Source organism: Grammomys surdaster, unplaced genomic scaffold, assembly GCF_004785775.1.
Source record: "Grammomys surdaster isolate TR1022 unplaced genomic scaffold, NIH_TR_1.0 198, whole genome shotgun sequence".
Taxonomy (NCBI): Eukaryota; Metazoa; Chordata; class Mammalia; order Rodentia; family Muridae; genus Grammomys; species Grammomys surdaster.
The window spans coordinates 6,769,129-6,841,217 of NW_021604643.1; the positions used below are offsets into that span (position 1 = coordinate 6,769,129).

At 36.8% G+C, this 72,089-nt stretch overlaps 1 protein-coding gene, 1 non-coding gene and 1 pseudogene across 2 annotated transcripts; 1 reads left to right on the forward strand and 2 right to left on the reverse strand.

Annotated features, from left to right (window-relative positions):
- Window positions 1-6,012: 6,012 nt before the first annotated feature.
- LOC114623374 lies at window positions 6,013-6,950 on the reverse strand (annotated as a pseudogene).
- A 35,413-nt stretch (window positions 6,951-42,363) lies between these two features.
- Window positions 42,364-42,495, forward strand: LOC114623525. The gene has a single exon (XR_003711776.1). It is a non-coding gene; the product is annotated as a small nucleolar RNA SNORA17 (small nucleolar RNA).
- Window positions 42,496-48,384: 5,889 nt separating this feature from the next.
- On the reverse strand, window positions 48,385-49,347 carry LOC114623410 (olfactory receptor 5B12-like). The gene has a single exon (XM_028770075.1). The coding sequence runs from the start codon at window positions 49,345-49,347 to the stop codon at window positions 48,385-48,387; it is 963 nt and encodes a 320-aa protein (XP_028625908.1).
- Window positions 49,348-72,089: the final 22,742 nt, after the last annotated feature.

Sequence of the window (72,089 nt, forward strand, 5' to 3'; positions counted from 1 at the left end):
GATACAGATTTTTAGCTGTGATTCTGATATCTCGTGATTGTTACTGTCAGATTCATGAATAAAATCTTAAGTGGACTTTCTTATCTGTGATAGGAGGTATTAGATAACCAGGATTCCATTTGTCTGTTAGGTTTACAATCCACTGAATTTTTTTTCTTAAAAATCTGAATTTATGAATGATTTTTTTCATGGACATTCTTTCTGATGTTTGGTTAATTTTCCTTATTCTACTTATTTTCATTTCTAATCAAGTTACTTTCTGCTATTGCTTTTAGCTATTTTCTTTCACCCATTCTCTTTTTCTCTTTCTGTCTCTGTCTCTGAGTACTTTCATAGAGTATTCTGGATGTTCTTTCTAAAAATCTCTACCTCATTCTCTTGCTAGGAACCTGAGGATGTGTTCATGATCTGCAGCCCAGAAATCCTCTGATCTTTACCTTGCATAAAGCTATGACTGTAGGCTCAGTAGATCCAGTTATTTTATGAGGGACTTACGGATTTCAAGGCAGTAATTCATGGTAGCACAGCAAGGACTCTTAACCCCAAAGTGATTTCCTTTGGCCAATGTCTTAGTTCTTATTGTTTAGAGCTTTTTAAATTTCATTTATTTTTGTTTTTAAAACTGATAAATATTCCCAATTTTTAGCTCAGTTATGTTTTTATTTGTTATTTCATTTATATTTCTCTTCTACTTTCATACTTGAATGCATGAACTTTACTATTGAGGCTATTAATTTTTATACATGTGTAGTTATACTGACTCATAAGCATAATCAATAACACATAGCTTTCTTTCTATGGGCCATTTTTACCCAAGGGTTGGAGTCTACTATCGTTGACAGATGTTATGCATACAGATGACATCTTTTTTTTTTTTTAGGGAAAAAGACACATAAGAAAGAATAAACAACCATAAAACTAACCAATGACATTTTAAATAATGTAAATTTAAATTACATGAGGTACTGCAGACAAAATTTCCAGGAGGAGGGAAATCAAAGTGAGGTGATATTAGCACAGTTAGAAGGGAATATTTTATGTAAGATGCTGGGAATGTAGGAACCTGGGGTTGTGTTCATGATCTGCAGCCCCAAAATCCTCTGATCTTTATCTCACATAAAGCTATGACTGTAGAAAGGTCTATGAGAGTTAGTATGTGACCTGAGAATATAGTAAGAGTTTATTAATTATAGGAGAGTAAGATTTAAATACTAACAAGAAGCAGATGATTTCTTAATTAATGTCTGTAGCCATAATTTTCCTTATGCATTTCTGATCTAAGTATTCCAAAGACAACCAAGATAGTACATTCAAATCAGCAAATGCATTTCCTTCATTTTATTACTGAGAACTGGAGCATCTACCCCCATAAAGTGCATGCTTTATTCTTTCTCTACTGAATTCAATTCCCCAACAGTCTTTTACTTTTAATTAAATAAAACCTCAGCATTCACTTTCACAGACAAAAATATTTTGGAGCTACTATTTATCTCACATCAAGTCCATATTTATTTTTTTAACCTTTAAAGCACACCTGAACATGCTTGTTTGGTGGTAATGTGAAAATAGAAAGCCAAATAACCATTCTCCTGAAATAGAAGAGTTTTTCTTCTGCTATAGGAGTGGTTTATTAAAAATGCAAAAACTGTCAACTTTACCTTTCTGTTCAAATCTCTGCTGTAATTTTGCATTTTCACCATGATGTATAACTATCACCAAGTTCCTGATTCTCTGTAAGTTATGATCTCATAACCCTTACATCCTCCTCTCTTGGTGTTCTTCCTTCTTTTGGACATCTAAAAGACCATAGACATCTTGCTGTATCCCAAAGACCAAGACAGGCTCAAAAATGTGATGGGATGTGTGTGCATAGATGCCACTGCCTGATTCTAGTCCTGACTGTGCATTATACTGCTTTATTTCCTTAGGTAGTATTATAGTTGTCATTTATATCTATACTTCTATACTTAAATTGGGAAAAAGAATAGTACAATTTTTTTGAAGGGTTTGTACAGGTAAAAATGAACTATACTATAAAGTCTATTAATATTCACTAGACATCAATACTGTTCAGATGTGGGAAAAGATAAAGGCCCACACGCTGGTGCTTGAGCATGGATCTCTGTAGCATTGTGGGTCCATGGGATCTGTCATGGCTCAGAGTGGCAGAAGCACGAGAAGTTCGTGGTGTGTTCGTTCAGGGCAACACCAGCTGGTGCTGGGCCATGAGAGGCCACTGGGGAGCCCCCAGGTGGGGAGTGAACTCAGCCTGGTTCCGTGGGGGCGTGGCAGGGCACTTGGGTGGACTCAGAGGTTGGTGTCTCCATTTGGGGCCCCCAGACGCCACTGGGTGGCGGGGCACAGCAAAATGGAGACAGGGACATGGAAGCACAGAGGGCTGCCCACAAGTTGAGAGAAAGAGACAGAGGGCCCTGACAGCACCCTGCATGAAGGGGATTCTTCGTTTACTCGCTTGGCTTGAACCATGCTTCCAGATTCCCATGGTTGGAACACAGAGGGGTTCTCCAATGGCCGAACAATGGCAGGCTCCAATAACATGATAAAGTCCAGGGTTCCAAGAGGTTTATTGACATGGCAGATGTAGATGGTCTGGGTGGACCCCTGTTAAGCCAGGGGGCAGCTGGCTTAAATAGGGAGGACGAGAAGGAAGGAACTGGGAGGGAATAACCCTCTGGCCTTTAGATAACTCATTAATACAGAAATCTCTTGAGGCTGAAGCCTGTAATCACACCCTCTACCTGTGGATGCTGAAGCAAACCTCTCTGGGAGGGGCTGCTTTGTCCTATATGACTGCAAGGCACGGATCAAATGGAGATCTTAGACAGTGTGTCAGGAGTCTGTAATCCAGGGGCGTGGTGAGATATGTGTCATCTCTACACAGGCAATGGACACTTGTTGGGTCTCCGGCTATCTCTTAGCCAGTGCTCTACCAGAAACCAAATCATCCTTTCACAGTCCTACATTCATGGTTATCATCTTTGTCAAGAATCAAGTGTTCCTATATGCGTAAGTTTATTTCAAGGTCTTCAATTCTATTCCCTTGATCAACCTTTCTATTCTGATACCAATATCATGCAGTACTTTATTATTATTATTATTTACTGTTGTTCTATAGTTCAGCTTGAGGTCAAGGATGGGGATACCTCTAGAAATTTTATTTTTGTTCAAGATTATTTTACCTGTCTTGGGGGCTGTTTTGTTTGTCTTTTGTTTTTATTTTGTTTGTTTTGTTTTTGCATTTGCAGTTGAGAATTAGTCTTTCAAGGTCTATAAAGAATTGTGTTAGAATTTTGATGTGAATGACGTTGAATACGTAGATTGTTTTCTGAAAGATGGCCATTTTTACTATGATAATCCCATCAACTATGAGAATAGGTGATCTTTCCATCTTCTGATATTTTCTTCAAATTCTTTCTTCATGAACTTTAAATTCTTGTCATATAGTTCCTTCATTTGCCTGATTGGGATTACACAAAGATATTTTATTATTTTGGCTATTGTAAAATGTGTTTTTCCCCTAATTTCTTTCATGGCCCATTTATCGTTTCTGTGAAGGAAGTCTACTGGTATTGATCAGTATCTTGCTCAGCCATCTTCAGAAACTTCCTCTTGCAAATCACAGGATCTAATACAGTAATCCATAACACTCAATTCTACCTAAATGTGAAAACTTAATCAACTTGCTCCCCTAGGGCTCAGACAAGACTGTGAAAGTGGATGCAGTAAGACTCAGAGGGGATGATTTACTCTAAAGAAAATACTGTCTTTCTAACTCAATAGGATTAGTATACTTGTGAACACATAGAGACTACAGTAGCATTCATAGAGCCTTTCACAGATTCAAATACAGAGAGTCTGAACTGAGAGGGAAAAGTGGATTTCCTTTCATAACCAAGAAGCTATCTCCAACTGACATTAATTTACCTACTTGGTCATGATGGATGATGTCTTTGATATGTTCCTGGTTTAGATCTACAAGTATTTTATTGAATATTTTTGCACAATGTGTATAAGAGAAATCAGTCTGAAATTCTCATTCTTTGTTGATTCTTTGTGTGGTTTAGATATCAAGGTGACTGTGGCCTTATAGAATGAGTTTGGCAGTGTTCCTTCTGTTTCTATTTGGGGGAATAGTTTGAGGGGTATTGAAAATAGCTCTCATTTGAAAAGCTGGTAGAATTCTGAATTAACACAATCAGTTGATATAGAAAGATCAGTCCTCTTCAATGGATTTCATAAGGTCTATTTACTACACTTAAACTGAGGTCCCATGTCGAGTAATAAATGTCCAACACAAAATGAACTAAATAATACCAAGTAGACTTTTTAGTTTTATGTTGCTTTTTTCTATTACTAGTTTTTACATTACAGGTTCTGATCAACTTTGTCTTCTTTTTTTTTTGGATTTTAGTTGGTGTATGTGTGTGTTTGTGTGTATTTTGAGATTTTTTATTATCATGTGGGATTTATCTGCTTATAAAACAGAATATATTGTCATTCATAAATTTAAGTAGCATTTATCTTTCAAATATGTAAGACAATTAGAATTTGAGTCAGAAGATTAACATTTCAGCTTAAAATATTAAGTAATAATTGCTAATGTGCATAGATAAGTATTCCAAAAAAAATAGAAGATAATGGCGATACAATTACTAGGGAGTAGTGTATCATGTCTGTATTCCTATTCCTTTAGAGGCTGAGCCAGAAAGGTAGCAAGTTTAAAGCAAGCTAACACTGAAAGAAAACAAGATCCAGATTGTATACTATGAGCTGACTTAAAATTATGAACATCCTTTGTGATCTATAGGATGCACATTCTTTTCAAGTCATATGGAACATTCACTCAATTAGATGTTTTGTCCTGAAATACATTTCAGTGCTCCACACTGCAAACCATACTCAAAATGTAGTTGTTGTTAACACCAGTTCCCTATTTAAATTGAATACAGAGCTCCACAATTAAGAGGAAGGAAGAGGAGTCACATTGTAAGTACAAAATTGACTCTAATTGGGCACTTTACCAGCTTTCTAGATCTAGCACCAAACTAACTCTCTTGATTGTAGAGAAATTATACTGTGTAGGACTTATTTGCATACTAAGTTTTCTGAAAATATTGGCCAAACTCTCTGGAGTTTTCTACTGAGAGATTCTTCTATTATTATAAAAGAAGATACTTTTAATTTTGAAAATGCTTTTTAAAATGTATATGTTTATAGACATGAATATTATAGGCTATATACATTTTCTATATTTCAGAAACACTAAAAGCACTTAATGATAACACCAATAATATACATACCATTTTAAGATAAAGGCTAAACTAACTTACATTCTTAATGCAAAAGTAACTAATAATCAAGAAATACTTTATTGGAGAAAATTGAACCAATAGTGTACATTTATTTTATATATAATATTATAACAAACAACTTGAGTCATTCTGTTTGTTATAGCCTTCAAAGTCTCTCTCTAGAAAGTGTCTCATTTTAGACCTTATTGGTGAAAAGCGTGTTTCCTCAGATAAAAACTACCATTCTTGAAATAAATTCCCTTTTGTATCTGGCTTTCACTGGTTTCTGTTAAGAGTTCACCTCTCCTTATTTTTTAGGTGCATTAATGATAGTAGTCCCTTGAAGTCAACCATATTTTATTACTTTTACATTATGTGGTTCCCAAGAACTGCAGACAGTCTTGTTATTTTATCATTTTATATAAAGCTTATGAAATAAACTAAGATTTTCCTAATATGTAATAATATATACTTGACACCTAACATTATATTCTGTTCATGTATATGCTTATATTTTTTGTAAGACCAATCAACCAGTCTAAAAGTAGTGAATAATAAGGAATGTTATCACATATAGGTAAATATTTAAGTACTTTATGTCTTTTATTTCTATGAACATGGTTTCAGCATCATCAGAGACAAAACTTTTGGAGAGGCACAGGGATTTGCTTTGGTTGGGACTAAAATTTGGATTTTTTCCTTATCCTATCATTTTACAGGAGAGATACATTCTAGTAAGAACTTTTCCTATGGCCCCTTTCATCTCACTGTTCCTCAGAGTGTAGATGAGGGGATTGAGGAATGGTGTCCCAAGTGTGTACACCAAGGAGATGAACTGATCTTGCTTGGGATGGTAACTGGAGGTGAGGTGCAGGTACATGAAAGCACAGCAGCCATACTGCAACATTACAACAGTGACGTGGGAGGAACAGGTGTTGAAAGCCCTGTGACGGCCAGCTGCTGAGGGCAGTTTGAGTACAGCAGCCACTATCAAGGCATAGGTGATGGCAATGAAAAAGAAATGCACAGCAAAGGCTAGCATGGCTGACACTAGCACAGAGAGCTCATGGTTATGACTTTTGGCACACTCAAGACTGGTGGAGCATCACAAAAGAAGTTCTCTATTCCTCTGTCCTGAGAGAATGGCAGACAGAAGATGAAGACCACAAGCTGTAAGGTCAGGAACAAGCCAATGACCACAGAAGCCACAACCAAGCGAACACAAAGTGTTACAGTCGTAATGAGAGGATACTGAAAGGGATGACAGATGGCAACATATCTGTCATAGGCCATCATAGCCAGGGGGAAGCAATCAGTACTACTAAGTTTAGTGAGAAACACCATCTGAGTGGCACACTTCAGCAGAGTAGTGGTCTCCTCACATTGAAAGTTGTTAGCCAAAATGTGTGGTACCACCACTGCAGTGTAGCACAGTTCTATCCCTGACTGGCTGTTGAGGAAATAGTACGTGGGTGTATATAGACAAGCTTCAGTCTGGGTGGAGAACACAATTAGGATATTCCCAGAGATTATCAATCCATAACCCAGGCTAACTCCAAAGAAGCAGACCATATATAGCTCTGGACATTTTGGATAGGAAAGGAACACAAACTCCATGAACAATGAGTGGTTCTCCCAAGTCACTGAGTCCACAGGCATTCTTTTTGAGTTCAAAAAAACAAATACCTGTCAGATTGATCATTTATCTAATAGACACTGATTTTACTTTACTAATAAATTATCTATTTAGATGCAAGTCATATAAGGACTTGACTTTTTAAAATGTTTGTATTTTTGTGAAATTTGTTCAAATATAAATATATATGCTAATTTCTACTTGCAAACAGTTTGGCAGTGAGACACTATCAACTAACAACATCAGAGATAATATGAATATTCAGAATATGTTTAGAAGGCATAACATAACAAAATTATTTTAGTCAACCCATTATTAAGCGTCAATGAATTCATGCATTGAAAACACTCCAAGTGTGGTAGGGAACAATTTCAACTATTTGTAAACTCACATACTTACTGTTTATAGATTTTGCTTATATGTTTTATTGTTGTTTTCTGGAGCATTAAGTGATATGTGAATGACATACTCACAGATCATCACAAGATATAGAATCAAAAGAAAATGGTGCAATAAAGAAAGTTACTATAAAGGAAATAATAATCTGGCAAAATCAAGTTAGACTTGTCGGAGGTTCAAAGAAGCTGCATAAATGAATGCTTCCACTTTTTTATTTTTATGGGCTTATCCAAACAGGAGAGGCATGATGTCAGAACATTTGTGTTTTAAATTTCATCCTCATACATTAAAAATATGATCAAAACTACTGGAGATCCTAGAAATTTTTTTGTGATTTTCACAGAACATTAGAAGGCCAGTCTAGTGGATTTTTTCCATATTTTCCTTCATTTTCTTATAGAAAATGGGAAATCTAGAGGGAAAATATATTTTCTTTAAAAGCCAAAGGCAAAGGCAAAGGCAAAGGCAAAAAAAGTCTGCCAGCGTAAAAATAACCGTAATTTCAATGAACAGGAGTAGCTCACAAATTGCTCATTATGCTTTTATTCCATAAATCAATTTATATTTAGGAAGACTAATGAGGTATATCTTTTACACTTATTTCAAGTCACCAAACTTTGTTTTTCCTATTGATCAATATGTCTGCTTAAAAGAAATATGTTTTCTAATAACCTATCTCGCCATAAATATTATTTACAGAATACCATGGCAACATCACATGCAACTTGGAAATGTATAGCTCTTTGTATTCTTATATCTAGAGAGTGATCTCTTTTGTATTCATCTTTAATTCTCTTCTGAATTTCAAAAATACTTAATGTAATTGTTCATGATACTTACTCTGAAGGCTGTAGTACAATATCAGTTAGAATAGCAATATGTGAATATGAAATCAATGTTGATTGTGAATAATGTGATTTGTATAATTCTAATAACTTGGTCTATATTGTAAGGAAATATGGAACTTCTATGGATTTCAATTTTTATGTGAAATTAGGGATAATAATTATATATAATTAAAAGTATTATTATGTGTTTAAGTAAGATTATAATATAAACAACTGTAAAAATACACATTAAGTGAAAATTAATAAAATATGACCAACCTATCATCTGCAAGTTTGACAACAACATCTGTATCATTAATGATCATATCATTCTGTAACACCATATGAAATAATGAACAAGTTCTAAACATGAAAATTACACAATGGATAAATAAACATTATTTGAAAATGTAAGTAATTTTACTCCAATTTTAAAAATTATTTCATTGTAAAATATTTTTTCAGGTTCTTATGAAAAATTATATATATATATATATATATGTATATATATATATATATATATATACATATATATACTGTACTATGAGAAAGTTTGTTATATAAGCATATAATATTGTGGCATCTATAATAACAGACATATAAGTGTTCATCTAAGGCCTGTCTGATGATGAAGGGCTTTGATAAAATCCATTCAGAATGATGAGTTTCTGAAAATATTGTTAAAATCCAAAAAACTCATATCATCTTAATAGTGCAGTTAATTCAGTATTCACAAGGAAACAGCAAGTGGTTACAAATTCTTAGTGTTATGAATTTTCTAGTGGTGAAAGGGATTTCAGAAATTATCAGTATATTATTCATTGGATATTTGAATCTTTAAGTAAATTTCTGGCAATCAGGAAATTTTCTATGTACAATTAGTCAACTAAATTTCTCGTTCTTGCTTCAGTATAAGAAGGCAGAATTCCCTGAAATTTCATTTTGTGATCAACGAAAACTGTCATCTATGTGACTTTCTTCTACTCTGTGTCTTCCAGTTACATATTTTCTCTACAAAAGCACTTCAGACATCAAGTACCTATCTATCCATCTTTATGTATACTGCAAAATAATTTAAAAAGAGCATATCTCTAAGATATCCCTATATTCTTGTTTATTTTAACACTTGTCACACATCTAAGTTATAGACCAATCAGAGGTGTTTCACAACTGATAAACGTGTAAAGAAGATATGCTGTATGTGCATAGTAGCTTATTTTTCCTGCATAAAAAGAATTACATCGTGTCACTTGCATGAAAGTGGAGAAAACTGGAAATCACCATCTAAGTGACACAATTAAGTGTCAGAAAGATATGAACTGAATTCTTTCCCTCCATGTGTAGTAATATGATCTGAAAGAAAGACATGAAGCTAGAAAACAGAATATTTAGAAACTAGTAAGATAAATGTGAAGATGATGTGACAGGATTTATAATATTACAAAATGCATCGAATGCATTTAAACATTTATAACTTTGCAATGGAATATATACTTATTTAAAACAACAAAAACACAGAATACAGTATAAATATTAGACAAGTTCATAGTGCTTCTTTATTTATCCTTTTGTTTTTAAATAGAGCTTTAACAGCCTGCTTAGCAGATTCCAAAAAATGTTATTTCTCTAAGCCTGGAAATTCAGTACCTTAGTTCTATATTTCTCTTCACTCACTCTTTGCATTCCAAGTAATACTGAGAGCAAATAACTCTTACACATACCTTTTTGTTTGTAATGCCCAGATAGTGTCTTTTTTAATCTCTAGAAATTTTATATAAATAATTTAAAATTTCTAATGATACTTTCATGTTCTTTGCAACACAGAACATAACTGACACTTGAACTATGAATTTATCACTCCTATTTTATTATGCATTGAAATATCAGACAGGATGCTTGTCAAATGATAAAAAATTACTTGAGAAAATTGTAATGCATGTTGCAAGCAACTTTTCTTTCAGGATAAAAATGACTTTGAGGATTTAGATGTACTTGTTATATTGATTTACTTACTTATATAGTCTCAAGTTGAATATTTTAGGCCACTGTGTGCAATCTTCCCCATCTACTTCGATATGCTGTCACTGAAATTTCATGTGACATTTAATTCCAGGCAACATAAGCTTAAAATAAGCATGTTAGATACCATCTCATTCTCACTCCAGAAACATGATTTTTTTCACAAACACAATACTGTTTGTTTTAATTCTGGGGAATAGAGAAAGGAGTTAAAATTTTAAAGTAAGAATTAAACAAGACATTTTTAATTGAAAATGACTTCTCTCATAGAATGCATTGCAATTCGAATGAGGCCTGATTAGTTTATTCATGGATCATGTTTTCCATGTGCCCTCAATTTCCTCTGACTCCTGCAATATTTCTTCCTTCACTTCCATAAGGCTCTAGAACTCTGAGTAAAAGGCCCCAATTGAGACCTCCAATACAGACTATCTATTTCCATAATGTCTGGCTGTGTGTCTCTGAATTGGTTCTCATCTATGGATAGAGGTAGTCTCTCTGATGCTGACTGCCCAAGGCATCAATATATGAGTATAGCAGAATATCACTAGTAATCATTTTGTTAATTTTTTTTGCCAGTTTTGTTTGCTTCAGCCCTACATTCTGGGCAATCCAGTCTTTAGTTCCTGGCTATGTAGGCAGTGTGAGTCATAGGCTCCCTCTCCTGGTTTGATTCTCAAGTTAAACCGCACATTGGTGGGACACTCCAACAATTTCAGTGTCACGACTGCTTCTCATGATATCTTTCAGGCAGAACATATCGTAGGTTGTAGGATTTGTGGTTGAGTTGTTGTCCAGGTTTCTCTTTTAGTAGCTTGTAGAGTATCCTCCTACAACAAAGAGAATAGAATGTAGGGATGAATGGAACTTAATTAAAAAAATAAATACGTGAGTGGGTGTACTGGCTGGTTTTGCATGTCAACTTGGCACAAGTTGGAGTTATCACAGAGGAAGGAGCCACCCTTGAGAAAATGCCTCTATGATATCCAGCTGTAAGATACCTCAGGTGTATTGGGTCATATGGACCTAGTGGTAGAGCAGCCTGCACAGCAGCCTGGACCTGTTGAAGAGCCTTCTCCTCTTCCTGGCCCCACACAAAGCTAGCAGCTTTCTGAGTCACTTGGTAAATGGCCCTGAGTGATACACCCAAGTAAGGAATGTGCTGTCTCCAAAATCCAAATAAACCCACTAAATATTGTGCTTCTTTCTTGGTGGTGGGAAGGGCCAGGTGCAATAACTTATTTTTTACCTTAGAAGGAATATCTCTGCATGCCCCACATCACTGGACTTCTAAAAATTTCACTGAGGTAGATAGTCCTTGAATTTTGGTTGAATTTATTTCCCATCCTCTGATATGCATATGTGTTACAAATGGGTCCAAAGTGGTTGCTACTTCCTGCTCATTTGTTCAAATCAACATAATGTCATCAACAAAGTGCACCAATGAGATATTTTGTGGAAGAGACAAATGACCAAGATTCCTTCTAATTAAGCTATGACACAGGGCAGGAGAGTTAATATATCCTTGAGGCAAAACTGTAAAGGTATACTGCTGGTCTTGCCAACTGAAAGCAAACTGTTTCTGGTGGTCTTTATGGATAGTTACTAAGAAGAAGGTATTTGCTAGATCAATAACTGCATACCAGGTTTCAGGAGATCTGTTAATTTACGAAAGTAAAGAAACTACATCTGGTACAACAGCTGCAATCAGAGTTAATATCTGATTTAGTTTTCAATAGTCAACTATCATTCTCCATGATACATCTGTCTTCTTGACTGGCCAGATAGGACAGTTAAAGGGAGATGTGGTGGGAACCACCACTCCTGCATCTTTCAAGTCCTTGATAGTGGCAGTAATTTATGCATTTCCTCCAAGAATATGATACTGTTTTGATTCACTATATTTTTTGGCAGAGTCAACTCTAAAGGCTTCCATTTAGCCTTTCCAACCATAATAACCCTCACTCCATAGGTCAGTGAACCAATGTCAGAATTCTGCCAATTACTGAATATATCTATTCCAATTACACATTATGGAACTGGGGAAATGACCACAGGATTCATTTGGGGACAAACTAAACCTACTGTGAGTTGGACAACAGTCAAAACTCCATTAATCACCTGTTCTCCATAAGCCCCTACTTTAACTGGAGGGCCAAAGTGTTTCTTGGGATCGCCTGGGCTCAGCATCAATTCAAAACCAGTATCCAATAGACCTCTGAAAGCCTGATTATTTCTTTTTCCCTTTGTATAGTCCCTCTGGGAGAAGAACTGGAGAAACACTAACAGCAAAACTTTTAGGTGTCTTATCAAGATCCTTCCTCAGGGGAACCTGGCCATCCCTCATTCAAGGGGCTCTGAGTCTGTAAACTGGCTCAAGTCTGGAAACTCACAGGCAGAGATTACCTTTTGCCAATATAGCCTAATACAATAGGTGAGCAAGTGTTCTTGTGATAAACTTGAGCATCTTTGTGGTATATGTCTTGATTTACATCTATTCTCAACTTTATGAGAAACAGTCAAATTAATTTTCAAAGTGAGTGTATAAATTTGCACACCAACCAGGAAAGGTGGAGGATTTTCCTTGCTGCACATCCTCACGAGCATTAGCTGTTGCTTGAGTTTTTGATCATAGCCATACTGGCAAGTGTAATATGAAATCTCAGCATCATTTTGATTTGCATTTTTTTGATGACTAAGAATGTTGTGTGAGGACAAAAAATCAAAATACCTCAGCAGAACCCCCCAGACCACCAACAATTTGCTGAAAACAGCCAAAACAAAAAATAACCAGCTCCTCCTAGGGCAAGGTGACCACGAATGTAAGAATGAAACCAAGACAAACCTTGACAAGTCTAAACATGCCCAAATGAGAAATGGGCCATCTGGTGCTTTTATTCTCCTATCAGAAAGTCTGAGGTTTCATGGCCAAAAATACAAAAAAAATACGAGTCATCATGACCACCAGGAAAAGCTTGCTATGCCCTCCAAAATGATAACTTACACCTATTGCTGATGTTTAAAATATCCAATCAAATGTAACCGCACCAAAATTTCCCGCTCTCCCCCTCCCCCTGCGCCGTTCACTATATAAACTTTAAACTGTCAGAGCTGGATGTCGAAATCCTTCCATTGCATGGAATGTGTTTTCGACCCAAGGGCCCTTGTCAGTAAACTACCTTTTGCTATCTTGCATCAAGCCGATCCCCGTGTTTCCTTGGGTGCGCACAACTCCAGGTGAGAGTGGGGACTCCCCCGGGGGCCCCTTACAGTTGTATACTTCTTTAAGCACTTCTCAGATATTAGAGAGTCTCAAGAATTCTGTCTAGATATATACCCCACACCTAGTACCTGCTTCTGTATTAGGGTTTTCTAGAATCACAGAATTTACAGGTAGTCTCTATATACTAAGCGAATTTGTTGATGACTTATAGTCTGTAGTACAACTCTCCAAAATTGGTCAGCAGCAGACGCTAAGTCCAAGGATCTAGCAGTTGGTCAGTCCCACAAGGCAAGCAGGCAAAGAAGAGTAAGTCTTTCATCTTCCAATGTCCTTATGTAGGTCTCTGGCAGAAAGTATGGCCCAGATTAAAGGTGTGTACCACCACACCTGAATCTGGGATTTACTTTGTCCCAGATGACCTTGAATTCAGAGATCTTCTTGCCTTGATCTCCTGGGATTCATAGCCACTATGCCTCAAGATCTCCATGCCAAGATCCAGGTCAGAAACTTGTATCTCCCATCCTCCAGATCAGGATCACAGGTGAGCCTTCCAGTTCTGGATTGTAGTTCATTCAAGATATAATCAAGTTGACAATCAGGAATAGCTACTGCAATAACTAAATAGAAAAAAATCCATTTAGTTTCTGCTTAACATATGCAGGAGACATAATAAAGCTTATTTCTGTAATTAAGTAAGCTAGTACTTACCATGACTACATGTGTGACTTTTATAAGTGACTGATAGTTAACTTTCATTTCTTAATTAACCTAAACAGTTTATAATCATAGCTTTCATAAGAATAGAATTTTACATTACATTTTAAATGAGTACCATATACTCAATTACTATAAGCAAGAATTTAATCATGTATGCAGTATGTTGTAGCAAATACAACCCTAAATTTCTGTCATAATAAAAATCCCATATCAATCTAAAATATTTGAGACTTGTTGTTTTCTAGTTTAAAATAGATAAAAAATAAGCCACCTTTTTCTATCCCTTTATCCTTCCTTCTCCTCCCATTCACTTTCCCCTTTCTCGCTGCCCCCAACCCCTCACTAGATAGGAGGGAAAGAAAGATAGAGGAGAGAAAGAGAAAGACAGAAAAAGATCCCTGAATCTAATTCCCTTTATTTGGTATCATTCCCCACCTTGACCAATAACAACTGATAACCAAGTCTCTAAAATGACAACACACATCCATATCCCACTGAATGACCAAAAAAAAAAAATCCATCCCACCTCTCTGGAATGAAGGCATTGCCGTCTTTATATTGCTTCCTCCTCTCTAGTAGTGATAGCATCTTTTGAAGAACCTAAGAAATTTGGGAAATTTGCCAAGCCATGGGAGATGTGGCAGTTTCATATGCTGTCCAGGCTGTGTGGCATAGGAAAGTGCAAGGCTTAGCTGAAATCATGGTTGAAGCATTCTGAGAGGCTGGACTATTTGAAGTTAGTTACTTTAAAGCTGTCCTGAACACAATTTTTGAGGAAACAGCAGCTGAGGATGGATCACCTGTGCTATTAGCTATGTCTTCATTGGTGTTTTTTATTCTCTGAAAAAGAGCAAACTTTTAAAAGTAATATTTTAGGGTATTTTTCCATTAAAGCCTGTGTGGAATGTACAGTGTGTAAAAACTAGCTAAAAATATTCTCTACTCTATGTTCAAGGAAATGAAAGGCATCCATCAACCTTATATGTCCGTTTGGATTTTATAACCAAACTGTAATACAAATCTCCATCCATGTTATACAAAAAGATGGAATGGAATAATAATTCATAAGTCCCATGTACCCCAAAAGTTTCACAGAGTGTGCAGAGACATTCATTCCTCAACCAGTTTCTGAGCTGTTCCCATACAGGGGCTTCAGATTCATGTCATTTGTTTTCTTCTTTTCAGCATCTCTTCTTCCATGTCAGCAGCTAAGATTTTCAGGAACACTTCCATGGTCAAATCTAATCCTTATTAACTTTTAAAGAATCTACTGCTCTTCATTTTCTGTAGTAGCAGAAGCATATTCAGATATAAACATAATTTTTATGTCATCAGATGATGGGGTGAGATAAAAAGCCTTACCAAAGCTATGTAAATAAACAGTGTGGATTGAGCCCAGATCATTGCTTTCTCTGTTGTAATTATTCTTATTCCTAGGCTTGGAAGTTTCTAGCCTCCATACACTCTAAAGTTCCAAACTTACTCACACAATCTGGCTTCTCTTAGCCTCTGACTGAATTGCTTTGCTTGGCCTCATACTAACTTTGGCAATATGTTCTAATCTTCTGGTTTCTAATTCTCTTGTTCACTGCCTCCTTGCCTGTCTCTAGCTTGTTCTCTCTGGAACCTGTCTCTGTAAAACTGTCTCATTAAATTTCCATACACACATCACACATACCACCACCTAACCATCTCTCTCTCATTACAGTTAAGCAGCCTCTCTTTCTTGTGATATTTTCATGAGAGTTGGGCATACACTATCTCTGACCCATTCTGTCAAATCTTTCTTTGGCTCATCACTATGTCTGCCCTTCAATTACACATCACTTTCAAGCTTGATGCTTCCTTCTACACTAATAATACTTTCATTAATAGGAAACAAAGGTGTGTGCTAAGAGTGTGTCTATATTCCAGCCATATCACACTATAATTCAGGGTGTGTATGTGTTCTTGTCAGATTATATATACCTAGAAGGTCTTTTTCTGCCATTGCTAACTAGAGCACTCATGTTGCTGGATTAAAATTCCTCTATATCTTCCCCTTTTAAGTTTAATCTAAAAAATGAACATAGTTTAACTTTTGCAACAGAAACAAATATTGATTTCACAAATTAACAGTCTTAATGTCCTTTAGAAGATTCATTGATGTGAAGATCTTTCTTAACTGCATTCCTTCAGAAAAATGTCTATTTCAGCATCAAGGTATTCAATTCTGCCAGTCTGATAAATTATTGTCCTTTTTCAGCCATTGTGTTAAGCTGTCCCTATGCAGGGTTGCAGAAGTCATCTTTCTACATAGTCTTCATTATTGTCTTTCAGCACCTCTTCCTTCTTTGAGTCATGCCTTTCATGTGGAAGTTTCTCTTATTCAGATCACATCTTCATCAATTTTTATGGAACCCATAGTTTTTCATCACCAGTGAAATTACAGACAAAATCCTTTTGCCAACATAACATATTCCCTGACTTTCATTATGATGTTAAAACATCTTTAAAGTATACATGTTGATATAATTCTGTATTTTTATATTTTTCTATAATCCAGTCTCCTTTAGCATTTGTTGTTCCTCCCTTAATGCCATTTAAAAACATTAAAGTTAATAATGTATCTTACAGTGCATTTCTGGGAGTTCTTCTTCCCCTTTCTGTTAATTAGTCATATCCTTTAAGGTATGATTAACTATTTTATAACTGCTTGACTAGTTGGATTGTATGGAATATATGTTCTAATATGCATAAAGCCATTTCATTTAAATGTAATCATATGGAAAGACATTATCTGTATTAATTTGTAAGGGTAGCTTTATAATAACCATCATTTCCAACAAATGTACAATTATAGAATCAGTCTTTTTAGAATCCAAAGCAAAAACACACTAAAAATCTGAATACATATCAGTGTTGTGATATACAAATTATAGTTTTCCAAATTCTGCAAACTGAATCTCATCCATCTACCATATTTCATTTTGCGGATTCCCTTAGTGTTACTTCCAGTAGGTAATAGAATTTGATTATACAAAAACAATTAGGACTTTTTGAAAAAAAATTTCTATGGTTTCTTGCCAAGTAAAGTCAAAATTTCTCTTTAAACTTTTACTGCGAATATGGCTTATGTAGGCTGTGTATTTTTATAAAATTCTGAGGCTTGTAGCACATTTTCTATTAATAATTGGTCAGTTTGTCCAATTACATAGTTATTATAGGCAATACTAGCAGTAGTTTTAATCTCTTTATCCATGGGTTCAAATTGAGCTTTAAAGGTCTAAGAACTTTTGTAGTCTGCATTTGTACTTTGAAAAGCTACAGTTTCAGTTCATACCCATCTCCAATCTGGATCCGACTTTGCCCTATTTATAGCAGATGATAATCCTATGTAAAAGTGTCTCCAGGCCTTTGAATAATCTTTGTGAATGACACAGACAATCTTCCTTGTTCTTTCTACTTATTTCAGGTACTTAAAATTACTAATGTACATTGTATAATAGTAGTCATCAAATTTCATCTGCTTTCATAAATCAGCATATTGACCCTCATCCAACTATTGCCTTTTCATAATATTAGCACCTTTAGAACTATTACAGTTTTCCATAATTGCAGCTTCTTCTTATCACCAAGTCAGCCATTGTAATTGAGAAACACTTTCCAGTACAGCTGATGCTAAATCTTCCCAGTCTTAGGAAAAAAACTTCTGTTTTGGGTATCCCGTGTATTTAATATTTATCTCACATAGGGTGAGTGTGTCCTATACGTCACTATTAATTCTTTAAAATGTTTAAGATCTTGTATTTTAACAGTATTCCAGACTAGTTGTTCAGTTCTTAAGTTTTTACCATTTTCTGGCACTTGTTCCTGGTTAACTCAAAAAGCTAGTTGGGGTGGTTGCCTATCTTCAATTTTGTAAAGAAGTGGTGCTGTAAATTTAATAGGCTGTCTATATTGATCTTCAATTTTATTAGGTACCGTAGTTTCACAGTTAAGTATTTTCTATTTCTGTGCTCCCTCTATGTTTGGTATCTCAGGCCATTTTACTATCATAGCTAACTTTTGTTGTGGCTCAACTTTTCTTGTCCTACAGTTATATTTTTAAACTTTTTTTGAAAGGAAACATACAAAGTTTGCAATTGAAAGTAGGGATAAACTTACTCCCATGGTCAAAGTTACAATAAATTCTGTGATGGCTTTTTTACATAATGTTTCGATCCCCTCAAGTCCTACCCTTGCTTTCAAGGAATCTGAAATGAAGTTTCCCATTTTTTAGTGCACGAAGAGTCTGCTATATAATTAAGATTGGCTTTTGGGATAGCTTACTGTGATTTGTTGTCTCAGAGGCTTCTGTGGTTCCTGAATCTCCCAAGTCTCTTTGGACAACCAGACAGTCTTTAACAACTGACACTCCTCCTGGAGATGATCCCATAAGAACTCCTCTGCAGTTTCTGCCAGATGTCTCCTGTCCTTTCAGACATTTCTCTCATATGTCCTTTGCTTTCTGCATCATTGGTGGGCTTTTCAATCTTTAGTCATGTTGGGTGTCAGATATTGGGAGAATTTTCACTGATCTGACAGTGGTATCAACAATGACACAAGTCTTCTATTATAGTTTGAAGTTTTAGGCCTTTTGCTGGGTCAATCTCCCAGGTACCATTTAGATTTAACCCAATTATTCTAGTCCACAATCTACCACATATCTAAGTCTGTCCCTCTCTGATTCTTTCTTGTCTGCATCTATTTCCATTCATGTCCACTTTTGATTCTCCTGCTTTTGCTTTCTTCTACCTGTGTCACTACTGTGCCCAGAAGTCCTGCCCTATTTCTTTCTACTCCAGTGATTGGCTGTCAGATCTGTATTAGAACCAATCAGTAGTAATATAACCTCTGATACATTCTAGATTGCCATTAGGCAGGTAAAAAATGATGAATTCTTACAAAATAGAAAACCTGGTGATGACCCATAGAAATGACAATACCAAAACCCTACCAGTACAAAATTAACAATTGAAAATACACTAAAAGACTAAAAGATATCACTCAAAAATTGAGTGTCTGACAAACATCTGTAACTCCAACTGTGAGGTCAGCACAATAGGAAACTCACAAGGTTTATTGACTCCAACCTTGCTTAGACACCTCAAGGACCAGGTTCAGGGCAACGTTTATCCTCAAAGAAATAAACATAGCATGGTAGAAGAATTTAGCTGCTGCTATGTTCTACTTTGGCTACAGCACATGCATGAGAGAATGCACCTAAACACATACATGCACATCCACACAGAAACACAAATAAATAAGCAAATCTCTCTTTGTAAAATGCCATCTAGAGCTTAAGATGCAGATCAATAGGGTAGTAAAATAACTGCATAGAATATATGAAGGCATGTACTTGATCCCCAGTAACACAACAGCCAAAGCCAGGAATAGTGGTATAAATTCTAATTCTACCATTCAGGAGGCAGAGTCATGAGGAATAAAGTCAAATATCATGCTCAAAAATGTTTTAAGTTATTACATTTGTCAACTAATTTTACTTGAGTGGCTCTGTTCTAATGGAAAAGGATACTATTATCTATTTTATCTGGGAAAGGTCCATTAAGTAACTAGTGGAGACTTCCACAAGATGCCTTTTTTCTTCTGCATCTCCTCTCTTGAATTCAGATATTCCCTTCTGTCTTTCAATTTTTATCATTAAAATAAAGTAAAATCACAGGGAAACTAATATTTTGGGTGTTTTGCAAAGGATAATTTATCAAGTTCTTCTTATTGGCATGGACACTGACAAAATTCTTTTTCTTTTGAATACTTTTCAGATATAAAATCTTATATATTTTGTAAAACTTCATTTCCAAGCATCCCACATCAATAAAGAAAATATCAAATAACAGAAATTGGAGAAAAGTCTTCTTGACCATTATAAAAACCAAAAGAAAATAAGACCATTCCCTTCATTGAGTTCTTACTATGATATGAATTCTAAATAAAAACTATAATCATAAGGCATACTGCCTGTCTATGAGAAGTAAATAACTTGTGTTTTATCAATCAATGAACTATTCAGTTTTTCTCCACCATATGTACTTATCTTGATACACAGCCTTATCACAACTACAACAGCAAGTAGCCCACAGATGATAACTGGAATAACCAAAAGTATAAATAAAAATAAACCTTTTGCACTAAAAATAAAGAGAAATATGCTTTCTTTTTTCCATTGCATGGTTCCAGCTTCTTTGACGAAAAATCAAGTGTCTGTAGGCATGTGGGTTTATGTCTGGGTCTTCAATTTTGTTCTATGTGTCGACCTGTAAGTTTAGGTATCAATATTATACAGTTTTTAATTGTAATTTATCTGCAGTACAGCTTGAAATCAGGGACAGTGTTACCTCCAGAAGTTCTTTTATTGTACAATATTTTTTAGCTATTGTGGTTTTTGTTTTTCATTTTTTATTGGATATTTTATTTTCATTTCAGATGTTATCCCCTTACCCCATTTCTCCCCCACCCACCCAAGAACCTCCTATCCTATTCCCCCTCCTCCTGCTTCTATGAGGATGTTCCCCCACCTACCTCCCCAATCTTACCTCCCCACCCTCGAATTCCCTCACACTCTGTGTCCAACATTCATGGGACCAAGGATCTCCTCTCCCACCTATGCCAGACAAGGCCATCCTCCCCTACATATAGAGCTGGAGCCATGGGCCCCTTCCTATGTGCTCCGAGACTGGTGGTTTAGACTCTGGGAATTCTGGTTGGTTGGTATTGTTGCTCTCCTCATGGGGCTGCAAACCTTTTCAGCTCCCTCAGTCTTCTCTCTCACTCCTCCATTGGGAACCCCTTGATACATTCACTGGTTAGCTGTGAGCATCCATCTCTGAATATGTCAGACTCTTGCAGACCTCTAAGGAGACAGCTATACCAGGCTTCTTTCAGCATTTACTTCCTGACATCCATATCAGCATCTACCTTTGGTGACTGCACAAGGGATGGATAACCAGGTGGAATTATCTCCAGATGGCTCCTCCTTAAGTTTCTGTCCCACACTTTGTCTCCATATTTGCTCCCTTGAGTATATTGTTACTCCTTCTAAGAAGGACTAAATTGCCTACACTTGGTCTTCCTTCTTCATGTGGTCTTTGAATTGAATCTTGGGTATTTCAAGCTTCTGGGCTAATATCCAATTATCAGTTAGTGACTACCATGTGTCTTCCTTTGTGATTGGGTTACCTTACTCAGGATGATATTTTCTAGTTACATCCATTTACCTAAGAATTTCTTGTATTCATTATTTTTAATAGCTGAGTAATACTCCATTGTGTAAATGAACCACATTTTTTTGTACCCATTCCTTTGTTGAAGGACATCTGGCTTCTTTCCAGCTTCTGGCTATTAGAAATAAGGCTGCTATGAACATATCAAGGTTGTAAAGAATTGGGTTCGAATCTTAATGTTAATTGCATTGAAGTTGCTGATTGCTATTGTAAGACTGGCATTTTTCAAGTGTTAATCACACCAATCAATGAACATGGAAAGCCATCTTCTGATAGCTTCTTCAATTTCTTTCTTCAGAGACTTGAAGTTCTTGTCATACAGATCTTTCCCATGCTTGGTAAGAGTTACACCAAGACATTTTATATTATTTGTGGTTATTGTGAAGGGTGTTATTTTCTACATTATTTAAGCCTATTTATCATCTATATACAGGAAGTTTACTATTTTTTTGAGTAATTTTTATAGTCAGACACTTTGCTGAAGGTGTTTATCAGCTGTAAGAATTCTTTGATAGAATTTGAGGTTACTTATTATCCTGCCTACAAGAAGTACCGGGATAAAGATGGAGTGAAGATAGAGGGAATGTCAAACCAATGACTGGCCCAACTTAAGACTTGTCCCATGGGCAAGAACCAATCCCCAACATTATTAATGATACTCTGTTATGCTTGCAAACAGGAGTCTAATATAACTTTCTTGAGAGGCCTCATCGAGCAGCTTACTGAATGGATACAGAGACCCACACCAATTATTATATGGAGCTTGGGAATTCTTGTGGAAGAGTTGGGAAAAGAATTGAGGAAGTTATAGCAGATAGGTACTCCACAAGGAAAGCAATGTTGTCATCTAACCTGTACACCTGGGCACTCACAGAGTCTGAATCAATGAAAGAGCATACATGTGGTGGACCTAGGTGTTCTCACACATGTAGCAGATATGCAGCTTGGTCTTCATGTAGATCCCCTAACAACAGGAGTGAGGTGCCTACTCTGTTGCCTGTCTGTGGATCTTGTTCCCCTAACCAGTCTACCTTTTTTGGCCTCAGTGATAGAGGATTTCATAGTCTTGTGGAGACTAGAAGTGCCACTGTGGGTTGGTATTCAGGAAGGATACCAACTTCCCCTTTCTCACAGATAAAAGGGAACAATGAGGGTAGGGCCTGTGTGAGAGGGTAGTGGGAGGAAAGGAGAGTGTGATAAAGATATAAAATGAATATATAAATAAATTAATAGGAAAATTAAAGAGGTAGGCAATATAATAAAAATGACATTAATCCTATAATATGCTAAGTACTGCTCTCCAGCAAAGTGTTAGTGATTTGTGATGAGACTCAAGTGCAAGGCAAAATCCTTGTCTATGAAATATGAGAAATGATGTGGGAGTAATTTGTAGATGTATCCATTAGGATTGGACTTCATAACTGCACTATTGTTGATTATGGTTTTCTGAAATTGTCTCTTTGCAAGAAATTGCAAAGAGAAGTTTCCATTATGAAGAATACACTTATCTATAGGTATAATTCCAAAGTGAATGGAACAAAGCCTATAAGGTCTCAGTTCCACATAAGAAATTATAGACAAATGAAGAGATCTGTGAGCAGGGACTGTATTCATCTCCAAGGAAGAGCATAACAGTTGGTTGACCAGTGCCATATGGTTAGCAGTAAAAGATATATACAAGTAACATGCAGACTGAACCAGTTATATTACAAGTATAAATGTGTAAACATATACACATTTGATAACAACTAGTAAAGAAAGAAGGTATGTATTTGAAGGAGAGTGGAAGGTTATTTATAGAAATGTTTAGAGAGAGGAAAGAGGAAGGAAGGAATATGGTAATTATATTATTAACTTTAAGAAACTAAACCGAGACAGGGAGTCCTAGTTGAAGAGAATAGTACTTGATCTCAGATGTAGAGTTGACATCAAACTCTTGCCCTATACGCTTACCCATCAGGAAGAAAGATTGGCTTAACCCTACTATGAATTAGTACTCAACTGAATGTTGCAAATACCTCCACAAACAAAAGGGAAGTTATGTATATTGCAACACTGGTAAAAGAAATAAAAGAAAAATGAAAGAAAAGAAACCCACAACGTAAAAACAAAAAATCAACATAAAAATTATTAATATAACATGTTACTCAGTAATTACTAATTCCACTGTAAACACTTTGCAAGAATTTTCAGAAAAAAAATGAAATAAATAATTTTTCAAACAATTTAAAGAAGACATGAATAACATTCAAGAGAACAACTGAGTAGCTGATTGAAATAAGGAAGTATGTTGGTTTTAATGAGATGTCCCTAATACTCTTGGGCATTTTGTGCTTATGCCACATGGTGGTGCTGTTTTGGTAGTGTCACTTTGTTAGATGTGTGTTACTGTAGGTGGTCTTTGAGAGTTTAAAGATTCATGTCATTTCTTGTTTCCTTTCTACTTCTAGCTTTGATTCAAGATGTATGCTTTTGAAGTGCTGCTCCAACCACTATGCCTGCCACCTGCTGCATCCACTTTTCCAAGATGATCTCTGAACCCTCTGGAACTATAAGCTTAATTAAACCTTTTTTCTATAAGTTGCCTTGATCATACTGTTTATACCAGCAATAAAAGTAACTAATGCAGAGGACGTTCCCAGGTTAAAAAAATAGAATTCAAAAAAGAGATAGAATTGCAGAAACAAAAAAAGCCTAACTGCAATGATACTAGAAATGAAAAATCCAACAAGCTAAACAGTCATGTCAATAGAAAGTGCTACCAGTGGGATGGATTATGTCGAAAAAGACACTGCCAATCAATGATCCTTAAAGCCTGTTCAGCTGCCTACAACAGCATCCTCTCACTTTGACCTCATATCCAGGCCCACAACACTGGTAGAAGACCACTACTCTACTGGAGGCCATACTACTACTAGAAGCTCCATATAAGGCATCATCCACTACTCATGTATACATCATAAAGCCAGCTCAGCTATCCCCAAAAACATTCCCTCCCATTAGCTCCATATCATGGCCTAAAACTAAAACAGAAGACCCATGCTCTACTAGTGGGTATGCCAGTATTATGAACCCTAGGCTTCTAATTCTAGAAGAAGAACCCAATTCTAATTGAAGACTAAGCTACTACTAGGAACACCAGACGTCAAGCTAGTTCCCAAAATCTTAGAACCACAGAGGCAATGCCAGCACCCCAAACCCCAGGGATCACACAGGCCATAAAAAAACTCAGCAGAGACACTTTATGTGACTGGAAGTCTTCCTGGTGACCAGAACCACTGAGACCAGTAGAAACAGAACTAAAGGAAAAATATCCAAAAGCATTCACCCAACAATGATAAATTGATAAACTGGCATCTAAAACTAAAATTACCCCCAAACCCTGATGCCTAGATGTGATTGTAAGACACAAATCACAATAGCCAGGGCAACATGGCACCACCAGAGCCCAACTATTCCATTACAGCAAGTCTTTGATATTCTAGCACAGCTGACTCATGAGAAAATGACCTCAAAATCAATCTTAAGAAGAAGATAGATGCTGATTGTTTGCTCCCGTAAGATTTGTGCCACCATTGCCCTATCATATTTTGTAGGTAGAACACCATAGTAGATAACGGATTTGTGACTAGCTTTTGTTTATGTTTCTGTTTTGAGAGGATGTAGACTATATTTCTGTACCAGAGATGATGGAACACATGAATGAAGGCTCTATGTAGGCACTGTCTCATCACCTCTATATTCAAAGAGTTGTGTATTTGTTGTCTTTAGCAATGGGACATCCCTCTAAGTTTGTGGAGAGCAATCTATAATCTTAGCAACAACCTGGGCCAAAAATTTCACTATAAGTAATCCAATCACAGTAATGGGAGCATATTTGGTAACTGTGTCTTCATTATTTGGTGATTTGATTTAGCATGACATCATTTATGAATATTTTAATTTAATTTAATTTTTTACATATTCACTTTATATCTGCTGCCACTCACCCCATCCCACAATCCTTCTCCCATCCTCCCCTTCTTGTCTGAGTGGGTGATACGTCCTCTACCCCGACACATCTCTCGACTCTGGAACTTTAATTCTCTGTGAGACTAGGTGCCTCCTCACCCACAAAGGCTAGACAAGGCAGCCCAGCTACAAGAGCATATCCCCAGAGGTGACATCTTTTGGGATGGCCCCCATTCCAGCTGTTCTGGATCCACATAAAAACTAAGCTGCACATCTGCTATATATGAGAAGGGAGGCCTATGTATTCTCTTCATAGGTCTTTCCTGTATATGTTCTTTGAGTTGTGGTTATGACTTTGAGAGTCCAGGTTAGTTGATTCTGTTGGTCTTCCCATGAAGCCCCTATCCTCTATGGGGCTTGAAATTCTTCCTCCTATTCTTCCATAAGAATACCCAAGCTCCATCCACTTATGAATATTTTTAGGGCATTTGTACTGTATTAGATTTTCATACTACCAGTCAAGAATCCATTAATTGTTGCTGTCTTTCCCTGTATTCCATCCTGCAACTCCCTTTTCTTTTCCCTGCCCACTTGAACCTTCATTCCAGGGCCCCCATCTTTGCATAGCAATTTAATCTATTTTCTGATTCTAATCAGATCTATCTGTTCTCTCTAGTCCTTTGCTATATACCTACTCTCTTTGTTTCTATGCATTTTAAAATTGGTTATCATTACCTTCATCACCAATATTTATGTTAATACTTAGTGTCTTTTAAATTCAGATAGAAATTTGGTTTCTGGGGACCCATCCCATAAGCAGACACTAAATCCAGTCACTATTGCTGATGAGAAGAAATGCTTTCTAATAGGAGCCTGATATAGCTCCTGAGAGGCTTGGCTAGAGCCTTACCAATATAGATGAGGATGCTTGCAGCCAACCATAAGAGTGAACATGGGATCCCAATGGCAGAGTTAGGGGAAGGAAAGCAGGAACTGAAGGGGTTTGCAATCCCATAGGAAGAACAACAGTATCAACCAACCAGACCACCCCCATAAGTTTACAGGGGCTAAACCACCAACTAAAGAGTACACATGGAGGGACCCATGGCTCCAATTGCAAAACCTAATACAGAAGATGGCTTTATCTGACATCAATGGGAGAGGATTCCCTTGGTATGGTGAAGGCTCAATACCCCAGTCTTGGGGAATGCTGGCTAAGTGAGGTGGGAGTGGGTGGGTAGGTGGGGGAGCACCCTCATAGAAGCAGGGGAGGGAGATGGTATAAAGGGTTTACAGAGGGGAAATTGGGAAAGGGGATAACATTTGAGATGTAAATAAATAAAATAATAAATAAAAATACAAAAAAGAATTTATTTTTTGTTGCTAATTTAGTTTATAGTTTTAATTCAACTTGCAGTCATAGAAAACATGCATTCATATGGAAGTTTAATCTGGTAGTCACTAAATTGTCTCTCTTTGCAAGGAAAACTATTTTCAACAATTTGTTCTTTTCTCAGAGCTCAGTGAATCATAGCCTCAAATCTCATGTTATAGATAATAATACTCTCTGTACCACAGACATTTGTCAACCTGTTAGAATTTCAAAAACAAAAATAATCTCTCCACTCTCATTCATGTGCTCAATGGATAATTTAATGATGTAATTTAATTTGATCATCATAGATAATACTTCACATTAGGAGGTCTTAAGTACATTGTAAATATTTTAACTTGACAATCAGTATTTTCAAATGGTGTAAAATTTCACAATCCTGTAGTATACAGTAATAATGTCACAAAAATATAACTAATCTTTTCAATATTCACAGTTGGGTTTTTAAATTTTATTTTTCAGCATTTCTATGGGGTAGATCATCAGCTTATCTGCCCCTCTGAAGATCTGACAGTTTGAAGGCCTCCCAGGAGATCTACTGCACCCAGAGCAATAGGTAAGGGACATTCCAGATAACTGTACCAACTAAGAACCCAGCAGACACAGGAACATTCCCTCTACTCAAACTCAACTTCCTTTCTGGCTGTGGAAAACCATCAACTGGTATGTCACCCTGATGACCCCACAGTCTGAAGGCCTCACAGGAGATATGCTACACTCAGGACAACAGATCCCACATTCAGATGGCCTCCATAAAGGTCTGCTACAGCCAATACCATAGGTCTCCAAGGAGACTAGGGGCAACCCAGGGACACAGGAGGGAGGCTCCAGACAAAGTCATTGAGGCCAGTAAAAACCAAAGTTAACTATAGACAGCAAGAGGCAAGCTCAAGACCATAAGCAACAGAAACCAATATATTTTGGTATGAAAAGAACTCAGATCTCCCACCACAGAAAACCCTGGATACCACAGCACATCTGAAAACCAGGATGCTGACCTAAAATTCTATCTCACGAAGATAATAGAGTCCATTAAGGAGTATATAAATAAGTAATTGAAAGAAATATGGGAAAACATAAACAGGTAGAAGCCTTTAAAGAGGAAACAAATCCCTTAAAGAAATACAAGAAAACACAATCAAACAGGAGAATCGATTGAGCAAAGTGCTTGAAGAACTAAAAATGGAAGTAGAAACAATAAAGGAAACACAAATGGAAGCAAAGTTGGAAATGGAAAACTTAGGAAGGAGGTCAGGAGCTACTGATGCAAGCATCACCAGCATAATGCAATAGATAGAAGAGAGAATCTTGGGTATAGAAGATATTGACACAAAGGACAAAGAAAATAAAAAGCATAATATACTACGAACCCAAAACATCCAGTAAATCCTGGATACAATGTAAAGGCAAAAATCTAAGAATAATAGGAGTAGAAGAAAGATAAGATTCCCAACTCAAAGGACCAGAAAACTTCAACAAAATCATAGAAGTAAACTTCCCCAACCTAATGAAAGATATGGCTATAAATGTACAAGAAGCCTACAGAACACCAAATAAATAGGCCCAGAAAAGAAAATCCTTTTGTCACATAATAGTCAAAACACTAAATGGGCAGAACAAAGAAAGAATATTAAAAAGTCTAAGAGAAAAAAGTCAAGTAACCTATAAATGCAGACCTATCAGAATTACACCAAACTTCTCAACAGAGACCCTAAATGCTTGAAGAACCTAGAAAGAGGTCATGCAGACCCTAAAAAGAATACAAATGCCAGCTCAGGGTACTATACCTAGCAAAACTCTCAATCATCATAAATCGAGAAACCAAAATATTCCATGACAAAATGAAGTATAAGCAATATCTATCTACCAATTCATCCTTAAGCATGATTCTAGAAGGAAAACCCCAATATAACAAGGGTACCTACACCAATGAAAAAAAACAGGAATTAATCATCTCACAACAAAACCAAAAGGAGAGAATCACATACACATAATGCCATGCACAACAGAAAACATAATAGGAACTAACCATATTCTATCTTTAGTATTTCTCAATATCATTGGTCTCAATTCCCCAATAAAAAAATCAAGCTAAAAAACTGGATACACAATCAGAATCTAATATTTTGTTGCATAATGGGAGGAGAGGTCCATGGTCCTGGGAAGGCTCAATGGCCCAGCATAGGAGAATGCCATGGCAGAGAGATGGAAGTGGGTGAGTGGGGGAACACCCTCATAGAAGCAGGGGGAGGGAGGATAGGATAGGGGGTTTTCAGAGGGGAAACTGAGAAAGGGAATAACATTTGAAATGTAAATAAATAAAATAGTCAAAAAAAGAAAACAAAAAGACATATACAGAGAAAGTGAAAGTATTTTGCACATTTTTAAAAAAGGAAAAGAAAACATTTTATACATTGAATGACTTTATGAAAATAAATCAAAATAACATCAAAAAAAGAAAAGGAAAGGAAAGAAGAGAAAAGAGAAGAAAAAAGAAAAGAAAAGAAAAGAAAAGGAAAGGAAAGGAAAGGAAAGGAAAGGAAAGAAAAGAAAAGAAAAGAAAAGAAAAGAAAAGAAAAGAAAAGAAAAAAGAAATGCATTTCAATGGCAGAGACAGACACTACCTCAGAGTAAAAGGCTGGATAAATGTCTTACAAACAAATGGTCCCAAGAAAAAATTGGGAGTTGCCATTCTAAGATCCAATAAAATAAACATTCAGTCTAAAGTTGCCAAGTGAAATAGGGAAGGACACTTCATATTCATCAAAGGAAAAGTCAACCAAGAAAAGGTCTCAATTCTGAACATCTATGACCCAAATGTAAGTACAATCACACTCATAAAAGAAAATTTACTGAAGCTCAAAACACACATTGAACCCCACAAAATGGTAGTGGGAGACTTTTAACACATCACTCTTATCAGATGGACAGGTCATTGAAACAAAACAAACAGACACACAGTGAAACTAATAGAGGTTATGAGTCAAATGGATTTAACAGATATCTACACAACATTTCACCCTGAAACAAAAAATATACATTCTTCTCAGCACATCATGGTATCTTCACCAATTGACCGTATAAATAATCACAAAGCAAGCCTCAAACAGATACAGGAGATTGATACAATCCCATGGCATCCTCTCAGATCACAGTGGAATAAGGCTAGACTTTAATTACAAAAAAACAACAGAAAACCCACATCCTCATGGAAACTAAACAGCTCTCTAATGAATAATATCATGGTCAGGGAAGAAATAAAGAAATTAAAGAGTCCCAGAATTCAATAAAAATAATGACACAGCATACCCAAGCCAATGGAGCACAATGAAAGCAGTGTTAAGAGGAAAATTCATAGCACTAAGTGCCCTGGTAAAGAAACTGGAGAGATCTTATAACTGGTAACTTAACATCACACCTAAGAACTTTAGAACAAAAAAAAAAGCAAATACCTAAGAGGAGTAAACTGCAGAAAATAAACTCAGGGCCAAAATCAACCAAATAGAAACTAAGAGAAAGATACAAAGAATCAACAAAACCAAAAGCTTTGAGAAAATAAACAAGATATATAATGCCTAACCAAATTAACTTAAGGGCATTGAGACAGTATTCAAATTAACAAAATCAGAAATGAAAAGGAATATATAACAATGGAAACTAAAATGAAATTTAAAAAGTCATCAGATCCTATTACAAAAACCTATACTCAACTAAACTGGAAAAATCTAGATGAAACTGATGATTTTCTAGACAGATACAATGCACCAAAGTTTAATCAAGAGCAGGTAAATTATCGAAACAGGCCTATATCCCCTAAGAAAATAGACGTAGTCATCAAGAACCTCCCAATGAATTAAAGCCCTGGGGCAGATGGTTGTAGTGCAGAATTCTACCAGACCTTCAAAGAAGAGCTAATACCAACAATCCTCAAACTATTCCATAATATAGAAGCAGAAAAAACACCACCTAATTCATTCTGTGAAAACACAATTACTCTGATAACTAAACTACATGAAGACTCAACAAATAAAGTGTATTTCAGATCAATTTTGCTTATGAATATCAATGAAAAAATGTTCAGTAAAACTCTACCAAATTGAGTCTAAGAATATATCAAAACCATCATTCATGACAATCAAGTAAGCTTAATTCCAGGGATGCAAGGTTGGTTCAATATATGAAAATCCATTAATGTAATCCACTATACAAACAAACACTACAAAAAATCACAAAGCCATCTAATTAGATGCTGAAAAATCATTTACCTCTGACTCCTGCAATATTTCTTCTTTCACTTCCATAAGGCTCTAGAACTCTGAAGAAAAGGCCCTGTTTGAGACCTCCAAAATAGACTCTCTATTATCACAATGTCATTTGTAAAAATACAAGTCTCTTTCAGGAAAAATATTAGAGAGATCAGAAATTGAAGGCCCTTATCTAAACATAATAAAGGCAATAATCCAGCAATCCCAACACCCAATATCAAATTATATGGAGAGATAATTGAAAAAATCCCACCTAAAATCGGGGACAATGCAAAGCTACCCACTCTCCCTATGTCTATTCAAAATAGTATCCTAAGTTCTAGCTAGAGAAAAAAGACAATAAAAAGAGACGAAGAAGGTACATATTGGCAAAGAATAAGTCAAGGCATCACTCTTTTTAGATGATATATATGATAGTATACATCAGTAACTGCAACAGTTTTATCAGACAACTTCTACAGCTAATACAGAACTTCAGTAAAGTGGCTAGAAATAAAATTAATTAAAAAAAACCAGTAGCCTTGCTTTATACAAATGTAGTATCTGAGGATCTTTTGGATTTGCATTTCTCTAAGGACTTTCAACATTTCTTTAAGTACTTCTAGGAGATTCCTGTGTTGTGAATTCTTTGTTTACCTCTATACTCCATTTTTGATTGGTTTTTATTTTTTTTAAGGATAGCTACTTGAATTCTTTATATATTATGGATATTAGCCCTCTATGGGATATGGGATTACTGAAGAATTTTTCCCAATCTATAGGGTGAAAATTTGTCCTATTGACTATGTTCTTTGCCTTAAACAAACTTTTCAGTTTCATTTGGTCCCATTTATTAATTCTTGATCTTAGAGCCTAAGCCATTGGAGTTATGTTTAGAAAATTTACGCCTGTTGCCATGAGTTCCAGACTCTTTCCCACTTTGACTTTTATTAGATTCAGTATATCTGGTTTTATGTTGAGGTCCTTAATCCATTTGGATTTGATTTTTGTGCAAGGTGACAAATATGAATGTATTTTTGTATTTCTACATACAGAAGGCCAGCTAGACCAGCACCATTTTTTTGATGATGCTTTCTTTTTTCTATTGTATATTTTTGGCTTCTTGGTCAAATATCAAGTGTCCATAAGTGTATGGTTTTATTTCTACGTCCTGTTTTCTATTTCATTGATCAACGTGTCTGTCTTTGTACCAGTACCATGCAGGTTTTTTTTTTAAATCATTGTTGCTCTGTAGAATAGCTTGAGGTCAGGAATGTTCATTGTCCCAGAAGTTCTTTTACTGTTAAGAATTGTTTTTGCTATCCTGGGATTTTTGTTTATCCATATAAAATTAAAAATTGCTCTTTTCATGTCTTTGAATAATTCTGTTGGAATTTTGATAGGGATTGCATTTAATATGTATATTGGATTTGTTACAATGGCCACTTATACTACATTTATCCTACCAATCCATGGTCATGAGAAATGTCTCCATTTTTTTGAAGTCTTCTTCAATTTCTTTCTTGAAAGAACCTTAGTTTTTGTCATACAGATCTTTCACTTCTTTGGTTAGAGTTAGCCCAAGATATTTTATATTATTTGTGAATATTGTGAAGGGTGTTGTTTCCTGATTTTTATTTCTCAGCCCATTTATACTCAGCCCTACACCTTGAAATACTGTTTTTTTTTTTTAACCTTTAGCTGAGGATATTAATTCTATGTTGTCTCCTAAACCAGCAGTGGATTTCTCTGAAGGAAAAGTCAGCCGAGATAATACTGCTGTCCTTCAGAACCTATTACCTAAATCCTCAGTCCTGCCCAGCATTTCTTTTGGGGGAAGTGGGCAAGAAGGCACAGAATCAATGACACAACCTCAGGGAGCAGATGAAAATTCAACCTCAAGCTCATTTATTAAATCTTGAGGAGTGCTGTTTATACACTCCACCTCAGTCACATTGGTACTCTAAGTGAAGTTCCTGATTGCCTGTCATTGTCTACACCACCAACCTTTAGTCCACCAGGGAGACTTCAGTTTGTTTATGTGGAAGCAGCCACCTGGTAGCAGAACTTTTCTGTTCCTCCTGCAAGAACTTACACATAGTTGCCTCTAGAACTATAACTATACTTAACTGTACTAAAAGCAGGCACTTAGATGGGGGTAGGTGGGTAGAAAACATAGTTCACTCAGAGATATGCAACACTACTAAAGACTTTTTTGAATTTGCTAATTCACTAAAGCTGAAAGCTGGGGATATATGTGGAAATGTATTTTTAGAGTGGGACAGTGATGGAAAGAACATGATACTATATCAGGTTGAATTTATTGACATGGGCCATCTGATTGGAGATTCTATGTTTAATATGGAAGCTCATAAAATTAAAAATAGTGTCAAAAGTTTATTTGAATTGTTCACTGAAGCATTTTTCAAAATATAGGCTACTGGAAATGCCTGAAATACCTTGGTTTGGTGTTGATAAAGGGATTTTAAGTCTCCGGGAGAAAAAAAGTAGCAATTATAATGTGTGTACACTGTGTAAAATCTAATCCCTGAAAATGGGAAGGCCCAGAAGACATGGCCTTTACTAATCATATAGGACATCAAATAATAAGAGAGACACCAGCACATTTGAAGTGTTTTATTGTCATTCTTTGTCTCCTGCCAGAATTTACCATTGACAATATTGATGTGCAGTTGGAATAATTAAATGTAATGGGTTTAACTGTGCCCTCGTGCCCTCTGGTAACAGGGGCCAGGCATCAACACTGAATTTCCAAAGGCTAGGTGATCACAATTATCCTAATGGTCAGTATAGTTAAATTAATGTCTATAAGGGCCTAACCTGTAATTGTCAGCATAGGTTAAGTGAATTATAAGATCCATGACAGGTATGGTGATTTGGTACTGGCTAATGAATCATGGTGTCTCCAGGCATGAAATATATAAGAAAACTACTGAATTTTCGTTTGATCTATATAAGCAGAAAAGTTCTCAAACAAATGAAAGAAAGGTACATTTTGGCAAAAGAAATCTTGGCCCATCAATCATTATCCAGACTTAAGACAGTTTGCAGACAGATACCCCATTAAATGAAAGGACAGCCAATTTTCCCTGAAGAAGGACCTTGATAAAACACCTAAAATTTTTACTGTTGTCATTTTTCCAGTCCTTCTGCAGAGAAATATGCAGCCTTTCATGAAGGTACCTACATGCTGGGAAAGGAAACAATCAGAAGCTACAGGGTCTATTGAGTAGTAAGTATAAGTTAATGTTGATTCTGTGAGACCCCAAGAAACATTATGTCCCTCTAGATAAAGTGGGAGTTTATGGAGGTTAGTTGACTGATTGAGTTATGATTGAAGTTCTACTCACAGTATGTCCAGTAGGTGTCCAAACTCACTCTGTGGTTATTTTCTCAGTCTCATAATGCATAATTTGGATAGATATACTTAGAAGGTTGTCCCTCAACTGTGTAATGAGGTCTGTTATTGTTGAAAATGCTAAAGAGAAGTCTTTAGAGTTTCCTCTGCCAAGAAAAATGGTAAACCAAATCCATTATTGTATACCCCAAGGAATTAAAGAAGTTAGTGCTACCATCCAGTCCCTAGGATAACATGAGAAAATTACCTATCATTCTAGTTGCACACTACCATGAATTCTGAGGCATGACTAAATTCTCTTGTTCATGTATCAATGTGTGGTCTAGTGTGTAGGAACACCCACTGAGTTCAGAACTAGAGAAGGCTGAATAAGACACACATGGACATAGGAACTTAATTGATTAACACAACTGCATGGTGGTTAATTCATGCATGGGTGTGGGCGTGAGTCCTGTTGGGTGGAGTTGTGGTTCCCGCCCCAGTTGGCTAGAACCACCACTCTGGGCAGCAGGGGCTCGTGATTTTGACTGAATTCACCCCACGAGGCAGTGGGCAGATGCTGCAGGGCTCTGCTGGGGATCTGGGCGATCTCAGTTGGAATTCCCTCAGGGACAGGGCTTTTGAGTGGTCGTCTCTGGGCCAAGGTGGCCTGACCCGGGAGACCAGTGTTCTGTCCTTGGGCTCCTAGATGCTGCTGGAGGGTCATGGAAGGGCAGAGATGTGGGTCGCTGGGTCTGCTAGCTTGCTTGAATTGGCCGTCCCTGTGGCTGGAATGCAGAGAGGTACAGAGAGGTAGTGTTGGCTTGGCTAATTAGTTAAAGGCCCCAAAGACATGAGGAAGTCCATGGTGTTACAAGCTTTATTATCATGGCGGATGGTAGATGAATCTGGCTGCAGCTCCCCTCCCCCTCCCCAAAAGTAGGGCAGATCTGAGGTAAAGAGGGAGGGAGGAGGGTCTGGGAAGGAATACTTAATTGGCTACATCCTCTGGTCTTCCGGTACTCATTAGTAGGCAAATCTCTTGAGGCCCTGTGGGCTGTAGTTATGCCCTCTATTTGTGCTAGATGACACAAATCTCTCTTTGGGAGGGGCTGTAGGGGTATTGTCCCACATGACTGAAAGGCACAATAGGAGTCTTGGCGATGTGTCGGGAGCCTGGGGTCTGGGAGTGAGGCCGAACACCAGCCTTTGTCCCATTAGGGTCTGGGGTTCGAGACCTGTGCTCAACCAGGAACCAGGCTATCATTTCATGGTCTCACAACTCCTTCTTTTTTTCTTTTTAAAAGGAGGAGCATCACTGGAGTGACTGTGCCATGTGTAGGGAAAATTTTAGATGAGGAAGTCAAAAGAAAACACTATATAGGCTGTAGGGGGTAGCACAGTGTACAGGGTAAGGAGAGTTGAGAGTGGGGGTTGGGAAGGCAAGGTATCATTGAACCAATTAATTACAGTTTATGCAGTTTGAGGGTAATATCATCTAATTAATCTAGATAGACATTATGTTTTTCTTACTAACATGTAACTTTACTCAAGTTTAGTAGCTATTTGACTTTGGCAAGAGAGTTCATCTGTAGCTGGAAGGTCTATGTCTGTCTGTAGGATTCAGCACATGTATCTGGGTCTCAGCATGCGTCTCTGGAAAAATTCAGTGTAATGTATGACTCTGGGGCTCATTTCAGCTTGCTTGTTATACCATCTTCTTTTTTATGGTAATCCACATAGGACTATTTTATACTACCTGAAATCACTTGTAGGCATTCTTGCTTAAAATGTGCACTGAGATCTTAATAAGAAGAAGCTATAGTATAGGATTATACAGCCAAACTTCAGCATACAATGCAGGCAAAACCTGTTAGTGAATCTTCTATATATAATAAACTTCCCAACTGATTTTTGTGTTTTCTTTCTCTTTTTGCTATTGTTGCTGGTGGCCAAACTCAAGTATGTTAAACAAATGCTATATCATTAAGCTACATTCCTAACCTACGTTTTTCTTACATTTGTAAACAAGTAATGATTTATTCTCTTTCCTAGAGGTACACTTTTTTCTTTATGATGACTTTAACTAGAATCTTTTCTTTAAATACAGGTGAGTGGAAATGTACAATCTCTAGAATGTACACATACTGGTGCCTTGATACATTTTTGTACCTCAAAAAATGACCAAGAAATTTTCAAGCAGTTGCATTAAAATTAAATTATTTCACATTGGACTTGGTTTTTTTCTTTTTCTATTTGCTTATGGGGTGAATGTCATAAAGGCTGGAGGTGTGAGGCCATGGAAGGAATGAGGAGTGTGACCATAGTATATAATTTGAAATTGCCAAAGAATCAATAAAATCAATAAAAAATATTATGTTGAAAAAAAGATTCAGTTTTTTCACTTCATGTCAAAATCTTTACATTTCTCGTAGGCCAATATTCTATGTATGAGTGTTGGGAGAAAAATAGGTATTTTTTTAAACTCTCCATATTTTGTACCACTTTATTTCAAAGTTTATTTTCTTGTGTTCATCTATATGGTGGTTACATTGCCCCTTCCTTGTTTTCTTCTGGTTTTATTAGGGATAAGACCTCTCACCCTGAGAGAACTTCAGAGTATAGAAATTTGAGTTTAGAATCTTGGGTATTACTCTTTTCTCAGATCTAAACTCCTTTCATATTCATTGTGAGAAATTATTTGTTCCATATCTTAATCAATAGCTACATTTAAAATTGTTCCCTCCCTTATTATGCTATTCCTATTCCAATATGACCATAAATAAAAGTGATTTTTGATAACTATAGGAAATGTTAAAATTCAAATGCAACCTATTAGAGCTACTATTGTCCACAGACTAGCCTATCACTTCATGGCTGCTGACTAGCATTGAATCTATCACTTCCATGTAAAACTACTCCTAAAGAAAGTAGTCTACGGGTTGGCATGTTAAATGGATATAGAAATTTCCACGTCCTCTAAAATTTAAAGTGCAAACAATGCATTTTTATATGTAATTCCATAAAACCTTATAAACACATGAAAATTAGAAAGACAGTAGTGTCATATTTTCCCCAAAATTTGGGAAGACCTAAAGTGGGAGGAGTAAGGAGAGGAAGAGGAGGAGTAAGAATAGGAAGAGGAGAAGGAAGAGGAGGAGAAAGGGAGAGAGGAGAGAGGAAACATGGCTGTGGATGTGCATGTGTCTCTAATAGTCAAATGTATTTGATATATCTAGGTTGGGTTTTGAGTTACACCTCTAATTATGTGGGCATCTTGTTATTGAGCATTACCAAATATATAAAGCCTTTGATTAATCTTTAGGCATAGAGTCTCATTCCTAATGGGCCTGCATGGATGGCAGGATGGTCTGGGCTAGGCACAGCCTTGTGGACACAGTATGGAAGATCAGCAGAGCCGTCTCTCATGCTGGTGTGTTGTGGGTAGCAGGGCCAGTATCTTCAGCCGCCTGAGCCGGCAGTCTGAGCTGGTGGCCTGAGCCACGGCAGCAGTGAGAACATGCAACCACTCGTGTCCTCAGGCCTAGCCTAGTTGGGATCATGGAGACCCCATATCACAAGACAGATTGGGTGCTGCCATTTTAAAATATTATCTCAACAGAAGACCACCTCTCTCTTTTACCATAATTCACTCCAGCACCTAGAAGTCCTGAGCATGCAATGGGAAGGCTCTTGAACTGCTCATTTGTAATTATATTACAAATTATAAAATTTGTAATTATAAAATGGCTAGAAGCACTGTTTGTAGTACAGCTATTTTCCATTTCCTGTCTTTCTTTCTACATTTTTGTTTTCATTTGTAAAATGAAAATGATCAGATATTGCGTCTCCATTTACATTTCTGACTGTGGCAGTAAAATATTGTAATACTTATTGTTCCAGGAATAGACACTTACTGGTACAAAAGAAGGATATGGACCAGTTTCAATCAAGAGCATGAGTTCAATATGCTTAATCAGGGAATAATGTTCTTCATCACAGGTAGGCTTATGCTGTGGAATAGAACTTGGCTTGTGCTCTTTCAAATATCAAGACTGAAACAGCAAGCTTTCTACACATTTCTGGGGAAGCAGTGACATGAGGGCTGATGTCTCCTTATAGTTGTAATCCCATATCAGCTCTTTAACATCACCTTGACAGAAATAGCAGAGTGTTGTTTGTATTTTGTCTGAGATGACTTATAAGGATATGAGGAAATGAAACTTAGGTGAAAGAATCTCCGATTATTAGGTTCTCAGGGTCACAGCTAAGTCAGGAAGCAAAAATTTAAAAAAAAATCTACTCAACTCTCTGGCTAAGGAAATTTTATGTCTTCCTCAAACATTTTTTTCTTTTTCTAATGATCTGAGGATAATTTTTCTGTACTAATACAATAAAAATAACAACAACAACAAAACTACATACTTACTACAGGAGCCTTAACACAATTCCCACCTTATTTTCCTCAAATAGAAACAGAAAGAACAATACAAAATATCAATAAAACCAGGAGTTGGTTCTTTGAGAAAATCAATAAGATAGATAAACCGTTAGCCAGATTAACCAGAGGGCACAGAGACAGTATCCAAATTAATAAAATCAGAACTGAAAAGGGAGACATAACAACAGAAACTGAAGAAATTAAAAAAATCACCAGATCCTACTACAAAGGGCTATACTCAACAAAACTGGAAAACCTGGAAGAAATGGACGATTTCCTAGACAGATACCAGGTCCCAAAGTTAAACCAGGAGCAGATAAACCATCTAAATAGTCCCATAACCCCTAGGGAAATAGCAGCAGTCATTAAAAGTCTCCCCACTAAAAAAAGCCCAAGACCAGATGGTTTTAGTGCTGAATTTTATCAGACCTTCAAGGAAGACCTAATATCAATTCTCTTCAAACTATTCCACAAAATAGAAACAGAAGGAACACTACCCAATTAGTTCTACGAAGCTACAATTACACTCATACCCAAACCCCACAAAGACCCGACAAAGAAAGAGAACTTCAGACCAATCTCCCTTATGAACATCGATGCAAAAATACTCAATAAAATTCTAGCAAACCGAATCCAAGAACACATCAAAACAATCATCCATCATGATCAAGTAGGTTTTATCCCAGGAATGCAGGGATGGTTCAATATTCAGAAATCCATCAATGTAATCCACTATATAAACAAACTCAAAGAAAAAAACCACATGATCATCTCACTAGATGCTGAGAAAGCATTTGATAAAATTCAACATCCCTTCATGATAAAGGTCTTGGAAAGATCAGGAATTCAAGGCCCATACCTAAACATAGTAAAAGCAATTTACAGCAAACCAGTAGCCAACATCAAGCTAAATGGAGAGAAACTTGAAGCAATCCCACTAAGAACAGGGACTAGACAAGGCTGCCCACTCTCCCCCTACCTATTCAATATAGTACTGAAAGTCCTAGCCAGAGCAATTAGACAACAAAAAGAAGTCAAAGGGATACAAATAGGAAAGGAAGAAGTCAAAATATTGCTATTTGGAGATGATATGATAGTATACTTAAGTGACCCCCAAACTTCCACCAGAGAACTCCTAAACCTGATAAACAACTTCAGCAAAGTGGCTGGTTATAAAATCAACTCAAACAAATCAGTAGCCTTCCTCTACATTAAAGATAAACAGAATGAAAAAGAAATTAGAGAAATGACACCCTTCACAATAGTTGCAAATAATATGAAATACCTTGGTGTGAATCTAACCAAGCAAGTGAAAGACCTGTACGACAAGAACTTCAAGTCCCTGAAGAAAGAAATCGAAGAAGATCTCAGAAGATGGAAAGATCTCCCATGCTCATGGATTGGCAGGATTAATATAATAAAAATGGCCATCTTGCCAAAAGCAATCTACAGATTCAATGCAATCCCCATTAAAATCCCAACTCAATTCTTCACAGAGTTAGAAAAGGAAATTCTCAAATTCATATGGAATAACAAAAAACCCAGGATAGCGAAAACTATTCTCAACAATAAAAGAACTTCGGGAGGAATCACCATCCCTGACCTCAAGCTGTACTACAGAGCAATAGTGATAAAAACTACCTGGTATTGGTACAGAGACAGGCAGGAAGATCAATGGAATAGAATTGAAGACCCAGAAATGAACCCACACTCCTATGGTCACTTGATCTTTGACAAAGGAGCTAAAACTGTCCAGTGGAAAAAGGACAGCATTTTCAACAAATGGTGCTGGTTCAACTGGAGGACAACATGTAGAAGAATGAAAATTGATCCATTCTTATCTCCTTGTACAAAGCTCAAGTCTAAGTGGATAAAGGAACTCCACATAAAACCAGATACATTGAAACTAATAGAAGAGAAGGTGGGGAAGACCCTCGAATACTTGGGCACAGGGGAAAAGTTCCTGAACAGAACACCAATGGCATATGCTCTAAGATCAAGAATTGACAAATGGGACTTCATAAAATTGCAAAGTTTCTGTAAAGCAAAGGACACTGTCAATAGGACAAAACGACAACCAACAAATTGGGAAAAGATCTTTACCAATCCTACATCTGATAGAGGGCTAATATCCAATATATACACAGAACTCAAGAAAGTAGACTCCAGACAACCAAATTACCCTATTAAAAAATGGGGTATAGAGCTTAACAAAGAATTTTCAATGGAAGAAACTCGAATGGCCGAGAAGCACCTAAAGAAATGTTCAGTGTCCTTAGTCATCAGGGAAATGCAAATCAAACAACTCTGAGATTCCATCTCACACCAGTCAGAATGGCTAAGATTAAGAACTCAGGTGATAGTAGATGCTGGCGAGGGTGTGGAGAAAGAGGAACACTCCTCCATTTTTGGTGGGACTGCAAGATGGTGCAACCACTTTGGAAATCAGTCTGGCGGTTCCTCAGAAAATTGGACATAGCATTACCTGAGGATCCAGCTATACCACTCCTAGGCATATACCCAGAAGATGCTCGAACATATAACAAGGACATATGCTCAACTATGTTCATAGCAGCCTTATTTATAATAGCTAGGAGCTGGAAAAAACCCAGATGTCCTTCAACTGAGGAATGGATTCAAAAAATGTGGTATATTTACACAATGGAGTATTACTCAGCTATTAAAAACAATGAATTCGAGAGGTTCCTAGGTAAATGGATGGAACTAGAAATTATCATCCTAGTGAAGTAAGCCAATCACAAAAGAACACACATGGTATTCACTCACTGATTATTGGATATTAGCCCAGAACCTTGAAATGCCCAAGACGCAACTCACAGGCCACATGAAGCTCATAAAAAAGGAAGACCAAGTGGGGGTGATTCAGTTCTTCTTAGAAGGAGCAACAAAATACTCAAGGGAGCAAATATGGAGACAAAGTGAGGGACAGAAACTGAAGGAGGGGCCATTTGAAGACCTTTCCACCTGAGTATCCATCCCATGTGCAGTCACCAAAGGTAGATGCTGATGTGGAAGTCAGGAAGTGCATGCTGATAAGGGCCTGATATGGATGTCTCCTCAGAGTCCTTCATGAGTCTGACATATTCAGAGGCAGATGCTCACAACTAGCCATTGAACTGACCATGAGGTTCTCAATGGAGGAGTTAGAGTGAGGACTGAAGGAGCTGAAAGGGTTTGTGGCACCATGAGGAGAGCAACAATACCAACCAACCACAGCTCCCGGGGTCCTAACCACCAGCCTGGGAGCACTTATGGAGGGATCCAGGGCTTCAGCTGAATATGTAAGAGTGGAGGGCCCTGCCAGGCACAGGTGGAAGAAGAGATCCTTGACCTCATGAAGGCTGGACGCCCCAGGGGGTGGGAATTTTGAGGGTGGGGAAGTGGGAGTGGGGGGGGGTAGATGGGGGTTACATCCACGGAGAAGAAGGAGGAGGGATAAGGGGATGAGGGGTTTCCGGGTGGGTGGGGGATGGGGTAAAGGGATAACATATGAAATGTAAATAAAATATCCAATAAAAAATGTATTTTTTTTAAATGTATTTTTAAAATGGATTTTATCTCCTGCCCCTATAGGCATTACAGGTATAACTTCTTTGTCACAAATGTCTGAGTAGGTGGCAGAGAGGAGAGAGGGTGTGTATATACCCAGTATTCTGACCTATGAATATCTGAATGACTAGTAGACTAACAGTCACTGTTAGAAGAAACTGATCCTGAGATAACCAGTAGTCTAGCACCAGGCAGGCCTGGGTGAGTTCTCAGGACAGAGAGAAATCTGAAGGCTAGAAGATCCCTACATGAGACTGTGAGCCCCAGACGGAGTGAGCATAAAACAACGAACACTCTCAATGGACCACATGGATGGGCAGGGAGAGGAGAAGACCACCATACAGTCAACATGGGACCTAGAAAGGGAGCTAGCCTGAAATGATCCAAGTCTGATGTTGCACAAGGTCTAGGGGACAGAACATTTCCAAGACGACCCCTGCAAGGCACCGTAAGTCAAGCAAAGGGTATAGCCCTCCTGAGACCACCCATGAAATGACCCCAGACACTCAGAGACCCCAGGTGCTATTAAGAGAAGTAAGTAAGTGGTGGAGAAATGAAAGAGAAACAAAAGGATGTGGAGACAATGGAGAGAGGCAGAAATGGAGAAAAATGAATAGTGAGCAACAACCTAATGTGAGTAGCCAGTGATGCTACTTAGGATCATTGTGGAGTCCTAGCCTGTGCTGCCACCAGAAAACTCACCTGGGTCCATGGCCCTCCTATTGCACTGGTCTGTTGCCATCAATGGTCAGGCAGATATCTCAAGTCTGGGCTGCTGCTTAGGAACATGCTTTTGTCTGAGAGCTATGCAGAACTGTCCCCACTCCTCACCAGAGCATCATGGGAAATCTGGCCCTGGGTGCATGAAAGCAGCAGAGTTGACCATTTCCCTAGCTAGCTACAATACTTGGAAGAACAGTTCAGTGCATTATAGATGAGTATGAGCCAGCCCTGATGATAAATTGTGGGAGTGATGGTCCTACCATTCATCTCTCATGCAGTGGCATGGACAGGAGACAGATACCTTTATCTTCTTCCTTCAACTCTTATCACCAGTGGCAGGTGGGGGACTTGGTCATGAGGTCATGAGAACAGGAGAGATAGCCTTGCCTTTCACTGGCTGCAGCATTCCATAGAGCTGGCCTTTTACTGTAGAGCTGACCCTGGCTGGCAGGGTCGTGAACAAACCAGCCCTGAGGAATAAGCATGGGAGAAGTGGTCTTGCCACTTTTCTGCAGTATGGTGACATGGGCAAGAGAAAGATGTCACTCTCCTCTTACTCCTTGCCACTTATGGTAGGCAAGAAAGCAGGCCTCAAGGCCATCCAAGCAGGAGAGCTTTTCTTGATCCTCACCTGGGCACAACAGTACAGCTGGCCTTGGATGCGGGTTTGAAGGCGAGCAGGTCCCCAGAGGATGGGAGAGCCAGCCCTGCATTTTGTCTTCTGGGCAGCAGTTAAAATGAGAAAGAAAAGCTCTCCTCTCCTCTCTTGTCACTCATCATCTATGACAGTTAGAAGAGCTGGCTCCCATGAGTCTGGGAGAAATAGCTATGTCCTCATTGCTGCCATACTCAGCAGAGCAGGCCCTGCAACTCACCTGGGCAGCAAGATATAGGTAGCCCTGGTTGCAGGGGTTGTGGGATAGCTGTCCTGAAGGCATAAAAGAAGGAAAGCAGGAAAGTTGGCCAACTCAGATACTCCTCAGGCATAAATCCAGAGTTTTGACTGGCCCACCTTAACATATACCTCATCAATCAACTGCTGGAATGTATGATGGAGCTGGTTCTAGAGATCTAAAACTACAAGATCTCCATGACACAAGCCAACAAAAGGATATGCAAGAGAAGTCCTAGTGAAGTCGCAATATTAATAGTATAGCAGAATCCAGAGGCCTTGTACCAGACCAATGAGTCATTGCAAAGAACATTTGTAGGCAAAGACGTTTAGACAGAAAAGGGACACACTGTAACATACTGAAGCTTCCTCAGTGAGAATTTTTTCCTCTGTTGTGTGAGAGGTTGCAAGGTTAGAGGGTATGAGAAGAGGGAAAAGGAGTAGGATTGGGGTGCATAGTGTAAAATTCACAAGGAACCAATAACAAGTTAAAAACATTATTTTATAGAATAATAAAAACATATTATTATATAGGAATCTTGCCGGCACCCATATCTATGTATTATCTGAGTATATGGTATCTTCAGAGGGTAGAGGAACGTGCAGAATTCCCTTGAAAGGAGGGATAGACAGTCGCAAACTGCCATTAGGTGCTGAAAACTAAAGCTTGAGCTTCTACACAGGAGCAGATGCTCTGAATTCCTGAGCAATTCTTACAGACCTTCCCTTATTTTCTTAAAAGATATCAGCACATAATTGTTGGAATAATTTGTATGTTATGATGTGATATTTTGTTACATGTAGCTTGGTTATCAACCCAAAGCAGAAGAGAAAAATAAAAGTACAATCTTATAAATATTAAATACTAGAAATTCTACTAAAAAATTATTGTACCTAATAAATGCAGAAAAAGTGCAAGATAAAATGAGCATGAACCCAACTGTGTTTCTTTTCATTAACAATGCATAATTCATATAGAATATTAAAGAATAAATATCAATTGTGATAACATAAAAATAATCAACTACTTTGCATAAACTTAAATGAAGAAGAAAGTATATGCAAAATATTAATTACAAAAACATGACTGAATTAATATTTTATAAAACAGGAAAATTAGAATACGTATAAGCATATATACAATTAATGCTCAATCATACTAGGAACCTTAATATAACAAGAAGATGGTATGTAAAGCCTAACAATAATGCTTTCTGAACTATGAACAATCTAGCGTTTGAAAATTCTCTAATTATTCTGTATTTTATTTCAGTTAGGTAAATTAGAAATATTACTTTTTAGTAAGCTAAAAATTTCTAGTAGTGATTGCTAAATAAATTTATAGAAAATGGAAATGGCTACTCAAAGAAGAAGAATCAGTTTACTCCTGGGACACACCTACAAATAGTTATTCTAAACTTTATTGGTCAAGCCAGCCCTGTATGTGTATATGTGTATGTATGCATAAAAGAAAAGGAAATTATGAGTTTGAGTGAAAATATATGGGAGGAATGAAGTAAAGAAAAAGGAGGGAAGTAAATAATACAAAGATAGTGCCCATGTATTAAATTTATAAAGAAATGAATTAACAATAAAATCAGACCTGGGAGGTGATAGTCTCTAAGGACTCAAAGGGAGAGACCTTAGATGAAATGTTCAACAGTGGGGAGAGGAAACTCATAGAGTCCACCTCCAGTAGAAAGACAGGATATCAAGTGGATGTTTGGGGTTGTCATCCCACAGTCAAAATCTTTGACTCAGAATTGTTCCTGTCTAAAAGAAACGCAGGTACAAAAATGAAAGAGACTAAGGGAAAGCTGGTTCAGTGACTGGTCCAACTTGCGATCTATCTCAAGGTCAGGCTCTAAGGCCTGACCTTATTACTGATGCTATGGTGTGCTGACAGATACGAGCCAAGCATGGTTGTCCTCTGTGAGGCCCAACAAGCAGCTGACTGAGACAGATACAGATACTAACATCCAACCATTGTTGAATTCAACAACAAGTCTTCGTGACTTCAGTCAAATGGTTGGAAGACAACCATCAGTTTCAACTAACTTGGACACCTGAGACCTCTCAGATACTGAGCCACTAACCAGGCAGCATTCACAAGCTGATCTGAGGCCCATGATACATATACAGCAGAGGACTGCCTGTTTTGGCCTCAGTGGGAGAAGATGTGCCTAACCCTCAGGAGACTTTTTGCCCCATGAAGTGGGGAAGCCTGGTGGAGCAGGGGAGGCAGACATCATCTTGACAAAAGGGAAGGGGGAATGGGATGAGGAAATGAAGGGGTTAATGACTGGACTTAAAAAAATAAAAGTAATTATAAAAAAAAGTTAAACATTAAAAAAATAAAAAAAGAGCTAGCCATTTGAAAAAATAAAATTGAGCACACCCATGTAAGCTACTTTATTCTCCCTCTTTTTACTGCATTCTCCCTATTCTATCAGCTGTTTTTCAGAGGGAACGCCCTTCTTTAAGCCTGTTAACTTTATTTTGGATCTCACCTGATCCCTTGCTTACAGGCGAGCTGTAGCCAACATATATGCTCTTCCTTTCTGCTTTCATTCCACTTGCTTGTGACTCATCCAACCTCAAAAATGTAGACAGAACTTACATCCTGTGTATAGTCTGACTTGTTTCCTTTAACCTAAATAACTTGCACTATATACCAAATTCTCTGGTTTCACATCTATATGCAGATAAAGCTTAAGGAGCTCCTTGAGTCTTACCTCCTCATGCCATCTCCAGCCCTCAGAGTTTACCCATGCCATGTAGCCCAGAATCTCAGATCTGACATGCAATGCACAAAAGAATTCCATACTCTCAAAAATCATTATAAAACCACAGTTTGTAAAGCCAAAAACATATTTCCTCTTAAATCTCTGGTCCTATAGCAAGGTCTGTTGAGAATTACCTGGATGAATCCAAAGACACAAAAATTTAAAGAAAAATCAAAACTTTGTGAATGAATTCAAGGTGTTTAACTAAGACATGAACAGGTAGCTTAATATGGATAGCAATTAATACCTCAGTGATGTCCAAGAAACCACAGATATATAAAATGACAAACATGACCTGGGATTTAAAAACTAATTCTATTGAAGAGACGTAACTATTGAAAAAAATTGAAACTGAAACAAACATGTAATTGAAAGACTCAACAACTCAACTGGAGACCTCAAAGGAGAGTTTGGTGTTTAATCCCACCAATATCCATGAAGCTATTGGCAATTTATAGCTGCTGGAACACAAAGATATTTCTCCCTAAAAGTATGTTCAAGAGATAAGTTGGCCATACTCCACTAGAAGCAATGTATTTGAGATTATTTGAAAGCAAAAATTTGGTCTTGAAGTGACAAAAAGCAAAGAACACAAAATTGGGTGGGAGGGGTAGGGGAAATTTAAGGAAGCTCAAGTCAATATAATCAAAGCACATTGTATGGAATACTTCAGAAAATAATAACAAAATTAAAAGTATTGGATATATACCCTGGTATCTATATATTTCTATCATCTCTATCTCTATAACTATCTATATCTATCTACATCTAATCATCTATATTTATACTACTATGTCTATACCTCCATCTGTCTATCTATCATCTATCTATCATCTATCTATCTATCTATCTATCTATCTATCTATCTATTCATTTATCTACCTATGACTTGGCATCAATACAGCTCTTGTGAGATGTGAACAAATGTCTATTCAACATAGACAGGGCCTGAATGACACCAAAATAACAATTATATCCACGTCTGTCTTGCTGATCTGTTCAGTTTGGTGGTAACAGTGAGTTACATGAGTATAGGCAAGGAGATGTCAGCGGAAACATGGGTATCTCTAAAATAATTCATCTTTAGAAAGCTCATCTTTCATGGGTAATCACTCAAGAAAAAAAAATCAGAATTCCTAGTGGTCAGTAAAGAAATTGAAAGGAGCTTAAGTTGAGAGTCTCTTCTCTCCAGCATTATTTTTCCTATTATTTTTTAAGGACCTGCATTTGTGAGTCTTGTAACATTATGAGAAATGAAGCCTAGTAGGTTTCATTGAGATCATGAATCTTTTAAAATTAGTAAGGTTTCTGAGCATGTAATTTCTGTTTATTTCCCAAGTCTGATAATCTCCCTCCATCTCAAGGGATCAAAGTTTTTATGCAGAGAAAATTCAGAAAGAACACATTTTATGGTGCAATGTGGGGTGTTTTAGTATCTGGTATTATGATCTTGATTTTTACAATTGAGATGCCTTACTTCTAAAATAAATATCCAAAATGAATTGTGCTCAGTCAGAATCTAGAAGAGGTAAAGAGAAGAGGCTTCATCTATGAAATACTCATACAAAAAATTAAAGTCAGGGGAAATTGTATCTAAAATATTTAAATACAGTATACCTAAAATTATCACATCATTTCCAAACATGTAACACTTTGACTAATCCCAGTGAAAACAACACTTTTCTAGTAACCTTTTTAAGTGCCTTATTGACCTCCTTGTTCCTCAGGCTATAGACAAGAGGGTTCAGCATGGGAATAATCATGGTGTAGAATACAGATGCTACCTTGTCAGTGTCCATGGAGTGAGTGGAGCTGGGTTGTAAGTACATGAAGATAATTGTGCCATAGAAGATTGAAACAGTTGTAAGGTGGGATGCACAGATGGAAATGGCCTTCTTTTGTCCATCAGCAGAACGCATCCTCAAGATTGCAACAAAAATAAGTATATAAGAGTTCAAGATAACCAATATAGTTAAAGCAATATTGAGTGCTGCCAAGATGAACAGTACAATTTCATTTATATAGATACTAGAGCAAGAAAGAGCCAGTAGTGGGGGAATGTCACAAAAAAAGTGATTCACTACATTGGAATGGCAAAAGGAGAGGTGGAAAGTGAAGGCAACATGGATGGATGATTGTAAGAGTCCACTGATGTAAGAACCTGCAACAAGCAAGGTACATATTGTTGTTGTCATGGTGGTGGAGTAATGCAAGGGTTTGCACACTGCTGCATGACGGTCAAAGGCCATTGATGCCAAGAGAAAACCTTCAGTAATTGCAAATCCTATTAAGAAGAACATCTGTGTAGCACATGCATTGTAGGATATGATCTTGTGTTTTGTAAGAAACCCTTCTATTACCTTGGGAGTGACAGCTGAGGCATAAACACAGTCCACTAGTGAGAGATTACTGAGAAAAAAGTACATGGGAGTGTGGAGGCGAGAGTCCAGGAGTATCAACCCAATCATCCCAAGGTTACCGAACAATGTGGTCAAATAAATAAAAGTGAAGATGACAAATAAAGGAACCTGTAGTCCTGGGACATCTGTTAATCCCACAAGGATAAATTCAGTGACTTCTGAAATATTATGCATTTGTGTTTCATGAGAATTATGACAGGCTCCTAGAATAAAATAAGGAAATAAAAAATATTGTATATGAAATTCACTATGAGATTTTAGTTATGACAAAGTTCTCTAACTCAAATGCTCATACACACAGTATGAAAAAGCCTAAACTGAATGCTAAGTACTTGTGGCCTGAATGAAGTCATTTATCTGGCATTAGTACAAATGTAGATGCTTACTTCTTTGCTGCCAATAAGATTCCTTATTATAAAATTTGATTTGTTTTTTAGTTTTCTAGTATATGATAACATTTATTTCAGTAACCGAAAAAGGACTTATTTGTTACTTGTAATATTTCACAAATATACTTATCTAAACTCTGCATCAAAAGTTCTTGGTAGCAAGAGCAATGTAGAAATATACAATTAACTTTGCTCTATATTAGTAAGAAAATTATCTACTGTATTTCCTATCTCTGGTACTTATACTAAATTCCATTCACATAGCTCCAACTATGTAGTGATTTTCTATTACTGTCACACAAGTCTGTTTTATTTGTGATTGAGGGAGAATAAAGTCAAAATTTATTCTCTCTACAAATTGTTTTAAAGTTCATGTTGTTTCTTATATCATTTCCATGATGAACCAAGTGACACATGGTTAAATAAGTGACACCTATGGTTAAATATAAGTCTGTCTATTAACTTGAGAGCCACTTCCAAACTTGGAATCTTAGATATACTCATTCTTCTTCATTAATCATCTCTTATACTCAAGGCAACCGATAACAGCCATATTCTTTTAAATGACCAGGGTGTGAAATTCATCCTTCTTTACAAGCTATGGCTACACTTACATTGCAAGAAATGTGTAAGTTCCTAAAAGGTATAAAAGATACTAACATTTTTAAATTATGCAAGTTATATCTATTACCTTCTGTGCTCTTTTTCATCTTTTCCCAGTTTCTTCACAATGTTCAAATCACAGAAATAATGTCTAACAGTTGATGCTCCCAGGGAAACAACCCTAGAATTGACAAATGGATATTGAAAGTCATATAGCCTTCTGAAGTTTAACATGAGATATATCATGGAGATTTCTAATCCTGTAGATTATAAATATTAGAAAATTAGAAGATGATATTCTTCTAGGGTAAAACCATTAACTCAGCATTTAAAAGTACTTAGAGTATATTCTGGATACTCTACACCAGTAGAGTAGTTACAGGAGCAGTGGCCAAGAGTGAGAGGATTATTAGTAATAATGTATGTGTGACTCGGCCGCTTTACCAGTAACTTCATTTTTTGTTTGCACTTAGAAAATAAAAATGACTGAATGTTTTATCATTATTTATAATTATGGCTACCCATAATCAACTATTTTAATACTTACTGTTTTCCAGGAACAGCTAAATAAGAGTATAAACATCTATTTCCCAGAAGAAAGCATTTTTCTCTTTATCTTCTCCACAGGTTGAGCTCTGCCATGGGATAGAATTTGGTCTTGTAATATTGCCAATATCAAGGAAAGATTATAAGCTATATACATATCTCAGAGGGAGGCAGTACATGTGAGTATATGTCTCTGGAGATGTATGAATCCATATTGATTTTCCAGCTTGACCTTGATAGAGACATCAGAGAATAGTGTTTGCATTTTGTCTAACAGTGCTCATGAAAACATTGGGAAGTAGGAGTTTAGAGAAAAGAGTCTCCAGTCTTCAGTCAGAGCTATTGCAAAACCAGGTTGGACATATACAAAAATTAAATGCCTTATTAAAATTTCAGCATTGGAAACTTTAACCAATTATTTAAGCATTCTGATAGTAGATTTACTTCAAAAGTTGAGATGTCCCCAGGATGCTTTATTCTTTCAATTTAAGTTTGCAAAGAAAATACTCATATGTCTCATCATAACACGTCATTTGAATATATGTTCTTCTTAATATGTATTTAAAAATTTAAGATTTCCCTCATTATTCCCGAGGGTCTACCCTTGAGATCAACCTGATGTCTTTATTGAGACTATCCCTGAAATTCTTCAAATCTAAGCTCTATTCTCCTCCCATTCCTCCATCTACTCTTATAAGGCAGACCTGCGCTGCCACTTAACTTTCTAGGTTTCCACCTGGACCCACCCTACTTGTAACCTCCACAGTTTGCTTCTGTACTTCATACAACTACTCCACCCACCAAACATCACAATTACTTCTCTAGAGTCTAGCCAGGAGATTCTCCCTGTCCTATCTGTTCATACACTCCACACAAATGCCACATTATACCTGTATTCTACTCACGTATTGTCCCAACCTTGTCTGACCTTGCCTTCTCTGTCTATAGAAGAAAAGGTGTCTAGGATTTAGCTAGGTACCTCTCTCTAGATATCGCATAACCTACAGAAACCCTCTACACCATGTACAACTTCCATTAAGCCAGATAGTGTTCCACACATAAGTCTTCTGAACACCAGCTTTATTTCCTATGTGGACATCACCTGATTCCACTGAAAACATTATCTAACTCTAAGCAAAACCTGTCCACACATCTTCCCATCTGCCCCATAATTCTGTATTCAAATCAGACTTATAACTAAAACATCCACATACACATATATCATTGCAAATATACCAACAATGTGAAGGATCAAGCTAGTATATTTTTTTTCTTCAAAAGCTATGAGTCTTATAGAAATATTAACCAATGAGAATGTATAATATGTGTTGGGAGCCACAGCGAGTGCAAGCAAAGTCCGCCATCGCTAGGTGGCGCTGTTGCCATAATTCTTCCTAGTAAACCAGTATACTGCGCATGTGCCATGGTAAAGCCCGCCAAGTTTAGCCCTTCCCACGGCGTTTGGCGCGCTACGGGTAAGCAGCCAATCAGGGGGTGAATACCCCGCTCTGGGGTATATAGGCAGTGCTTTCCCACGCCGTCTTCGTCTTCTTGGTCATCTTTCCACCATCTTGGTTTTTGGGAAATAAACGTGTTCATACTGAAGGATTCTGGTGTGTGTGTGATGTGTGTGTGTGTATGTGCGTTCGTGCCGGCGAGACGACTACACCCGCCCGTCACAAATATGAACTCCAGGATACAGATTTTTAAAAAAAATATTATAAGATTCATCAAAGAATTCAAATTGTTCAACGAAGACACAGATAAATAAATAACAAGAATAAACACCTGAGTAATAAAAACAGAAATGCAAGGCTGGTGGAAATAATGAGAAAAACATAAGACTTTTGAATGGAATTCAATGTGGAGATAGAATCTTTGAATAAGACTAAAACTAAAGTGAAGATGGAACTGTAATGAAGAAAAGCACATAATGTTTCTAACTAATGACCAGCTTGTTCACAGTTTGCTTCTGTACTTCATCCAACTATTCTACCCATAAAACATCCCACTTTTTTCTCCAGAGTTCATGCAAGTGACTGTACATTTCTATCTGTTTAAACCTTCCCACAAACCTGCACATCACACCTGTCTCTTATCTACATAGTGTCCTAGCCTCGTCTGTCCTCTTCTGCCTATACCAAAAAAGATGTTAAAGAATTTGTCTATGTTCTTTGAATCCTTTTAGATATTTTCTTCAGCAATGTGATCTGACCATCTGTCTGTGGAAAGCAACCTATAGTATTGGTAGTAACCTTGATTGTTTAGTGATTAGTATGGGGCCCCTTTGACTAATAACTCATGTAGATATAACTGAGTCTTGTACAAGGAACTTCATTTGGTGACAAGAGATTTCCAATTTTGTCTCTCTCTCTTTCCACCAGTATTTTTTGATTTGATTTATATTGCCTTAATACATGTATATCATTTAGGAAGCTTATACTCTATTAAGGTTCAATACAAATCCTCAAGCCTTCACCTCAACATCCAAGCATCTTTGGTATGGAAAGATATATTTTTGTATGCTACTAAAGGAAGAACATAAACACCAACACAGCCACAAAGAACTCTGTCATCTACAATGATGTCTGAATTTTTTAAAATATTGCTACTGCTACTGTGACACAAAGCTTTTGAATAATACAATATATGATTTGACTGAAAACCTACGCTGAGATAAAACCAATACACAAACCCTTTGAGTGACCAAGAACCTGAGACCATATATCCCATGGACCTAGGATAAAATCAAATAATACTTGTCTAAAATAAGAAAAAAAATGTGTCAATAGACTTACTCCTAATAAAATTCTGCTGTCCTAATAGATTAGTGCCTTGATCAGCTATCTACTGGGAATCTTCTTACTATAGCAGATGAGAACAATCACAGAGACCCACAGTCACTGTGAATCCCCCAAATGGGATGTATCCATCGAATCTCTACCCTCAGATCCCAGGGAACTCTACAGAATAGAATGTAGAAAGTGTGTAAGAGAGAAAAGAGATAGAGGACTCTAAGGAAAAAAATGTCCTTTAAATCAACATGAATAACACATATATGAATACACAGAGATTAAATTAACATGCTCAGGATTCATAAAAGTCTACCGCATATAGTGTCTTACAACTGAAAGGAGAATTGGATGGAGAAGAAAGCAACCACAGGGGCGGTGGAAGAGGGAGGGAGGGACCTGGGTGGGAAATGGGACAGAGAGGGAAACAAGGGAGCATGATCAAGTATTGGGGGGCAGGACTGATGCCTTTAGAGACAGCAGAAATGGAAACAGGTAACCTCAAGAATGTACCAGAGACCTGGGAGGACTCAAAGAGGGGTACTTTAGATGAAATGCCTTACAGTGGAATAGGGATCTTGTAGAGTCTACCTCTAGTAGAAAGACAGTACTTTAAGTGGAGGAACAGGCTTGACATTGCACAGTCAAAAACTCTGACCAAGAATTGTTCCTCTCTGAAAGAACTTCAGGGTCAAAACTGGAGAAGAGACTGAGAGAAAGGAGGTCTTGTGATAGGCTCAAATTGGGATCCATCTCAAAGGCAAGCCCCAAGGTGTGCTTAAAAACAGGAGCCTAGCATGACTGCACTCCAAAAGGCCTAACAAGCAGCTGAGTCAGATGCAGATATTTACATCCAACTAGTGGACAGAAGCTGGTGATTCTTGTGGATGAATTAAGAAAAATCTGAAAAAAAGCTGAGGAGGATGGCACCCCTATAGAAAGACCATCATTCTCAACTCACATGGACACACAAGATCTCTCAGACACTGAGTCACCAACCAGGCAGCATACACCAGCTGATATGAGGCCCATGACACATATACAACAGAGAACAGCCTGATCTGGACTCAGTTAGAGAAGATGCACCTAACCCTCAAGAGACTTGAGGCCCCAGGAAATGGAGAAGTCTGTTGGGGTGGTGGTGGGGTGGTGGGAACATCCTCTTGGCGATAGGGGAAGAGGTATGGGGTGAGAAACACTCAGAGGGCAGACCAGAAGGGGGGAAAAGATGAATGTAAAGAACGATTAAAGAATAAAAAACAAAGAAGAAGCAAATAATATCTGTATAACTTAAATTAAATAATTATGATTAATATAATAATGTAATTATAATTGCATAATTATATTAATTATATATGTATAAATTAAAATTATGTATAAATTATAATAAATTAATAATTTGTATAAATAGCATAGAAAGCAGGAGATAAAATACATAAAATTCACAGTATTCTTCAGCTTTGTTTACAGGCTAAGTAAGGGCTGTTCTTTTAAATTATTTCTTGATTTTTAAAAATACTTTTATTATTTAAAATAAATTTTATTTTATTTCCTGTCCTTCTGTACCCACTCTTATCCTCTACAACACCTGGTCCTGCTGCCTTTTTTATCTTCCCCTTTTTTCTCCCTCCCAGGTCCCCCCTCTTCCACCTCCTGTTTCCCCATCTGTGCAGGACTGAAGCACCCACATCCTGGTCTTCCTGGCTCCAAAGTTCCATATGGTCTGTGGGTTGTATCATGGGCATTGTCAGCTTTGGGGCTAATATCTACTTATAAGTGAGTATATACCATGTGTGTTCTTTTGTGTCTTGGTTACCTCACTTGGGATATTATTTTCTAGTTACATCCATTTGCCTGCAAATTTCATCAACTTATTGTTTTTAATAGTTGAGTAGTACTCCATTGTGTAAATGTACCACATTTGCTATATCCATTCTTCTGTTGAGGGACATCTGGGCAGTTTCCAGCTTCTGGATATTACAAATAAGGCTGCTATAAACATAGTGGAGAACTTGTTATATGTTGAAGCATCTTTTGAGTATGTGCCCAGTAGTGGTCTAGCTGGGTCTTCATGTAGAACTGTTTTCTGAGGACCCACCAGATTGATTTCCAACATGGTTTTACCAGCTTGCAGTCCCACTAGCAATCGAGGAGTGTTCCTCTTTTTCCACATCCTTGCCAGCCTCTGCTGTCACCTGAGTTTTTGATCTTAGCCATTCTGAGTGGTGCCAGATCGAATCTCAGAGTGGTTTTGATTTGCCTTTCACTGATGACTAAGGACATTCCTTTAAGTGTTTCTCAGCCATTCAATATTTACCTGTTCAAAATTCTCTGTTTAGCTCTGTACTCCATTTTTAATAGGGTTATTTGTTTCTCTGGAGTCAAACTTCTTAAGTCCTTCATATATTTTGAATATTAACCCTCTATTGGATGTAGTGTTGGTAAAGATCTTTTCCAAATCTGTGGGGTCCCAGATGCCAGGAAAGTGAGAGGCTCCCAGGACCCAATGTGGATAACTTTAGCTGAAATATGCAACGATGAGGAGACAAACCCTGTAGAAACCACCTTCAGTACATAGGAATGGTCTCCAGTCAAGGGATGGATCCACCCACCTAGCTCAACATTTGTAACCTAGAAATGTTCTTGTTCAAAGGAAAAGCAGGGACAAAAATATGCAGAGACTGAAAGAACGGCCATCTGGGAACTCCTCCACCTAGGAATCCATCCTGTCTGTAGATACCAAACCACTACACTGTTGCGCTGTTACGGTTGTCAAGAGGTGCTTGCTGGAAGGAATCTGGTGTGACTGTTTACTGGGAGGATCTGCCAGCACCTGACCAATACAGATGTAGATGCTCCAGCCAACCATCAGACTGAGCTCAGGAGCCTGGTGAGGAAGCTGGAAGAACTGGAGGAGTGGATTGGGGAATTGTAATGTCAAAAGAAGAACAATGTCAAGAACAATGTTGGCTGGCCAAACCACCTAGTGCTCCTGGGAATAGACTATCAATTAAGGAGTATACAGGGAGGAATCCATGGCTCCAGATACATGTGTAGCAGAGGATGATCTTATCTGACATCGATGGGAGAAGAGGCCCTTGGTCCTGTGGAGGTTTGATGCTCCAGCTTAGCGGAATGCTGGAGCAATGGGGCAGAAGTGGATGTGTGGGTGGGTGAGCATCCTCATAGAGGCAAAGGGAATGCGGGGAGAGTGGATGGGATGTGGGGGTTATGAAGGGGTAACTGGGAAGGTGGATATCATTTGAGATGTAAACAACAGGAATGATTAATAAAAAATAAAATAATTTTTAAATTTAAATATATTTGATCATGTTCTTTCCATCTTCCAACCTTACCCTCTTCTCTACTTACTCAACTAACAAATTCAAACCTAATATAACAAAAAACAAACAAAAATAGAAAAACAAAACACATCTCCCTGAAAGAAAAAACAAAACACCAAACTGTAACCCAATATAAGCATGCATGAATAAATACACAAAAATCTTGTGGTCTCCAGCTTTTGTTGGTCAATTACTCTTGAACATGAGATCATATCTGGACTTGTTGATATACCCAGTGTAATTCAATTAGAGAAATATATTTTTCTCTCCAGAAAGTATAAAGAAGTATAAATGAAAGTTATGCTGTTAACTTTTTCCCTAGTGTCTAGGTTATAATATTACTTCTTTCCTTTCCTCTTCCTACCTTCCTTCCTTCCTTCCTTCCTTCCTTCCTTCCTTTAAAAAATATAACAAATTATATTATACAAACATAAAAAAAAATCACATTGAAATTGGATAGGACAAACGAAAAGAAGGAAAAGTACCCAGGGGATGATAGAAGAGTCAGATACCCGGTTATTTTGTGCTTAGAAGTCCCATAAAAACTGGAAACCATAATGTAAGTCCAGAGGACTTGGTATAGATCCATGGCTCTTGGCATGGTGATTTAGTCTGTAAGTTCATATGAGTTTTGTTCATGTTCAATGAGAGGATCTTATTCTTCTCCATTATCTTCTCAGGCTCTTACATTCTTCTTGCTTTCTCTTCCTCAGGGTTCCCTAGCTCTGGAAAGAGGGATTTGAGGAGACACCCGATTTTGGGCTGAGTACACCAAGATCTCTTACTCCCCATGTAAATTTTGGCTATTGGTCTCTATATTTCATCCCATCTGTTGCAGGAGGAAGATTTTTCTAATGATGGTTGAACAAGGCACTGATATGAGTATAGAAGAATATCATTATGAGTAATTTTATTACAACATTTTCCTTCATTTTGTATGCCAGTATTGTTTGTTATGCCCTAGGTTCTGGAGCTTTATATTCTCAGGTTTTTACTCTTCAATCCATATCATGTTTTGCTTAAAAGCCATCTTGTGGAGTTGGCTTTAAGTCAGTTCAGTTATTGGTTTGTTACTCCTTTAAGTTTGTGCCATCATTGTCCTGGTATAACTTGCAGGTAGGACAATACTGTAGATATAGTGTTTTCGGTTGGTTTGGTGTTTAAGTTTCTCTTTTAATAACATGCACACCATTTTTTGCAACAAAGACACTGAAACAGGGGTAGAGGCTCTTGGTAAGCATTTGCTTGCAACTCCATGTTCAGTGAGCTGTGTAGGTGTCATCTTCAGAAATTGGGACTTTCATGAGGTTTTGGAAAGCAACCTATACTCTTGGCAACAGCTTGGGGAGGGGGCTGATAATTCACATGGGCCACTTTGGCCATGTCAATTAGATGTAACTCAAACCCAGTACTGTAGGCTTCATTTGGTGACAATAGGTGACCAGTTAAGTTGCTGTCTCCTGATCATTTTCAGTTTCATTTAGATTGCCTTAATATATATTTTTCCATAATAACTTGAAAATTGTCACTTCAATATCTGTCAAGAATTTTGTTAGAATTTTGATGGGGTTCTCATTAAATCTGTAGATTGCTTTTGCTAGGATTGACAATCCTATTGATTCATGATTATGGATGATAATTCCAACTTCGGATTCTTCTTCAATTTCTTCAAAGACTACAAGTTTCTATTATACACATCTCTCACTTGCTTGGTTAGTATTATGACATGATATCTTACATATTCGAGGCTATTGTAGAAGGGTGGTTTGACTGATTTCATTCACAAACCATTTATTATTTGCATATTTTAAAAAGGTTACTTCCTATCTTTGTGAGTTAATTTTGTGTCCAGCTACTTTAGTGAATGTGTTTATTAGGTCTAGTAGTTTCCTGGTACAATTTGAGTTACTTATGTATACTATCATAGTATCTGCAAATAAAGATAATTTGACATCTTCCTTTCCAGATTGTATCTTATTTTATTCTCTTTTACCACTCTTATTGCTCTACTGAAGATTTCAAGTACTATATTGAATAGATATGGGAAGAGTGGAATATTGTGTCTTGTTCTTGATTTTACTAGAATTGTTTTGAGTTGCTTTTCATTTAAGTTGATGTTGTCTATGGACTCGGTATAAACTGCCTTTTATTGTGTTGAAGTATCTCTCTTGTATACCTAATATCATGACAACATTTATAATGAGGGTTGTTGGATTTTGTTAAAGGCCATTTCTGAATCTAATGAGATGAGCATATAATTTTTTTTGTTTTGTTTTGTTTTTATTTTTTGTCTTTTGGTTTGTTTATATGATAGATGAGAATTATCACTTTACAATATGTTAAACAATCACAACGTCTCTTTGATGAAGCCTAATTGATCATGATGAATGATCTTTTTGATATGTTCTTGGATTAGGTTTGAATGTATTTTGCTAGTTATTATTGCATCTAGGTTTATAAGGGAAATTTCACTCCGCAACAACAAAAACAACAACAAAACATCCAAAAACAAAAACCTATTTGCAGATGAATTTGAGGAATGTTGTTATTAACTCTTCTTTAAGAATTTGGTAGAATTCTGCTCTATAGCAGAGTATTACCTGAGGCCATCTATAAGAACATAATTTCTACTAAACTTTAAATGTAACAAAAGTTGCATATTCAACTCCATAATATTCCTTTGAGGTTAGTTGTTAATATTTTAGTCAAATTAATTCTGTATTAAGAAAAGTCAGTTTAACAGTTGAAAGTCATATACTTTCAATGTCAGAAATGAAAGGGGTACCCTGAAACATGTTTCTAACAGGACTTACTATGGAGTTTTGACCACTGTAGTTTAATAAAATGGGCAGACTACTTCATTGATAACCTTTATAAATCCTATCAAACATAAGCCAGGATAGTAATACACTTCCTTGTCAATTAGGGTGTGCTTCACCGGACCCTAATTAAAGATTAGTAACCTAGTGGTTACTGATATGCTCCCCAGTTACCAGATAATTAATTCAAACTTAAATGATCTCTCTGCTTGGGACTGTCTGTCACCTAAGAGTCCTACAACATTGTTACCAGTGTAAAGATCAATATCAGACACTTTAGGAATCACTTCGATAGCAGAAATATTTTCCTAGAATTTATTACATTTTCTAATCAAAGATACATTTGCCTTCTTCTTTAAAAGACTACACCAATGCAAAGACTTTGGGAACAAGTCTTCTAAAGCAGACCTAGTATTCCTCTGTTGTATACGTGTATACGTGTAGAGGGCCTCATATCAGCTGGTGTATGCAGCCTGGTTAGTGGTCCAGTGTTTGAGAAATCTCAGAGTTCCAGGTTAATTGAGACTGCTGGTCCTCCAAGAAGTAAACCTATATTTTCTATTTCCATTCCTTGTCATTGGGTCTCGATCAATGCTGTATTTTTTAAAAGTGATCTCAGTTAATACAGATAAAATACTTGGCCTACCTAAAATAAATGTAAATATATATATATATATATATATATATATATATATATATATGAAAATATTTTATTGGTTTCTTATACTTTTATTATCTAGACTGAAATAAAAGTTTATTTGAGGACTGTGAAGAGAAAAATCAATCTGAGTGACATAATGATACTGTCTGAAAAAAAAGTGTTTCTATAACGAGTCTACCATCTACACAGAGGCAATTCCTTTGTGATTAATGTAGTTCAATTACTTTTCTGAGAGTATTGGAATGCATGTTGTGGTGTTTGAGGACATTCAAATTTTGAAGTTATCTTTATTAACAATAATGCCAGTAAGGAAAACTGGAGAAATAAGCCAAAAATATGTGCTAAATATTTGCTACATTTCAAGCATGCTAACAATTTTAATGGCTCTATGTCTTTACTATGGTTTAAATAATGTTTATTTATAATTCATTTACACTATAGCAATACTAAACAAGAGGCACTTTGGTATACTACCTTATATACCATCATCTCATCCATTAAAGCTGGATAATTTCTGCCTCAACTTAAAACAGATTCTGTCATGCGATGTCAAGCTTCATCCAGCCACATGACCATTAGTTTCTATTCAGTATATATTAAAATCAAGAAGATATTGCAGAGGTGAACCAAATGTGACTTACTAAGCAGTCAAAGGCTTATCTCTGCCTATTTATAGCTTCTTGATTCTAATTCAGCAATATTATATTTTCACAGTTCCTTTTCTTCTAACATGTTCCTCCAAAGACTAGGTCTTTAGAGTTTACTCTGTTAAGGATGCTTCTTCCCTTTGTTTCCTTATCTAGCTACTTTGTGGTGGTTTGAATGAGAACTGTCCCCCATTAACTCAGGTATTTGAATGTTGGTCACAAGCTGGTGGAGCTTTTTAGGGATGTGGTGAAGTCTTGCTGAAGGAAGTACATCAGTTTTGTGGGCTTTAAAGGTTACAGCCTTGCCCTATCCAGTTCCTCTCTCGATCAACCTCCAATGATTATTTAGTTTCACCTTCTGAGATTCATGCATCCTCTCTTGGGACCTGTTATTATCCAGTTATTTGGGACCATGGGTTTTAACATGATTATCATGCATTTTATGGTAATGTACACTTAATAAAGGAGTGAATACCCTATTTGACTTTCTGGCTATGGATTAACTCATTCAGGATGATATTCTCAATCTTCATTCATTTTCTACCATAATACATGACTTTTTCATAGCTGTATAGTATTCCATTGTGTAGATGCATCACATTTACTTTTTCTATTCTTAAGTTGAGGGACCTCAATGTGGTTTCCAGTTTTGGGTTATTATGAATAATACTGCTATACAATTAGTTGAGCAAGTATCCCTGTGGTATAGGAGGGCTTCTTTTGGGAATCTGCCCAGGAATAGTATAGCTGGCTCTTGAGGTAGAACTATTCTTAGTTTTCTGAGATATCTCCATATTAATACCAAAGTGGTTGTATAGTTTGTACTCATATCAACAATTGAGGACTGTTCCTGTTGCTTCACATCTTCACCAGCATGTGCTATTCCTTGAGGATCTTATCCATTCTTAAGGGATTAAAATGGATACTTAGGGGTATGCTGAATTACATTTCCCTTACGACTAAAGATGTTGTTCATTTTTTTAAACTGCTTCTGGAGCTTTTGAGATTCCACTGTTGAGAATTCTATGTTTAGCTCTGTACCTCAATTTTAAAGTTGGGTTATTGGGATTCTTAGTGTCTAATTTCTTGAGTTCTTTGTAAATTTTATATACTATTCCTCTGTCAGATACAGGGTTGCTAAAGCTTTTCAGTTTTATGAGTTCCCATTTATCAACTGTTGCTCTTAGAACCTGAGACATTGATATACTGCTCAGGAAGTTGTTTGCTGTACCCTGGATTTCAAGGCATTCCCTACTTTCTGTTATATTAAATTTAGTTGCCAGGAGCCATCAAAGAGGAACTAAAAACTAGCAGATAATCTTCCTTGGATGGTTCTACCATGAACCATATTGTTAATGAAAGATTTGGTTCTCTAGGCAAGGCTGAGAAGATTTAAGGCAAGATTCTTGCTGTTAATATACTCTTTCTGCATATATATATATATATATATATATATATATATATATATCACTAGGTATTTGCTCAGTCCTTTGAACAGATAGCTGAAGAACAAAGATGTTTGTGTTGCAGTGATGCTATATAGACAAAGAAATAATTTCTTAATTATTAATGATGATCCCATAAGAATTTGTAAAATCATATTATTAATTATTAAGAACTGTTATAATAAGACTGCTATTATGTCATCTCTGATAATCAAAATTGCAATGAAAACTCTGCCAGTCTTCAAGTGCCATGAGTTAATTACTTCTGAGATAGCTAGTAGCATCTACAATTTAGAGAGCATTCCAAGAAGTTGTAAACCAATTAATAAAATGTCATAAAAAGTGAACTATTAGTTTACTATAGGTGCAAGATAAAAACTTTACTGGATTTATGCATACAAAACTTCAATAATACCTTAGTAACAAAAATTATGGTTTTTAACTTTCAATGAGCCTGTTGAGCTTGTGATCAATAATGAATGTTTAACCAGAAAATTACTCTTAATGGATAGGCATGTAAGCATCCTTATTGTAAACTTCTTTTCAATTTATGATTTGAATTTATGTGTAAACTTGTAGTGAACTTTTTACTTTATGATCATGTATTCTGAAAGTTGTGTAATGCTGAGGACAAAGAAAGGAACCTGAAGCCAAGAACATTTTAGAGAAAAGAACATTTTTGTATTCTTTTATTTAAATATTTTACAATCAAGTCATTATCCCTTTCCCAGTCCATCCTCTGAAACTCCCTTCATTCAATTCCTATTTCCCTGTCTTCAAATGAATGCCCTCGAAACCCCACATTCATCCTACCACACCTCCCCAATCCCTGGGGTCTCAAGTTTCTTTAGCTTATGTGTGTCTTCTCTCACTGACACCAGATCAGTCAGTCTTCTGCTGAATATTTGTCGGGGGCCTTGTATCAGATAGTATATGCTGGCTGATTGGTGACTCAGTGTCTGAGAGATCTTGAGGGTCCAAGATAGTTAAAAGAAGAACTTTTTAGTGAAGAGCTTTCTTAGAAAACTTTTAGGGAAAAAAACTTAGAATTAAAGTCACTGGAAGTAATGCATTGTGAGTAAAGGCCTTAGGAGTAAGGCCATTATTTCCTCAGAGAATGCATACGAACAAGATCAAAAAAAAAAAAAAAACAGAGAAAACTTTATAGAGAACTTTCTTAGTGAAATTTTGGAGAAATTTTGGAAAGAACTTTTGTTAGAAATTTTAGAGAACCGAAAAAATCATAAATAAATACAAAAATCACTTTTTAAAATGAACCTTTTTCTTTCCGTGCTTTCAACTACCAAGCTAGGTGTAAGTGCAGCACATTTCCTGAAGAGACAGAAAAAAGGTTACTTAATACACTACTGTTTTACTATGAGGTGCTAATTTGTTGACCATTTGTTGAAAATGGTTCCTATTATCTATTGCATGGTTTTGGCATATTTGTCAAAAATTTAATGTCCATAAATGTATTAGTTTACTTCTGGTTATTCAGTCAAATTACTTTGATCGGCTTGTCTATTTCTATACCAAAACTATTAAGTTTTTATTACTATTGCTCTGTACTGAAATTTGAGACAAAGGATAGTGATTCCCCAAGAAGTTCCTTTATTTTTCAGGATTGTTTTAGCTATCCTGGATTTTTTGTTTTTCTATGTGTAGTTGAGCATAGTTCTTCCAAGGTCTCTGTAAAGAACTTTTTTGGAACTTAGATGGAAATTGTGGCTACCGTAAAGGGTGCTTTTTCAGTACAAGAAACAAACAAACAAACAAACAAGCACAACAATAACAACAACAACAACAACAAAAACCTTGGTTTAACTCTAATAAATCAAGTGAAAGGCCTCTATGACAAGAACTTTGTCACAATTTTAAGAACTCCCTTCAGTAATTTCCTATCTGGACTATTTCTATTTTTTCAGGGATGGAGATGCTTTCACAAAAGTATTCATTCTCTTTCATTCTTAATTATGAGGTTGCAGTCATTGATATCAAGGTAAAAGAAATTTCCTTGCCTATAATAGTAAGTGTAGCACTGATCATGGACTGCCACATGGTTTCTGGTCACAGCATGTACCATAAATAACAACATGACCTCGGGGGCAATGTGGATCACAGACACCTACATAGCCCCTAAAGTTAGCATAGACCATAGAAATCAACATGGCCTCCACCAGGAACATTGATTATAGGTATCAGTATGGCATCATTGCTGCTACTGGGCACCATGTTGGTTTTTATGTTCTATGATGCAAAAGCAGGCTATGTGAATACTCAAAGTTCATGAAAACAAGTGATATCAAAGTTCTTTGCTGCCACCAATTTCTGATTTTAATAATAGATTGTGTATTGCTTTTATGATAATTTTTCCATAAAAGTTGACTTTGCAGGTCCTTGCCTGCAATAATGAAGAAAAGAATGAACAGCTATAGTTAATGCTTTAAAACAAGATGAAATTAGGAATAAAATGTCTACAACTGAAGATGTATAGCTGTGAAATAAATAAGGAAACTAGAGAGATAAGTGATAGATGGTGATGATGATAATGATAGATATGATATTCATATATATATATATATATATATATATATATATATATATATATATATATGAGAGAGACAGAGAGAGAGAGAGATTTCCCACTGCTACTCCAATCCTTCTGCCACCTCTCCCACCAGCTTCCCTGAGCTCACTCTGATGGCTGGCTGCAAGCATCCACATCTGCATTGGTCAGTTTCTGTGCAGACTTCCCAAGGAACTCTCACATCAGGTTCCTGTCACCAAGCACCGCTTGATAATAGCAGTAGTGCTGGGTTTGGTGTCTGCAGATATAATGGATCCCGAGATGGGGCAGTCCCCAGTTGGGCCTACCTTCAGTGTCTTTTCAATTTTTTGTTCCTGTTCTACCTTTGAAAAGGAACATTTCTGGGTTTAAACTTTTGAGATGGGTAGGTGGCCCCATCCCTCAAACAAGAGCCTTGTCTCTCTACTGGAGGTAGTATCTTCTGTCTTCCTGTTTTCTGCTCATTTCTACTAAAGTTATCCCCATTGGATCCTGTAAGCCTCACATTTTCCTGGTGTTTGGGACACTCCAGTGGCTATCCCAGTTCCTCATCCCCACCTGCTACATATTTTTGTTCTATTTCCTGACCCTCTGTACCTCTCTACTGTTTCTAGTTCCTGATACGGTACACCCTTAATTCCTCCTCTCCACCTCTCTCAAAGTTCCCCTCTTCCTCCACCTCCCACGATCATCCTGGTTTCCCCTTAATGAATTTCTGAAGCATCCACACCATGGTGTTCCTTCCTTCTAAACTTCATATGGTCTGTGGGTTTTATCATGGACATTGTGAGTTTTGGGGCTAATATCCACTTATCACTGAGTACATACCAGGAGTGTTCTTTTGTCTTCTTTTTTTTTTTTTTTTGGACTACCTCACTCAAGATGATATTTTCTAGTTCCTTCCATTTGCCTGTGGCTTTCATGAAGTCATTGTTTTTAATCACTCCATTGTGTAAATGTACCATAGATTCTGTATCAATTCTTCTGTTGAGAGACATCTTGGTTGTTTTCGGCTTCCGGCAATTATAAAGAAGGCTGCTATGAACATAGTGGAGCATCTGTCCTTGTAATATGTTTGAGCATTTTGGGCTTATATGCCCAGTAGTGGTATAGCTGGGTTTTCAAGTAGAACTATTTTCAATTTTCTCAGAAACTTCCAGACTAATTTCCAAAATGGATTTACCAGCTTGCAGTCATACAAGCAATGGAGAAGTGTTCCTCTTTCTTTATATTTTTGCCAACATCTGCTGTCATCTTAATTTTCAATCTTAGCCATTCTGATTGGTGTGAGGTGTCATTTTGATTTTCATTTTGCTGATGACTAAGGATGTTGAACATTTCTTTAATTGGTTTTCAGTCATTCAAGATTCCTCATTTGAGAATTCAGTATTTAGTTCTGTACTCCACATTTTAATAGGGTTATTTGATTGTCTGAAGTTTGACTTCTTGAGTTCTTTGTATATTTTTGATATTAGCCCTCTATCAGATGGTAAAGATCTTATCCCAATCTATGAATAGTCATTTTGTCCTATTGATAGTGTCCTTTGCCTTATAAAAGCTTATAAAGTTCCATTTGTTTATTATTGTTTGTAAAGCATAAGCCTTTGGTGTTTTCTGTTCAGAAAGTTTTCCCCTGTACCCATGTATTCAAGGCTCTTTTCCACTATTAGATTCAGCATATCTGATTTTATATTCAAATCCTTGATCCACTTGGACTTGAGCACTGTAAAGGGAAATAAGAATGGTTCACATTGCATTCTTCAACATGCAGACCACCAGTTGAACCAGCACCATTTGTTGAAAATGCTGTCGTTCTTCCACTGGATGGTTTTAGTTTCTTTGTCAAAGATCATGTGACCATAAGTGTGAGGGTTCATTTCTGCGTCTTCAGTTCTATTCCATTGATCTACTTGCTTGTCTCTGTACCAATACAATTCAGCTTTTTATCACTATTGCTCTGTAACACAGCTTGAAGCCAGGGATGGTGATTCCCCAGAAGATTTTTATTGTTGAGAATAGTTTTTACTATTATGGATTTTTTGTAATTCCAAATGAATTTGAAAATTTCTCTTCTAACTCTGTAAAGAATTGAGTTGGAATTTTGATGGGGATTGCATTGAATCTGTAGATTGCATTTGGCAAGATGGCCATTTTTACTATATTAATCCTGCCAATCTATGAGCATGGGAGATATTCCATTTTTTTATTGGATATTTTATTTACATTTCATATGTTGTCCCCTTACCCCATCCCTACCCACCCGGGAACCCCCTATCCCCTTACCCCTCCTCCTTCTTCTCTGTGGATGTAACCCCTACCTACCCCCCCACTCCCACTTTCCCACCCTCAAAATTCCCATCCCCTGGGGCGTCCAGGCTTCATGAGGTCAAGGATCTCAGAGATATTCCATTTTTTGATGTCTTCTTCAATTTCTTTATTCAGGAATTTGAAGCTCTTGTCATACAGATATTTTACTTGCTTGGTTAGAACCACAACATTGTATTTTATATTTTTTATGACTATTGTAAAGGGTGGCTTTTCCTTAATTTGTTCTCACCCCTTTTATCCTTTGAGTATAGGAAGGCTACCGTTTTGTTAGAGCTGTTTTTATATCCATCCACTTTGCTGAAGTTGTTTATCAGTTGTTGGAGCTCTCTGGTAGAATATTTGGGGTCACTAATGTATACTATATCATCTGCAAATTGTGATATCTTGACTGCCTCCCTCCCAATTCGTATCACTTTGATCTCCGTTTGTTGTCTAACTGCTCTGGCTGGAACTATGAGTTCTATATTATATAGGTAGGGAGAGAGTGGACAGTCTTGTCGTGTTCCTGATTTTAATGGAATTGCTTTTATTTTCTCCCATTTAGTTTGATGTTTCCTATTGGTCTGCTATATATTGCTTTTATTATATTTACATATGATCCTTGAATATCTGATCTCTCCAATACTTTTAATGTGAATTGATGTTATATCTTGTCTGAGGCTTTTTCATTATCTAATGAGATGATCATATAGTTTTTATCTTTGAGTTTGTTTATATGGCTCATTAAATTGATGGATTTCCATACATTGAACCATCCCTGCATTCCTAGGAGGAAGCCTACTTGATCATGGCGGTTAATCGTTGTTATGTGTACCTGGATTCAGTTTGCAAACATTTTATTGAGTATTTTTGCATCGATATTCATAATGGAAATTTGTTTGTAGTTCTCCCTTTTTGGGGGTCTTTTTGTGGTTCAGTGTAACTATGGTTTCATAGAAAGAATTGAGTAGTGTTCTTTCTGTTGCTATTTTATGGAGTAGTTTGAGAAATATTGGTTTAGATCATATTTGAAGGTCTGATAAAGTTCTGCACAAAACCCATCTGATCCTGGGCAGTTTTTGGTTGAGAGACTTCTTATGACTACTTCTATTTCCTTGGGGATTAAGCAGCTGTTTAGATGGTTTATTTTATCCTGATTTAACTTTGCTACCTTGTATCTGTCTAGAAAATCATCTATTTCATTCAGGTTTTCCAGTTTTTGTTTGTTTGTTTCTTTGGTTTCTGTTGTTATGTCTCCCTCTTCATTGCAGATTATGTTAATTTGGATATTGTCTCTGTGCCCTCTGGTTAGCCTGGCTAAGAGTTTATCTATCTTGTTGATTTTCTCAAAGAATCAGCTCCTAGTTTTGTTGATTATTTGTATACTTCTCTTTGTTTCTACTTGGTTGATTTCAGTCCTGAACTTGATTATTTCCTTCTATCTATTCCTCTTGGGTCTATCTGCTTCTTTTTCTTCTAGAGCTTTCAGATGAGCTGTTAAACTGCTAGTATATGTCTCCAATTTCTTTATGGAGGCACTCAGGGCTATGAGTTTTCCTCTTAGCACTGCTTTCATTGTGTCCCATAACTTTTGATATGTTGTGTCATCATTTTCATTGCATTCTAAGAAGTCTCTAATTTCTTTCTTTCTTCCTTTCCTGAACAAGTTATTTTTGAGTACTTGTCCATCTTCCACATCTATGTGGGATTTCTGTAGGCTTTCTTGTTAATGAAGACCAGCCTTAATGTGTGGTGGTTCAATTGAATATGTAGGATTAATTAAATGTTCTTGTATCTGTTGAGGTTTGTTTTGTGTCCAGATATATGTTCAGTTTTTGTGAAAGTACCATGAAGTTCTGAGAAGAAGGTATATTCTTTTATTTTAGAGTGAAATATTCTGTAGATATCTGTTAGATCCATTTGGTACATAACTTCTTTTAGTTTAACTGTGTCTGTTTAGTTTCTGTTTCCATGATCTATCCATTGCTGAGAGTGGGGTATTGAATTTTCCTACTATTAGTGTGTGAGTTTCAATGTGTGCTTTGAGCTTCAGTAACATTTTTTTTTTTTTTTACAAATGTGGGTGTCCTTGAATTTGGGGCATAGATATTCAGAATTGAGCATTAATTTTGGTGGATTTTCCCTTTGATGAATATGTAGTATCCTTCTTCATCTTTTGTGATAACTTTTGCTTGAAAGTTTATTTTATTGGATATTAGAGTGGCTACTCTATCTTGTTTTTTGAGAACATTTGCTTGGAAAATTTTTTCCCTGCCTTTTACTTTGAGCTAATGTTTGTCCTTGCCACTGAGGTGTGTTACCTGTATGCAAAGAACTGCTGGATCCTGTTTACATATCCAGTCTGTTAGCCTGATTTTTCATTGGTGAATTGAGTCTATTGATGTTGAGAGATATTAGGGACCAATGATTGTTGATTCCTGTTATTTTTGTTGTTAGAGGTAGAATTATGCTTGTATGTTTCTCTTCTCTTTGGTCTGTTGTGAAAAATTAATTTCTTGCTTTTTTTTTCGCTGTAGTTTCCCTCTTTTTGTTGGACGTTTTCTTCTATTATCCTCTGTAGGGCTGGATTAGTGGAAAGATATTGTTTAAATTTTGTTTTGTCTTGGAATATCTTTTTTTCTCCGTGTATGGTAATTGCAAGTTTTGCTGGGTAGAGTACCCTGGGTAGGCATTTTTGTTCTCTTAGGGTCTCTATGACATCTTTCCAGGATCCTCTGACTTTTAGAATCTCTGATCAGAAGTCAGGTTAGAGGATTTTTTTTTTTTTTATAATTTTGTTGAAGATGTTTGCTGGCCCTTTGACTTGGTAATCTTCATTCTCTCCTATGCCTATTATTATCAGGTTTGGTCATTTCATTGTGACCTGGATTTCTTGAATGTGTTGAGATAGGAGCTTTTCAGTTTTTGTATTTTTCTTAACTGTTGTTTTGATATCTTGTATGATATCTTCTACCACTGAGATTTTCTCTTCTCTTGTATCCTGTTGGTCATGTTTATATCTATAACTCCTGTTCTCTTTCCAAGTTTTTCCATCTCCAGGGCTGTCTCCCTTTGTGATTTTGTTAATGTTTCTATTTCTGTTTTTAGGTCCTGGATGGTTTTGTTCAATTCCTTCTCCTGTTTAATTTATTCTCCAGTATTTTTTTAAGGGATTTGTATGTTTCCTCTTTAAGGTCTTCTATTTGTTTACTTGTGTTCTATATTTTCTTAAGGGAGTTATTTGTGTCCTTCTTAAAGGCCTCTATCACCTTCATGAAATCAAAGTTTAGATCTAAACCTTGCTTTTCAGGTATCCAGGACTTGCTTTGCTAGGAAAATTGGTTCTGACATTGCCAAGTCAAATTGGTTTTTGTTGCTTATGTTCTAATGCTTGCCTCTTACCATCTGGTTATCACTGGTATTATTCACCCTCCCTGTCCCTGACTGAAGCCTGTCCTTCCTGTGAACCTGTGATCCTATGATCCTGTGTATCTGGATATGTCAGAATACCTGGAGAGTCAAGCTGCAACTAGAGTGTGGGTTCTGTATGTGTAGATCCAGAGCAGAGGCCCTGGTCCTGGCACAGAGGAAAACAAGAAGACATGCAGTTCTCTGGCTGCATGGGGTAACTGTGTCCCAGGTTTGCAGAGGTCCAAATATGATGGGTATTGTGGTGGGGGTTGGGATCTGATGTGTGATTCTGAGTGTGTCAGAATACCTGGGTAGTTGATCTGCAACTGGTTTGTGGGCTGTGTGGGTTTGGGCCAAGAGCCAAGGCTCTGCTTCTGGCACAGCTGGGAACCAGAAGCAAATGATTTTTCAGTATGATTTCTGATCTATGAGTAAATCACAGATTGTATGGCAATGATGATGGCAAGTTTTGGATCTTAAATAGGTTAAATTACAGAAGCTTAGTGTACCATGGCTCTGAAATGAATAAATCAGAGATCAAAGTGTTGAAAATTTTGCTTTATATTCAGGCCTGTCTCTTTGGCACATAACTGTATCTTCATAGTCATCCTTATGTGATTTTTTTTTGTCTTCAGCTCCTTTTATGTGCCCAATTTTATTTGATTAAAGAGAAAACTAATGATCTCATTTAATATTTTCTTAAAAATTAACTCCTCTTGTTTGCTTTTTCAATCTTTTGATTTTTAAAGTGATGGGTTTCATATTGAAATTTTCATATGTGTATGGAATATATATTATATATGGAGAGCATCATTCCCATTACTATCCCTTCCCCAAACAATTTCTTTGCTTATTCCAGCTAGTCCCACTTCTACTTTCATCATGTACGTATGTATGTATGTATGTATGTATGTATGTATGTATGTATTTAGTAATCACCTACTACTTTTCATTCAAATTGCTTATTAGAATATGACTGAGGTTTGTCTTCATTATATCTTTAAAAAATCTATAAATGACCTATCAAATAATTTTCACATTTTGTGACACTAGTGGACTCAATCTCCTACATGTAGCAAAACTTACACTTGAAAATATACATTTTTTCGTATGTGTTACATGAATAAGACAATTCAGTTTTTTAATTAATTTATCAATAGAAGTGTCTCTTCCTTTCATAATACACACTCAGGCTGAGATCATATGTACATGCCAAATACCAGACTGGAGTGAAACAGAAAATATGGAGGCCTTGGGGCATCTTCCATCCTGATGAACAAAGTAGATTATTTTATTCCTTGCTCCTAGACTAGAGAATGCCCATATTTCCATTTCTCATCTTTCAGCAGGTGGATAATTTGAAGAAGCAGATGAAGGAAACCACAA

Excerpts from the sequence above, each read along its gene's own strand:
- LOC114623410 (XM_028770075.1), bottom strand. The coding sequence starts at position 49,347 with ATGCATAATATTTCAGAAGTCACTGAATTTATCCTTGTGGGATTAACA.